Source organism: Spermophilus citellus (genome assembly GCF_964194105.1).
Source record: "Spermophilus citellus genome assembly, chromosome: 18".
In the NCBI taxonomy this organism is placed as follows: Eukaryota; Metazoa; Chordata; class Mammalia; order Rodentia; family Sciuridae; genus Spermophilus; species Spermophilus citellus.
In genome coordinates this window covers 10,365,407-10,432,826 of record NC_138200.1, presented here as the reverse complement: position 1 = coordinate 10,432,826, position 67,420 = coordinate 10,365,407, and the positions used below count along the sequence as shown (strand labels likewise).

Genomic DNA, 67,420 nt, shown 5'->3' with positions numbered 1-67,420 from the left:
AAACCAGAGTTTTAAGTGGATCAGAGATCAAGCTAGTGGGGTGGACATTATATGCGTTTCCTCACTGTACAACTTGAATTATCCACAGTAGGACAGAGAATGCAGTGGTTCCCAAAGTATCTCATCATGGAGCCCCATAATTAGGAAGCACCACACAGAACTAGGTATTTCATAAGATATTTTGGGAAACACAGGGATTGGAATGTTTGAGAGGACTTGCGGCAGGAATGGATCAGACACACCTAGAATTGCTCCACTAGTTATACCAACCCATTGTCACCCATGAGCATGTAGGATGGTGGGTATTACTGAGTGCAGTGAGGAAGAATCTCCAGCCCCACCTAATCTTCATGTTCAGCTATGGAACTTGTTAAAAAGGCAGACTTGCAAGCCCCACCCCAGACCTACTAAGCCAGACTCAAGGGAGGGGGTGGGATTCTAACAACCTAAGGGAGTCTCTCAGCAGAGTTTGGGGCACCCTGTCTTTAAGAATGCTGCTTGGTGCATGCATAGCAACTTAGTAAACCTACTCAAAAGAAAACTCTAGATGCAAGGACTGGAATTGTGGCTCAGTGGTAGAGCGCTTGCCTAGCATGTGCGAGGCCATGAGTTTGATCCTTAGCATCACATAAAAATAAAATAAAGATATTGTGTCCAACTACAACTAAAAAATAAATATTAAAAAAAAAAGCCCTAGATGCAGGGAGCCACATGGGGGTGCAGCCCGCTGGCAGAGCACTTGTCTAGCGTGTGAGGCCCTGGGCTCCATCCCCAGAAGACAAGATGGAAGGTTATGCCGGACACCTATAATCCCAGCGGCTCAAGAGGCTGATCAAAAGTTCAAAGGCAGTCTCAGCAACTTAGCAAGGCCCTGTCTCAAACTAAAAAATAAAAAAGGCTGGGAATGTAGATCTCTGGTTAAGTGCCCCTGGGCTCAATCCCTGGTACCAAAAAAAAAAAAAAAGAAAGATGGTTATTAAATGAGGAAGTTGAACACGGGCCTTCCAAGTCAACTCAGTGATGCAGAAGACTCCAGGGAACACCAGGGCTGAAACTCAAGATATCAAATTAGGGAGGAAACCAGAAGGTCCTCAACTTAGATTCTTCTAGTCACTGACATTTATTGGGAACCTACTATGTGCTGGGCACAAGCAATTTACTTACATCAACTCATTTAGTCTGCCCCCAAACCCTGAAGTAGGTACAATTTCAGTCCTCATTTTGCAGGTGAGGTGGCTCAGAGAATTGTGAACCAGTTGTTTGGAGAGACCCGTTTCACATGCAGCTGTGATTCCAAGGACCTCTGTGTCCTTAAAACTCCTGTGTCCTCCCTTCTCCATGTCACCGTGCTGGATGTGCTGGATGACTAGTTTGCTGGAAAAAAAGTAGCATGTAGCTTTTAAATGGCTCTATGAACATTTTTGGCTTGAATCCAGGGTAAGGACGACTATGAGACCCATTTTATAGATCAGGCTGCTGATGCTTGGCAAGCTCGTGTTTCCCCAGGTTTCCAGGCCAGTAAGCCCTGCAGCTCCCATGCACACTCACACTTGGGCTTCCTCAGCTTCACTCTATGAAGGAACCATAGGTGTACGAGTTTTGAGCACTTACCAGTCTCCTGAGGAATTGTTGGGACAGGCTGAGCATCTCTAATCCAAAAATCTGAAATGCTCCGAAGTTCAAAACTTTTGAGTACTGACACCACATGTGGAAAATTCCACCCCTGACTTCAGGTGACAGGTTGCAGTTAAAATGGTGGTGAACTAAAAATGTATAAAATCACCTTCAGGTTCTGTGTGTAAGGTAATAAAGCAAATAAGTTTTGTGGGCTTTTTGTTTGTTTGTGGTGCAAAGGATGGAACCAGGGCCTCCTACATGCTACGCAAACTACATCCCCAGCCCCAAATTTTGTTTTTAACTTGAGATATGTATATATAAAAATACCAAGCACTCCCAACTCCAAAATCCTAAATCTTAAAAACACGTGTGATGCCAGGAATTCTGGATAAGGAATGCTCAACCCGTATTCTTATTTTCCAGATTAAGAAACAGCTTCAGAGGGACCAACTGCCCAAGATCACACAGCTGGGTGTCATCACTGCATTTAAAAAAATTTTCCCTGTTTATGATTCACTGGGTTTATTGGTGTCTCATCAGTATGCAATTCTCAACCATCACATCTTTAAATATTATCTTTGCACCATCTCTCTTCTGATTCTGGAATGTGTGTTAGATCTTCTCACTGTCCTCCATAACCTTTCTTTCCTATTTTCTCAGGTTTCTTTTGTGTTTGTGTTTCTGTGTTGCATTTCTCTCATTAGGTTTAATTCAATATATATGGTTACTATAGTTTTCATTTCTACAAGTTCTGTGTGTGGGCTGCCTGCCCCTTTCCCCAATCTGCTAGGAGAGTTTTTAGTTTGAGGTTCCCTGCTGATACTTCCAAGCTCTTAAATTTTTTTAAACAAAAAAATTTTATATTTTACTTAATATGTGACTGAGTTCTGTCTGAAAACTCTGTGGACCTGTCCAGAGGGTTGTTTCTGCTGGTTCCTGCTTTTATTGCTTTATTTCCATGTGTGGTTGTTTACTATTCATTGTCTGAAAGGATTATTTGTGGAATTTTAGATGACAGTTCCACTGTTTCTGCCCAACCTCTCAGCAAATGTACCCTGATCATACAGGTGATGTGAACCTGGCTGCAAACCTGTGCAGTCTATGACCCCCAATTCTCAGGGTCAGTTTTTCTTTCCTTTGGTCTTGTGCTCTCCCTGCTTTCCAAACATCTCCAGGGTCTTCTGGATCATGCTAACCTGAGTGTGTAGTGCTCTGGGATCCCCACTCCTTTGGCTCTTATTATACTGGGCAGGACTTCAGCCTGTTTGTCCCAGTAAGGAGGTCACATAGGAAACCCAAGTTTATCCACTTCAGCAAATGCCCTAAGGGCAAAAGTGGTTTCAGGGCCCACATACTTTTCCCTTTTTGTCTCCTGGGTCCTATGGTATTTTACTGACCATCTGAGCTCTTTAGGAAATTTGTTATTTCAGTTGTTTTCAGCAGAAGGAGCCAAACTCACACTTGAGGAAAAACTGAAGCTCCACAAAATCAAACCTAAGATTCAAACTCAGGTCTCTTTGGTTCTAAAATCTAAGCATTGAGTTACCACTAGGATATTCCCTAGTCTCTCTGGATATTGATTCCCTGATAAGAACGTCAGCAACTGCTACTTCCTGCTCAGTATTCATTTTTCTCTTTTATACTTAATTAAAAAGATGTCTTGGGCTGGGGCTGGGGCTGGGGCTGGGGCTGAGCAGCAGCACACTTGCCTGGCATGTGTGAAGCACTGGGTTTGATTCTCAGCACCACATATAAGTAAATGAAATAAAGGTCTATCAACAACTAAAATAGATTAAAAAAAAAGATGTCTAATTCCACTTTTATTTAGTAAAATAACTGACTATTTTAAAACTTTAATTACTGGGATCTTAGATAAACAGGTTTTTGGTTGGGCATACTGCACCCAGCTACAAGACTGCACTCCCAGTCTCCTTTGCAGCCCTTCCATGTGGCCACATGCTGAGCACTGAGATGCAGAGGTGCAGTGCAGGACTCATGAAAGGAAGGGGTACCCCCACTGCAACACAGTCAGGCAGGAGTTCTGCTAGCAGTCCCCTTAGGCCACAAGGCTAAGTGCAGAGACAAGGAATGATGGGATACTGAGCTAAGGGGCCTGGCTTCCTGATGACTCGAGGACCACCATTTTTGCTCAACACTGGATTTTTAAAGAAAAATGGTTTTGTTCAAGCAACTACTATTTTGAGATTTTCAAATTCACACTGACACAGATGAGATGAGCTGAAAATAATCTCAGGCTCAGGACTTGGCTAAGGGACCCATCTCTATTTTTTTCCATCCTCCTGTGCACAGGCCTGAGACCCTCTTCTCTTCCCAATTCCCCTCCCTTAATAACACACAGACCAGTCTGGGCCCAGCCTTATAAATATTGATTTTATAGAAAGGACCAATTCAAAATTGGTCAGATGCCACACACTAGAAGCTTCCAGAACCACAATTATGAAAAAACAAAAACCCCCCAAAAGAACAAATAAAAAAAACACCCCAGACCAAACTGCCTGAAAATCAAGGTCCCAAATGACCAAAAGATTCTGAAGAAACGTGGCTGGGGATGAAGAGACCCCAATGCCTTAACAAGTACCCACAGTTGAAGGAAAAACCATCTAGAAATTCAAACCCACAGTCCTTTGCCCTCTGGCCCCCCACGCTGTCAAAAGCGAGGCAAAGGGCTTCACAGCTTTACTGGGGGAGGAGTGAAGGCAATAGCTTAAATAATGGGAAGAAGGAAAGTTTCTATAATTCAAGGTTTTTTTTTTTTTTTCTTCTCTTCCCCTGTAGGGGAAGGGAACAGACTGGTAGCTTGAGATTAAGGAGAAAACATTGATTTTTATTTCTTTCATAAGGAAAACATAGAAATGGCAGGCTGCTATGATAAAGTGCCAGATCTACCTTGTGATCTGATGGCCCCCAATTCCAAAAACGGAGGTGAGCCCTAGTTGGTAAGTTTAGAAAGGTATAACCTTGGATGCTGTAGCCTCTCGGAGAAAACAGCTCCAGAGATGAAGAACTGAGAGAAGGCGCAGAAGCGGGCCAGCATGGGGAAGCCTTAGGTGGTACCAAAATTAGCTGCCGTCAGCTCCCTGCTGGTGGGTCCCTGGGGTGTAGAGAGTGGCAGGGAGGGTGTTGGGGCTGAATGGAGAAGAAACTGAGATGCTGATAAAAAAACACCCTACTTGAGGGTCCACGGACCTGGGTCTGAGGAGTACAAAACCAACAGGGGTCAACCAGAGTGTTCTCATGGGTCACCCTGACCCTGGTCTCAGTTCTGGTGGGTGATCAACACTGCCTGGACTGGGGTGTGGGCTGGTGGCCCAGTCCTGGTCCCTGGCTCCCAGGGGATGGGGGAGGGGTAGGCATGATGAGCTCCCTCCCCCTCCCCCGGCTTCACCTCCCCTCCTCTCTGCCAGTGCGGCCCCCACCCAGCCCATTGCAGGGCAGCACCCAGTTGTTATCGTGCAGGCCCAGGCGACAGCCTGGTGTCTCACGATCAGCTCGGCGACAACACATCCAGTAGGAACGTCCGTAAGGCAGGTCGTGGTGGTAGGGCTTGGGGTGCCATCGGCAGAGTGACACATCACCCTTCTCGTATCTCTTGCGGCACTGCTTGCAAGGGTCATCGCGGTACAGCGGGTCTCGGCTCCAGCGTGAGTCTGTGGCCCGGACGCCGAATGCCTCGATGATGCCCTTGAAGTGGTGGCAGGTGCACTTGAGGGCTGCCAGGGCCCTTGTGGGCAGGAAGCTGAAGATCTTGACCAGCACGTGCTCGGGCAGCAGCAGCATGTACTGTCGTGGCTCCAGCAGCCTCTGGATCTTGAAGCGGATCTCCAGGAAGTCGTGTGACACGTGACGGTAAAGGCGGCATAGGGAGGTGTCTGCTGTCCCCTCAGCATCATCTGGGCCTGGCAGCGTGGTTGGCGCATCAGCTGGGGGTGGCTCAGGGGGCCCATCTGGCCCCCGAGACTGGAGGAAGAAGAGCTGGCCGGGTGGGGGTGGCTCCTCGGGACTGACAGTCAGGCACACTGTCTCTTCTTTTACATTCTTGGTGCCATCCTTACCAAAGAAGATGCACTCGTCTACCACACCTGTCACCACCACATCCACGTGAAAGCCTGACGCTCCACAGTCCCGGGCAGGGGGTGGGGGTGGGGCGGGGGGAGTGTCCTCAGGCCTGGCAGGGGTTGGGGTCTCAGCCTCGCTGGCTTCATCTGCCCTAGCCAGCAGGAACTCCACGTTGCTGGGCAGGGCATCCCTGGAAGGGCTGATGAGCTGGTATAAGTCACAGGTGATCTTGTCCTTGGTTCGAGCCCCAGGACCTGGGCTGCCAGGGAAGGCACAACCAGACCGGCCCCCGCTTCCATTGGGTAGGCTGCCGTCTGGTGTGCGGGGCTCCCTGCCATTGGAGATGCGGAAGGCAATGCGTACCTCACCAGGACCTGGCCCTGGCCGCTCCTCCTTGCGGAGGCCCTTGGTTGGAGGGTTGTCCCGCTGAGCCTCAAAATGGGCTACTGCTTCAGCCACACGACTGCAGTCACCACTGCCAGACCTCCGTTCAGACCCCAGCCCCTTAGGTGGTCCACCTTGCTCAGCCGACACAAAGACCACAGGCGCTGGGGTGGTGGGGCGGGGATAGCTCTGCAGGGCCAGGGCGGCCCTCTGTTCTACCAGGGCCACCATCTCTGCTACAGAGAGCAAGTCCACATCCTCCCCTGCTGAAGTGGGGCCCCCCTCGGCAGCAGGGGGTCCCTCCCGGCCCCCTGGGTCCGGAGGAGCTTTGGTGGATTCCAGACAGCGCCGCCTCCGCTTGGCCTTGGAGCTGTCACTGCCCCAGTGCCCCTTGACCTTCATGGAGCTGGCCCGGCTGCCTCCACCACATTGGTGGGCCACGAAGAAGGCCACCTTCTCCTTTGTATTCCCAGGCTTGATAACATACCATGTGTCCAGCAGGACTCGGCCCTCATCACCAGTACCTGCTGCTGAGAGGAGTGGAGCAGGCTGAGCAGCAGGGGCCTCTGCGGCCAAGGCTGGTGGGGTATTCTCCGAGTGCGCAGGCCCATGGTCAGGCTCAGCCCCACTGCCTGGCTCGGAGCAGGTTGATGACTTGAGGGATGTGGAAGGCGGGCGCGGCTGGTTCTGGGAGTAGGTACCAAAGGGCCGGGGACACCAGAGCTGGAAGGGCAGGAGGCCGCCACGGTCCATTCTGGGGGATGATGACAAACAGGCAAGGAGTCACTGGATCTCAGGACCAGGATGGTGGTGGGGGGTTCCACATGCCACCTGGAGACAGGGAAGAGCAGGTTAGGAACTGGGGGAACACTCTTCCCTCCCAGGAGCACCAGATCTCAACCTCTCCAGAACAAACCGATCAAATTAGACCATCAGGTGCTAGAGACCTTAAGTTTCATCCCTAGCACCATTGGGGAAAACAAAACAAAACAAAACCTAAATTCCCACCCCATGTGTCAGGTGAGCAAACAGGAATGAAGAGGGGATGACTTCTCTTTGAACACACAGAATGTGGCCCTAACTGGTAGCTTGCTCCACTCCCACAAATCCTACAACTCCGCCAGACTATCTTTTTTTTTTTTTTTATTGATTGTTCAAAACATTACAGAGCTCATGATATATCATCTTTCATACATTTGACTCAATTGGGTTTTGAACTCCCATTTTTACCCCAAATACAGATTGCAGAATCACATCTGTTACATACTCACATCCGCCAGACTATCTTTGCTCATAGTCCAGAGGCCTCCGGTTGACATGACCTTTAAACTTGATTGAAAGTGCCAGTAAACAGAAAAGATCCACCTTTTTCTCTTTGCTCTCCCAGGAGCCAGTTATGGAAAAAATAGGAATTCCCAGCCCTGCCCACAACTATAGCTGCTTGATCCCACAGAGGAAGGAACAAGGTGGATTGGGTGGGGAAGAAAATCTGAGGTCAGAGCCAGACGGGCCCTTAAGAAACTCACTTTTGGGGGTTCATGGGGCTCTTTGAGAATCTCTTAAAGCTGGGTATCCTCACCTAGAAGAGAGCACACCCTTGCAAAGGCTCTGCAGGTGCTTCCCTGAAGCACAGTCACAGGCTCCTAGGATAAAAGCACCTATGTCTAGCCCCCTCTTGAAATCGCACACAAATAAACTGAGGTGCAGAGTGGGGAAAGGTCACACAGCTAAAGGGACAGTAGGTCTGGAGCAAAATCATCCTCTCAAACTTGGTTTCTGGACCCCTCAGCTCAGTGCTCTCAATAAAAACTACTTTATTTTGCAACAACTTTATGTACATGACCCAATGTGGAGTAATTTTGGTAATGAATCCGATATGACTAATCTCCACTGCATTTTCTTCTTACCAGTAAGCAGCAGACGCCTCACTCTCAAAGTCCCTGGCATCACATCCTAAAATGGAAGTAACCCTCCAAACTTCAAACCTTCCATATGCCTCCAGACCAGAGAGGTCTCCAAACTATGGACCAAGGGCTCTCTGCCTGTCTCTGTGAATGAAGTTTTACTAAAATGCATATTATGGCTTCTTTCATGCTACAATAGCAGAGCTGCAGGGCTGCAGCAAAGACTGCAAAGCCTGAAATATTCATTATCTGGCCCTTTGTGGAAAAGGTCTGCCAACTCTGGCAGTATAGACTGTCCCTCTAAAACCAGGCAATTCCAGATTCCTCATTCACTCCATAGTTCTGTATGACCTCCAAACACAGGCATCAATAACTAAAAAAAAAAAAAAAAAAAAAAAAAAAAAAAAAAAATTCAATCCTAATCATTTTTACCTCCCCTCATAATCCCCTAATGAATTCCTATCCTTATCTCCAGAAACTCTATATTCCTCTTGCCAAATATCCAGATTCTTTCAAATTCATTTTAAACCCCCAAATGTAAAAATACACCTCCAGCACAGAAGGGCCCGGTCTCAAAGAACTTTTCATGGATTCCAAGGTACACAGCCACCTCCTAACCTCACAGATGTTTCAATTTCCTAACATCCTATATTCACCCCAAACATCCCTCCTACAAGTCCCTTAATTCCACAGGACCCCCCTCCCGGGCAAAAGAACTCACTAAAACACAAAACTTCCCTAACATTTAAGGCAAATCCCAAACCAAATAAATATCTCTCAAAGCCAAAAGAATCCTCACAAATGTTACTATAGCAGACACGTGCTACAGCACGCTCACTGGGCACTGTTTTAAAACTGCTGATGCGCCGGCCCCTAGGAAGCAGGCAGTGTTAGCAGTTCCTGTTTCCAGGTGAGTCACAGAAAGTAAATCCCTTGCCCAGGGTCAGACAGGTAGCCGTGAGGACAGACAAGTCCAGGCATTCTGGCTCCGGAATCGGAATGGGTACTCTTGGGCTCCTTGCTTCTAAGTCTCTGCAGGAGCTCCCCAAATCCTAGGCCCACCAAATACCCCCTAGAACACAGCCGAACCTCCCACATGACAAAAGAACCCAAACCCCAAAGCGCCTTAAGCTCAAGGAAACCCCGGAATAGTTCCAACACCCTCGCAACTTCCCCACCCGAAAATATCACTTAAACACAAAGGGAACTCTCTGACATCGCGGCCTCCCCCTCAAGGAAATCTCCCGCACCCCTCCGGTGACCCTCCAAATCTAGACACGCCCCCAAGGCGCCCTCACCCGCAGCGCCTCCCGCAGGTTGCGGGAGTGGCGCCCACACGAATGTGCATGCGCGGGAGAGCTAAAAGGACCCGCCCCCTCGCGCCTTCTCTCCCGCCCTCGCGCGCAGCTAATTTCCCTCCGCCCCTTTGTTGACAGACGCGCGCGTGACGCCCTCAGCCAATGAGTGGCCGGCGTTCGGGGCCGTGCCCATATAAGGAAGGCCTTGGCGAAGGGGCCCGACTTGGAAATAGGGAGGAGTAGGCGAGAGGTGACGCGAGGGGGTGGAGGGATGGAAACAGCCACATGTAAGGGAGTGTTAGAGAATTCCCAACGTCCTGCTAAACGGAGAAACTAGACTCGGGTAGAAGCCACACTCCATCACGCAAAGGGAAGCTTATTACTTGCCGTTCCCTCAGAACAGGATCCTTGATTGACAACAGAGATTTAAAGGGCCAGGTGGCCTCGGGTATTCAAAACTCTGGGGCGAAAGGAAGTGTAAGAGAAATCATAGAATGCTAGGCTTTTGTTGTGAGCACTGGAGGTCGAGATTTCCCGCCTGGGAAAATGGGCAGGGAATCACTTTACCTCTAAAAACAAACAGGAAGAGCCCTGTGACAGTCCCTACAACACTGAGCTGAAGCCTTCAGGCCTGGCATTCAATGCTCAGGCCGGGTGGACATAATGGTCCTACCTGTCCACTCATTCTTTCCAACCAGGTGCTCCAAACCTGACTCACACTCACTGCAGGAAAACAATAGGAAAAACCACGAAAATGGTTTTGAAGCATTGATTATATGTTAACTTAAAATTGCACACATGGCTTGTCATGAGTTCTGGTCCAGATCCTAATCCAAGCCATTCAAGAGAAACTCAAAAACAGCTCTCAGGAGGCCCCTGTCCTCCAACCCCCAGCCTAGCCTGTTCCACCTATATCCAAAGGACAGCAGGAAGCACAACCAGAAGGGTCATTGTTAAGGCACAAACCTATAAACTTGCTCCTGCCCCACCAGGCTTAGAATATGCCATTGGCTCTCTTCTGGCACATGGGGAAAAGCCCAGGTACCCAACTTGTCCAGCCTCACCCCTGCCCACTCCTCCACTCTGGCACTCCACGCATCCCCACCTCTCCCGGCAGTGGACTCTGGGATGCCTGACCTGACATACAGAGTAGTTAGAATGCCCAGGCTCTGGATGTGAGGGAGATCTGGCTGTGACATCTGTCACCCTATTGATTGCCAGGGTTGATTTAGCTAATCTCTCTGCCTAGGTAGGTGTCCCCTTCCTTCCACACTGTCCCTGCTCTGTTGTGGACCTATCACGCTGATCAAGAAGATGACCTTCCCCTATAAAGGAGGACTATAGGTAATGGAGTAACTGTGCTCCCTGCTAGAACCTCTAAGCAAGTTCTCAAGAATAAGCAGGCCAGGTGTGATCCTCAATAGGTGTTGCTATCCTCTTCACTATATGGATGAAGAAAATGAGGCAAGGCAGCATGCCTGACCAGCCCAAGGTCACAGAGAACTGATGTGAGTTGGAGCAGAGATATGAAGCCAGGGGATCTGACTGCAGAGTCACTGTGCCCTACTGTTTCCCTTATAGTCTGTGGGATCTCAGTTCAGCATCCTTTCCTCCAGGGTGTTGTCCCCCCATAGTGACTCAGGCTGGAACCCACATCAGCCTCCTTGCTACTTATTTTTCAAAGCTGCGAAGCTCTTCCCTTCCCTGTCTGTATTTGTTATTCCTGCTGACCACATGCACTCCCCTAGGTCACTAACAGCTCAATCCCTTACGTTCAGATCTTGGCTCAAGTGTATTTTTATACAGAGAGACTCTTCCCTTCCTGGAAACTACTCATCTGCCCCAGGGAGGACTTGGTTCTCTCCTCCCAGCCCTGCACTATGGGTCTTCTGTCTGAGGATGGCTGTATCTTCCTCACTGGATTGTGCAGAGGGGGAGGTAGGGTCTGGAACCAGATTTTCTAACTCCCAACACACTGAGCTCAGCACAAAGCTCTATACTAGGTCAGCATCAGAGACTACTCCATGAAGACCCACTCATAAGACCTCATGACTCAGAAAGATGAAAAATAAAAAGATGGAAAAAGACTGATCTAGCAAACAGAGCCAAGAGAAGGAAGGAAGGGAAGAAAGAAGGAGAGGAAGAAAATGGCAGAAACAAAAGATAGTATTAGGGACAAATATGGTGATAAAACAAACTGACCCATTGTACACACAAAACTTCTTGGCCCCTAAGATGAGGGCCTCAGATATATAAGCAGAGAACAACCATCCCTGCACATGACAGTCACAGAAAATGATAAGACTTTGGCAAATCCACAATTGTAATGGGAAACCTATTCACGGAAGAGATCACTTGAGGGGGAAAAAAAAAAAAAAAGAATAAGGAACCGAACCACACAATTTACAACCTGATGGAATGCCCCCAACAATGAGAGCATGTACATTTTTACATCCCTCGTGTACATGAAAAGCATTTGCAAAAACCTGTCTGACATGCACTGAGGACCTCTCGTGTGCTGGCCCTGGCTTGGATGCCTTGGACACATAGGTGACAGTGAGCTCACCAGAAACAGCTCATGGGCAAGGGGGAAGACATCCAAAAGAGCAATCATAATCAACATAAATGTATTAATCACAAAAGCAGTTAATACCTGAGCAGTCACCATGTGCCAGGCTTTGCTCTCAGCACTTTACAAACTCATTTGATTCTCATCACTTTACTATTTTTAGTGTCATGTCAAAGACTAGGTAACTGAGGCACAGTGGCTAAGGAAAAGCCCTTGTTAACAGTTTTGTAGAAGAACTTTGAATCAATGGGGGGAGTTGGGCCGACTCCAGAGCTCAAGTTCTCTACTACAACACAAAGCCCATCCTGATAAATAAAGATGAGGAGGGAGTTTCATTCACTGAACTTACTGAGCCCTCTGTGTGGATTATCTTGTTCAATCCTCAAGGCCTTTCCACTCACTCTTCCCCCTGCCTAATATGCTCTCTCCAGATTATCTCCAGGGCTCACCCCTTACCTCCTTTGGGATTTGCTCAGAATTCACTCTGAGACCTTCTTTGATTCAAATCCACAACCCTCCACCCAACAGACACACTCCCTCATGCCCCTTCCCTCATTCGTTCCCCTTCCTAGCACGTGTTATTATTTGATATGCTATAAACTTCGTTTACAAAGCCTAGTGTCCATCTCCCCTTCCAAAATGAAAGTTCCCCCAGGGCTGGCTTTTCTGTCTGCTGCTTCCCCAGCTTTTGGATCCATGCTGAGTACTTGGCTGCTCCTAAGGGTGATTCCTGCAGCAGCGGCCACGCATTATCCCCTGGCAGTTTGTTAGAAACGCAGACTCTCAGGCCCTGCCCCAGAGCTGTGGACTTTGAATGTGTACTTCAGCAAGCCCTCCAGAGCCTTCATGTGTACATTAAAGTTTGCAAAGCAATGCCTTTGCTCATGACAGGTGCGTGATATACAATGTTTGCATCAATGAATGAACGAATGAATGGTGAACATATAAATTCCTCACAGCCATGCTGCCCAGCTTCTGCATATCTTCTCCTGGGCACAATTCCTGGGTGCTCCAGCCAGCACCCTCTGTGAAAATCCTGCCCTAGCACCGAGGCAGAATGCCTCCCCACTCCCCCCACCCCTCCCTGCCCCCTACCTCGCCCAGAGTGCTGTCCTCATACCTTCTCATGCTACATGTGATCTCCCTGGCCTCAGGCTTCCTCTTGCAACACCTGTCACCTGTCACCTGTCACCGCTGAATAGCAATGAGCTGAGTGGATGAGGGCCCCTCTCCCCTCCAGCCTGTGAGCTTCAGGAAGGCTAGGACCTCCGTGTTCCCTGCACATGCACAATTCCAGCCTCCCTGCTTGGCTCACTCAGCTAGTTTAGCTTTTCTGCTCCATCCTTTTCATGGCAGTCCCAGGGATCTTTCCAAACACAACAGGACCACATCACTCCCTTCAAACCCTTCAATGAAGACACAGGAGTTCTCAGAAAAAAATATGCATCCCATGTACCCTCTCTCAAGAAGCAGCCAGAGCATCTGCTTCATCAAAATGAAGGAGTAAACAAATAAAAAGGGAGATACCACATCGAGAAAAGAAGATCTGGTCTAGAAGAGAGGCAAAAAGAACGTCCAGGTGAATAAGTCAAGGGGATGCCAGCTGTGCTGCAGGTCTGGGGACAGCTGTCTCCATAAATCCACAAAGAATGGAGAAAAGCTGAAAGTTAACTTCTATCCAATGGAAGACACTGGAGGAAAAAGACACAAGAAAATAAACCAAAGAAAGAAGGAAAGAAATGATCAAGAGAAGATAGATCCTGACACACCCAGGGAGCATCAGGTGGCCCTGGCCCCTAGCCCCAGGGGCAACCTCCCCACACAGGGTAGGGCATGGAGCAAGTTCTCAGGGAACACACTTGACCAGTCACAGGAATTGGTGGCAAACGGCCATGGGCTGTGCCCCGGGTTCTGTTACTTTCATCTCCCATCTCCACTGCCCCTTAGTCCACAGTCCATCCATACCTTCCCCCTGACTTGTGGACCTCAGGGTCTGCTGGCCTCTTTCCCTCAGAAGTTGCCCTTTCTGACTAATAGCTCCCTGCAGTTAGGAATTGTCCAAACCCCAGGAATCTAGATCCTGGGAGCAGAGAGAACCCAGGCAAGGCCTGCTGAATCCCAGCCTTCTCACTTCAGGGGGTGTGACCTCGGGGGCCTCTGTTTCCTCTTTTTCTCCATATAATGGAGATAATGGGTGCGGGGTGCAGCTCAGTGGTAGAACACTTGCCTAGCAAGCACAGGGCTCTGGGTTCCATCCCAGCACTGCCAACAAAGTAAAGCAGAGGTAATGACAGCACCCACCCCTGGGCTGGCTGACAATTTATTGAAATCAACCTGTCAGAGCACCTGAGTCCATCCTGGCATCAAACCAAGGCTGAATGTTTAGGTGCTGGGATAATACAGACAAAGAGAGGCTCAATGATCACTGAATGGTACCAAGGACTCCTTCCCTCTTTGTTTCACATTCTGAGATGACCTGATCCTGAGTCATTTACAAAAAAAAAAGAAGGGCCATTTCTTTTCTTCTTCTTCTTTCTGGTACTGTGGATTAAAGCCAGTAGCACTTAACCACTGATTCACATCCCCAGTCTTTTTTAATATTTTATTTTGAGGCAGGATCTCACTGAGTTGCTTAGGGCCTTGTTAAGTTGCTGAGGCTGGCTTCGAACTTGTGATCCTCCTGCCTCAGCCTCCAGAGCTGCTGGGAAGGAAGGGCCATTTCTGTGTAACTGTTGGGTTCTGGGCCTCACTGAACAGGTATTTTCAAGCACCTATTTAGTGCCAGGCACAGTTCCAGGCATTGAGGATACACACGGGAACAGGAGACAGAAATCCCTGTCCTCACTGGGATGGCATACTAATTGGAGAAAGGAAAAAGAAATATGCAGTAAGTTTCAAGGTGGTAAGAGCTATGGAAAACAAATATGGCGGGTGAGGGGGCTGAAGGGGGACGTTGATTCTAAATAGAGGGATCAATGATGGCATCTCAAGTAGATGCCACCAGCAAACCCTTTTAGGAATAAGACAGCTTTACTACAGTAGCTAGAAACATGCCATTAAAAATGGTAAATATAGAGCTAGGCATGGTGGTGCACACCTCTAATCCCAGCAGCTCAGAGGCTGCGACAGGAGGATCATGAGTTCAAAGCCAACCTCAGCAACTTAGAGAGGTCCTGAACAACTTCTCAAAATTAGAATATAAAAAGGGCTGGGGATGTGGTTCAGTAGTCAAGTGCCCCTTGGTTCAATCCCTGGTTTAAAACAAAACAAAATTTAAAAACAGCAGGTGCAGTGGCACACACCTGTAATCCCAGCAGCTTAGGAGGCTGAGACAGAAGCATCACAAATTCAAAGCCAGCCTCAGCATCTTAGTGAGGCCCTAAGAAACTTAGCCAGACCCTGTCTCAAAATAAAAAATAAAAACGACTGAGGATACAGCTCAGTGGTAAACTGCCCCAGGCTGAATTCCTAGTACATACGTAGGTATGTGTGTATACACACACACACACACACACACACACACACACACACACAAAGGTAAAAACAGCCGGGCATGGTGGTACATGCCTGTAATCCCAGCTACTTGACAGGCTGAGGCAGAAAGATTGCAAGTTCAAGGCCAGCTTAGGCAATTTAGTGAGATCCTATCTCAAAATAAATAAATAAATAAAAAGGCTAGGGATATAGCTTGGTGGTAGACTGCCCCTGGGTTCAATCTCCAATACACAAAAAAAGAAAACAAGTAAAAATATCATTTGCATGTGTAGGCTTCAGACAAGCACACACTGACAACAAATTTAAGACTTTGAGAAAAGGCAAAATAACCTGGAAAGCTGATGCATTTCCTAAGATAAACCAATGAAGGCAAGGGAAAGAAGTGCCAGTTCACTTAGACGTGACACACAGGAGCAGGGACAAGTGAGAGCTGGGCAACTTTCTCTCAAACCTATAGATTTTCAGATAATTCAATGGCTGTTGGAGACAGAATGTTCAAAATCCATGAAAGCTGTAACAAGCAGGCAGGGCTGGCGAACGGGGCTGAAAATTAACCAGGAACAGAGACACCCAGACCCCAAACAAGCACGAGGCCACTAGCACTGCAAAACTGATCTGGCAGGACAACAACTGGGAGCTCCCGAGGACAGAGGGCACCCAGGCCAGGCCCTGGCATGTAGTAGGTGCTCTAGTAACACTTGTGGACTACTTAAGGAATAAATTCCCATTTTCTAGAAGAGGAAACTGAGGTTCAAAGGGATTAAGATCACATAGCTGGTGAGGATGGGGCCAGGATCCAAACCCAAGCACTCCGGTTCCAGAGCTTATGATTAAATTTTTTTTCTTCAAAGAATAAAAATACAGAAGGACCTCACACTTACTGAGAACTTTTTTTTTTTTTTTTAAAGAGAGAGTGAGAGAGGAGAGAGAGAGAGAGAATTTTTAATATTTATTTTTTAGTTCTCGGCGGAAACAACATCTTTGTTGGTATGTGGTGCTGAGGATCGAACCCGGGCCGCACGCATGCCAGGCGAGCGCGCTACCGCTTGAGCCACATCTCCAGCCCCCTTACTGAGAACTTAATACACACCAGATATTTTATGTACATTAACTCTTTATGAGAACCTCATAGGTTGAATGTGGTCCCATTTTACATATGAGAAAACTGAGGCCCAGAGAAGGGATGCAGTTTAGCCAAGGACACACAGTAACAGAGGCAGGGATATGAACCTGGGCCTCTCTGAGATGAGGGCTTTTAACCATCAGTCACTGAACTTGTAAGTCAGGAAGGCTCATAGCAAATAAGCCAAACTGTTTAAAGATGAATTACAAAGTCACCAAACTGCCCAGTGAGGTCCCAATGACCAAAAGGTTGGGGGGTGGTGGGGGAGGACCAGAAACATCTCAGTTGTTAGAAATATTTCTTATTCACTGAAACACCTGGAATTGGGCCAGACTAGGCATTGGCAAATTGGCAAATGAATTATTTATATTTGGCTGGGGACAGGAATGGGAATGGGGACAGACTGAGTTTCTGAGCACCCTCTCTGGGAATCATGCTTGGACTTAGAAGCCTAGGAATGGGGTTAGAAACTAGAAAGATCAGGAAATAGGAGCAACATGAGAGAGAAAGAAAGGGAGACAGCCGGGCTGATGCCTCCCTCACTGGTCCTTCCCTGCTGCCTTCTCTGTCAGGTCTGTCTGTCTGTCAAGTCTGTTTCCATTCCAAAGACAACACACATATCGAATGCTTACTCTAAGCACTTTTTAGGCATTACCTACCTGTACCCTATAACCTTCCTAGCATTACTGACCCCAAGAAGAAGACAGACAAAAAAGACTTGCCCAAGTTCACACAGCAAACATATAACAGAACTAAATCTTTAACCCAAGGTTGTCTGGGTCTCTGTCTCCAGGCACCACATTGTACCTCAAAGGGGGAGAGGGGACTAGATTATAATGGTCAAAGAACAGATTCTGTGACAGGCTATCTGGGTTGGAATCCTGAGTCTATTTTTTTTTTTTTTTTTAAAGAGAGAGTGAGAGACAGAGAGAGAGAGAGAAGGAGTGAGAGAGAATTTTTTAATATTTATTTTTTAGTTTTCAGCGGGCACAACATCTTTGTTTGTATGTGGTGCTGAGGATCGAACCCGGGCCGCACGCATGCCAGGGGAGCCCGCTACCGCTTGAGCCACATCCCCAGCCCCCTGAGTCTATTTTTAAATTTTGGCTGACCTTGGGAAAGTTGCTTAACTTGTCTGTGCCTCTGCTTCCTTTCTGTAAAATGGAGCAACTACACCTTCGAAGTGTCAACAGAATTAAATAAGTTAATATAGGGCTGGGGTTGTGGCTCAGTGGTAGAGCGCTCGCCTAGCATGCTTGAGGCCCTGGGCTCGATCCTCAACAGCACATAAATATAAATAAATAAACAAAATAAAGATATTGTGTCTAACCAAAAAATAAATATTAAAAAAAATAACTTAATCTAAACAAACAACTAAAATCAGGGCCAGGCATTTCATAAAACAGTTTAGTGTTATAGACTGTGGGGAACCCTTGCATGTTTCTGAGCTTGGGTGTGCCCCCCATCAGTGCCAGGTTTTGAGAAAACTCCAGGTCTGGACTGAAAAGGAGGGAATCCATTAGCAGCTGTAACCCAGTCACATTCCTAGCATGGGGAACTTCCCACCAACAGCTCTGGGACTGGGACTTATTCTCCCACCAACAGTAACGATTTTAAGGAGCCTCCCTTTAGCCCTCTCTCAGAGGCATGCTTGTTGTTCTTATAATACAGATAAGGGCATGGAAGGCTTACAGAGAGGAGACTTGCCCAGGTCACAAAGGAGGAGCAGAAAAAGGGATCTGAATACTGGACTGTCCATACACATAAACCACTACACTCTTCTAAATCCCACTGAAGATGTGAGTAGGTGCAAAACATTTTCTCTACAGTCTCTTCTGGCCATGTTATCCTAGAGTTCTACGGCTGTCCAGCTTATCGGGAGTCTCCGGATGGATTAGGCAAAGGATCTCTGCGTTCGTTCGGGACCCTAATCTCAAGCTCTCCACCCCACCCACTACACTTGGAGCCTAACCTCAACTCTCATTGATTTTTGCCTCCCACCTTCTCAACTTGCCTTCCTACCCCTAATCTGATCCAGAGAACACAACATCGCATCCTCGGTTGGCCTATCCTTTGGAGCATCTGGACTCCTTCAATCCATCCACCTCTGACCCCCAATGCTTTTCCACGTTCCCCAGACTAACTCCCTTCGAAAATGCCCCCCTCGGGGTCTCTGCCCGTACACTCAGCCCCGTCTACAACTCGGAGCCCCTTTATAGTCAATCCCCAAACTCGACTCCCTCCCCATCTCCAAGACCCCTCCCTAGCCCCCATTCTTCTACTCCCTTGGACTCCAATTCCTCCCAAATCCCCTCCCCCAAGCGATCTCCCCGCGCCCAGCCCGTTCTTTAACCTCAGCCTGTTCCTTGTCGCCCATGGTCCCGAACCCTCGCTCAGACTCTTAAGCGCACCCGGACCCCGCCTGGGGCTCTCACCATCTCCCCGCGCTGCAGCTCCCTCAGCTACGCGGGTTTCCCCCACTCGCTCCTCTCCAGCCTCCCCTTCCGGGTTCTTGCCCCGAAGCCCGCTGGGAATTGGAGTCCGAGCGGTCACGAACTACACCTCCCAGAAGGTAGCACGGCAGCGTGAAGGTGGGGTAAGAAACAAACTAGGCGGGCAGAGTAAAAGAACGACTCTAACTCCCAGGAGGCAAAGGGGCACTTGATGGCGCGTGCGCAGAATGTCCCCCCCGCGAGGCCCGCTGGGAGATGAAGTCCAGCTTCCACCATTTTGGTCTTTGGAAAGGGAATAGAGGCAATTGAAAAGGGGCGTTGATGAGTGGTGGAGTGTGGAGGAAGCTTATTGATATACTTATGCTGATTAACACAGTAATTAACAGTGCTTTTTATGCTTTCTCACTTTTCCATCCATTCCCGCTCTTCATGCTCTTATCACCACCCCTAATTTACAAATGGGAAAACAAATCCTTAGGATGGAGGAAAGCTCTCGCACAAGGAGCAGTCCTCATCACAGAATAGAAATTCCATGAGGGCAGCAATGTTTATGCACCTGTTCGGGTAGATATAACATTGTAAATATGGGTTGAGTAAATATTTCATGTTAACTTTATGCCAGACATTCTGCATACAACCCAAGTAAGAACTATCATCCTAAATTTATAAAAACTAAGACAGAAATTAAGCCTCTTGTCCATAAAAAGTGATTTGAACCGAAATATATTGGACCCCAGTATTTCTACTCTTAATTGCATGGCTAGATCCCCGCTCGCAAGATAAATTTTTCCAGTTCATCCTCTTCATGGGTCATGAGATTGAGCTTCCCAAAAGAACAGTACAGTTTTGTTATTATTATTATTATTATTTACATCTCAAGGAGCTGGAATCTCCGTGAAAGGAACTACTACTAAGGCTCAATTCAGGGAAGCTTAGAAAAAATTCCCTGCATCCAGCATGATTCTTTGACGCTTGGCACACAATAGTTCCTAATTAGATATGCACTGAAGGGGAAGGGTGAAAATGGGGCACCGGAGGGCCAGAAAGGGAAGCTGGCGAGATCTCTCTCTTCCTAAGAATTGGCAGTTGGGGAACACCCACCTCCTGGTTAGGATTCAAGGATCCTGGACCGTGAGAAGCTAATGAAACAGGGCAAGAGGGGCGTGGCCTGCAAAAAAGGCGGGAAGTTGAGCAAGCGCTGATTGGTCAGCCCCATGGCGCGTGCCAGCAAAAACCTTGTCAGGAGGCGCGAGGCTGAGCTCGCGCTGTGGAGGGGGACAGGACCCTTCCGCGGGCGCGCGTGCGCACGGCCACTTGCACCCTGCCCTTATAACGCTTTCTAGTCTCGCGCCCAGCACTCCTTGGCGCGAACTGGTAGGGGCGTGGTCTGGCCTCAGGAGCTCAGTCCCGTTCCATTCCTCAGGCCTCGCGCCACAGGCTCGCGCTGAAGCCTAGCGCCGGGGGAATTCGCACCCATCCCACGCCGGGGTTGAAAACTAGGCGACTGGGGGCTCTCGCGCGCACGCCGTCTGCCTCCTGGGACCAGCGCGAGAGGCTGTCTGATCTGACTCCCGAGTGTGGGGCTGGCGTGAAACCTGAAGGAGGGCCTCACGCCATTTTGCACGTCCTGAGGCGGGTGCTGGAGGCCAAGGGGAACGGGGCGGGGGTCTCCCCCGCTCTAGCTGGCATGAGAGGACCCTGGGGTCCCCAGAGTGGCACTGTGCGGCCGTGGACAGGAGGGCGGACGGACGCTGGGTGTAGGGCCACGGATGGGGCCAGGCCAGGGCAGCAGAGGCAGAGTTGGGGGTCTCAGCGGGGCGTAGGCTCTGGGACCCTGGCCGGTTGGACCTACTGCAGGAGGTGGTGGAGCAGCAGAGGGGTCGGGGTCTCGACTCCGGGCCTGGGGTCTGAGGTTTGCGTCTGGAGGGGACGGATTTTGGAATCTGAAGATCTCGCGTTTGACTGAAAGCTTTCCTGTCCTGGTGGAATCGGGACATCCTTATTGGGAGATCGGGAAGTTCTTAGTTTGGAATTCTGGGGTACCATTTTGAAGGGGTTCTGGGGTCTGATTTTGGGGAGTGAAGCCTCAGTATAGATCTTGGGCTTCAAATCTCCATGTAGAGGTGGGATATGAGATTAGGATGTGGAGTCCCAGTTTGGGTCTTTGATAATTAAATTTGAGGGCCTGGAACACCCCCCCCCCCCATGAAGTATGGGGCTTCAGTTTTAGGGTCTGGGGTCTTGGACTCATGTTGGATCCCAGTTTTAGGACTGAGGTCACAATTAGAGGGTCTGAAGTGACAGTTTGGGGGTCTAGATCCTTTATTTTAGGATCTGAAGTAAATTTAGGGATTGGGATTTGCTTTGGAGGGGCTTGGATTTCATACTTTAGGATCTGGGTTTTCAGCGCTGACGTTTGTGGTCTGCTTGATATTAGGATTGGGGTTCTATTTGAGGATCAGAAGTTGTCATTTGGGGAGCCTAGGATATCATTATTAGAAGTTAAGATTTATAGGAATGGGGGAACTCCTTTTGGTTTCTAGGTCCTCACTTTGGGTGTTTGAAGTCATAGTTTTAGTGTATTTATATCACAATATAGAGAGAGGTCTGAAGCCAGTTTTCAGGTTTAATAGTGTCCATTTCAGGGTCTGGCATCTCACCAAAGTCAAAATTGGGGAATTTGCTGGATGGTTTTAGTTTTAAGTCCAAGTCATGATTTAGTAACTCAGATTTACAACTTGGGATTCATGGACTTCAGTTTAGAGTTTAGGGCTTTAATTTAGGTCTCTGAGCCCATAGTTGTTGGGAATGGGAAATATTATTTTGGGATCTCTGTGCTTAAAGAAGCACTATGGGAGAAATTAAGGGTGCCTATTACATGGCCAATTCCTCCTGGAATCATAATGGTCACTAATAATTTTTTCCTCTTTGCAGATGTTGGGTTCCAGCAGATACTTGTATTCTCCTGAACAGCCCAGAGCCAGTTGCCTGGGTCCCAATGACAGGTAATGGCTTCCTCTACTTCCCTTATAGCTCCAGCCACTCTGAATAATAATAACATAATGTTTACTGAGCATTTACTGTTTGCCAGACTCTTTGCTAAGTTTGGTTGTATGGTATCTGTTAATCCTTACAACAATCCTAAAGGAAGTAGGTGATAATATTCTCACCATTTCCCAGATAAGAGAAATCTAAGGTAATTGGCAAAGACTACCTCTAAGGGCTTTATGGGCATTAGCATTCTGAGGAAGCTGACATTTTTTTTTCTTCCTTTGTTGCGAGGATGAAACCCAGCTTTTTATTTATTTATTTATTTATTCATTTTTTTAGTTGTAGTTGGACACAATGCCTTTATTTTATTTATTTATCTTTTTTATGTGGTGCTGAGGATAGAACCCAGCGCCTCACACATGCTAGATAAGCGCTGTACCACTGAGCCAGAACCCAGCCCTCCTGGAACCCAGGTTCTTGAAATCATTCTACCACTGATTTATACCACAGGGGCACTGTACTAAAAATAATCTTTTTATTTTTATTTTTGGTACTGGGGATCCAACCCAGGGTTCATGCATACTAACTGAGCACTGTATCCCTGAGCCACATCACAAGGCTTAGGATTCTTGGAAAGGGGGTTTATACAAATTGAGGGTTGTGTCAGATTTTTCCTTCTGTCCAAAGTCTGGATAAAGAAAAATGACAGGGGCTGGGATTGTGGCTCAGCGGTAGAGCACTTGCCTAGCACGGGAAGGACCCGGGTTTGATCCTCAGCACCACATAAAAATAAAGGCATTGTGTTGTGTCCATTTACACCAAAAAAAAAAAAAATTAAAAAAAAAAAAGAAAAATGACAGCCAGGTGCCATGGTGCATGCCTGTAATCCCAGTGGCTTGGGAGGCTGAAGCAAGACGATTGTGATTTCAAAGCGAGCCTCAGAAACTTAGGCTTTAAGCAACTCAGTGAGTCCCTGTCTCTAAATAATATACAAAAAAGGACTGGGAGAGCTGAGGATATAGCTCAGTTGGTAGAGTGCTTGCCTTGCATGCGCAAGGCCCAGGGTTCAATCCCCAGCACCACCAAAAAAAAAAAAAAAAGACTGGGAATGTGGCTCACTATTGAGTGCCCTGGCTGTAGTGCCCAGTACCCCCCAAAAGAAAAATGGCCTGGGTTCATTTTATCTCCTATGGTCTTCCCTAATGACTTTTTTTTTTTTTGGTCGGGGGAGGGTCCTAGGGATTTAACCCAGGGGTGCTTTACCACTGAGATACATCCCCAGCCCATTTTTATTTTTTATTTTGAGACAGGTTCTCACTAAATTGCTTAGGACCTCATTAACTTTCTTAGGCTGGTCTTGAACTTATAATTCTCCTGCCTCAGCCTTCCAAATTGCTGGGATTACAGGTGTGCACCACTGTGCCTGCCTCCCCTAATGACTTTCTATTTATCTATCTTCATTCATTCATTTATTAACTCCAAAATTAAGCATCTCCTTTGTTCAGGTTCTCTACTTAGGTACTGTGCTCAGAAGTAGCACCATGAAGAAAATGAAGAATGCCTATCTCGCTGCCCATTCTTCCCGGAATCCCAGAGATGACCAACAATTCAGTCTTTTTTTTTTAACCCCTCTCTAAATGTGAGGTCCTTATATTAATAAAGACTCTCAGTTGCATTGAACAGAAACCCAGCTCAAACTGGCTTAAACATAAAAGGGGATTTATTGGATAATTTAAACAAAAAATTCAGAGATACTAGGCTTGGCTATTGCAGGATAGGGGGTTAAATGATGTTGCCAGAAATCTGCCTTGCAGCTCTGCTCTTGTTCTTATTGTCTTCCTTCTCAAGCAGGCTTTCCCTTTGGGAGGGCAGATGCTTTCCAGCAGCTCAGGTCCATATCTTGCCAGTTTGACAACCCAGCATAGAGAGCCTCTTTCCAAAATCGATTGACTTTGGTTGGCCAGACCAGGGGTTCTGACCCTAGCCCTGAATTACTCACTGTCAGTTTTCTTGGCTGGAACTTGATTCTATCTGTGCTCCCTCCTAGAAGGGAAAGATGGGGCCAGCCTTTCTGAACCCCATGTACTGGTTGCCCAGAGGAGAACTGAGGTACCATGACCAGAAAAAGGGAATTGAATGTTGGTTAAGCAAAAACTATGTTATCAACCTTAGTCATCTAATATAGTACCCAGCACCTTGTTCTCTCTTTGTGGGGAGAGGGTACTGGGGATTGAATCCAGGGGTATTTTCCTATTGAGCCACATCCCCAGACCTTTTTATTTTTATTTTGAAACAGAGTCTGGCTAAGTTGCCTAGGTTTCACTAAATTGTTGAGACTGGCCTCAAACTTGCAGTCCTCTTGCCTCAGTTTCCCAAACTGCTGGGATTACAGGCATACACCACTGTGCCCTGCCAGCTCCCTGTTCTCTAACATTCTTTTTTTTTTTTTTTTTTAAAGAAAAGACTGGGTGGATTTGTTTTTTGTTTGTTTGTTTTTTTAAAGAGAGAGTGAGAGAGTGGGGAGAGAGAGAGAGAGAGAGAGAGAATTTTTAATATTTATTTTTTAGTTCTCGGAGGACACAACATCTTTGTTGGTATGTGGTGCTGAGGATTGAACCCGGGCCGCACGCATGCGAGGCGAGCGCACTACCGCTTGAGCCACATCCCCAGCCCCCTCTAACATTCTTTATGCCTGACTCATTCTGACAAAAGACTGTACACCTTCTCTTTTTTAAATTTTTTTTAGTTGTTGATAAACGTTTATTTCATTTATTTATATGCAGTGCTGAGAATTGAACCCAGTACCTCACACATGCCAGGCAAGTGCACTACTGCTGAACCACAGTCACAGCCCCTGTACACCTTCTCTTGAGCTAACATTTCATAGCACTCTGTATGTGGCAGGTACTGTGTAGAATGCCTTCCAGACCAGATTAATTTTTTTTCCTAGCCACCTCCCTTTTATAAATGAGGGAGAAAATTAACTCAGAGAGATTAAAGCACTTGTATAAAGCCACACAACAAGTGACAGAACTAGGATTTGGATTCCAGTTCATTTGCTTCAAAAGCTGAAGCTATTTTTATGTGGGGGGTGAGGAAACCTGGGGTTTGAATCTGGGAGTGCTCTACTACTGAGCCACATCCCCAGTCCTTTTTTATTTTTTATTTTGAGACAGGGTCTCACTAAGTTGGTTAGGGCCTTGATAAATGACTGAGACTGGCTTTGAATTTACGATCTTCTTTCCTTAGCCTCCTGAGCCTCTGGGATTACAAGTATGCACCCGGCCTGGGTCCCAGCTCTATATTTTCTTTTGAGACAGGGTCTTGCTAAGTGCCAAGACTGACCTTGAACTTGTAATCCTCCAGCACGTGCTACTGTGCCCAGCCAAAAGTTAGATCTTATAATCAATCATTATGATGCCTCACTTTGGGGTAGTATTTCCTCTTAGTTCTTAGTTAAGGTAGATTAGGTACTAGGACTTTTTTTTTTTTTTTTTTTTTTGGGTAGTGCTGGGGAATAAACCCAGGGCTCAAACATTCTAGGCAAGTGCTTTACCACTGAGCTGTATCCCTAGCCCAGGATTTGGTTTTTCCAAATCTAATTAGAGATGTTTGGACTGTCTTTTGTGAAGCTCCTTCTAGCTCATCTAACATAACATAAGGAAACTATGGTGTGTTTAGGCTGATTAGCTCAAAGACTAAACTCAAGTGTTAGTTATTTTCCATGTCAAAAGATGGAGAGGTTCCTGGCTGCACAAGAGGCTAAGGCAGGGGGATTTCAAATGTGAGGCCAGTCTCAGCAATTTAGCAAGGCCTAAAGCAACTTAGCAAGATCCTGTCTCAAAATAAAAAATAATAAAAAGGGCTGGGAATGTAGCTCAGTGGTTAAGCAGTCCTGGGCTCAATACCTGGTACCAAAAAATAAAAAGGACTGGAGATGTATCCTAGTGGTAGAGCACTTGCCTAGCATATAAAGCCCTGGGTCTCATCCCCAGTGTTTTCCTCCCAAAAAGGGCAAAAGGCTGTCTCAGGACAGAAGTGGCATTCATTAGTTCAACAATTTTTTTATTGAGATACCTACTAAGTGCCAGGCATTATTTTGGGAGCTGAGGATACAGCCAGGGGTGTATTATGAATTATGGTCGCTAAAATTTTGCCTTCTTAGTCCCCTTCCTTCACTAAAAAAAAAAGCATTGATATAAAGATAAATACCATTCAGATTTGGTTGTATTTGTTTTTTCTTCTACTTTAAAAGAAATGAAAACATTTCATGAGTCCTTAAAACTATCACAGGCCTTCAGCATTGTGCTTGTTGCAACTAAAGGATGGGTTTGCCTGGTGGATAACAGTAAATAAACACAAAAAATCCCTGCCTTCTTGGAGTTTATATTTATAATGGCTAAATAATTTTAAAAGTAATATATCAGATGGTGATAAATGATAAAGGAATTTTATTTGGGTTGGATGGTCACAAAAGGCCTCTCTGAGGAGGTTACATTTAAACTAAATGCTTAAATGGTAAAGAAGAAACCCGCCATGCAAAAATGCAAGAGAATATTCCAGGCAAAAAGGATGATAAAGGCCCAAAGAGAAAATAGTGGCAGTTTAGAGAGACAGAATAAGGCCTTGCATGGCTAGAGCTTACCTGTTCCCTGTAGACCCAAAGGGCAGTGGGTGAAAATTACAGGGATTATGAGAAAAGAAATTGGCTAAAACCAGAAGCAGCCAGCAAAGAGAAAGGCAGCCTTGGGAGGAAGTACATGAGTCTCAGAGGCCCCTGAGAGCAGAGCCCAGGTTGAACCTACTCGGTACTTCTGCCCAGGGGATGCCTAGAGTTTGAGATTCCTAGTCACTCTTGCTCCCTCCTGATTTTTTCTTCTAGAACTTTTGCATTTGCCCAGAATCTTCTCCCAGGTCTTTGCAAAATCCAGAATAAACCATCAGGAACTATGGTTAATTTGAAACCCTCTTAGATGTGAACAAGTAACACCTTAAACATAAGTAGACCTGGATGCTGTTTCTTCCTTGATGCCTGTATTGTTATTGTTGTTTCTCTCTGGGCTTCCAGGAGTCCCTCTAGGACAGAAGAAAGGTAGTATGCAAAAAATAAGTACCAAGCCCAATTTCATTTTCTTTTTTTTTTTTTAATATGTGTGTGTGTTCACACTGGTGGGGATTGAACCTAAGGCTTTGTGCATGCTAGGCAAGCACGAGTAGAATGGAATCCTGGACTGGGAAATGTAGCTCAGTGATAGAGTGCTTGCCTAGCTTGTGCAGGGCTCCAGGTTCAATTCCTAGCTTCAAACACAAGAAAACAATCCCAAGAGGATAGGGTTTAGCTCAGTGATAGAGCACTTGCCAATCATGGGTGAGACCCTGGGTTCCATCCCCAACACTGCAAAAAAGAAAAAGAAATCCCTAGCACACTGGTAGTCCCAGCTACTAGGAAGCCTGAGGCAGGAGGATTGTAATTTCAAAGCTAGCCTCAGCAATTTATTGAGGCCCTAAGCAATTTAGAGAGATTCTGTCTCAAAATAAAAGGAGCTAGAGATGTGACTCAGTGATTAAGTGCCCCTAATACCCACCCCCCAAATTATATATATATATATATATATATATATATATATATATATATACACACACACACATACATACATACATGTATATATATGTGTGTGTGTGTGTGTGTGTGTGTATATATATATATATATATATATATATATATGATATAATTTAGAGACCAGTTGATTTTTTTTCATTTAGTTGACTAATCCGTATGGCCTCTTGTGTTCACAAAGATTTTGAGGAGGATATCAAAGGATGTCAAGCCCTTAAATGGCTTCTGATTGGTCTAAAGATAAAGGCGAACTCCTTTTCACTGTGAACCTACAGTTGAGTTCCTGCCTCATCCAGCCTTTACCTCCTTCTCTATCCTTGTTTCATCCCACAGTACTTCTTGCTTTCTGTGCTCCTGGCGTGCCAGTTTTATTTCCTTTAAGTTTGCCAATGCTCTGTCCTGCCACAGGGCCTTTGTACATGTTCCCTTGGAATGTTTTCTTTCCCTCTTCACCTGTATCTTTCCACTTGTCCTTTAGAACAGGTTCTGGTCAGGTTTATTTCTTCAGGAAAGACTTTGTTGATTAAGGCAAATCCTCCTATTACAAGCCCTTCCTTTATTAGTTCAAAGCCCCCTATTGCAAACTTCTATATCACCAAATAACACCTCTCCTTTATTCTCATCAGGAGGCCAACTTCATGGACATGTCACCTAGATAGTCGCTTAGCACCCTGCTTTTAGAAAGGCAGGATGATTGGTTAATTCTTTGCTTTCTACCATCATGAAATTCTTAATTTTTGGCACAAGACCCATTTTTCATTTGCAATGCTCCCACTTGAAAATTATATAGCTTTGTCTGGTCCTTGTTGCAACTTTATGTTTGGTTTTGTAACAGTTTGGTTGATTACTTTATCCCTGACTATACTGTGAGCTCAAGAAGAAGGGACTTCATGTATTTTTATAACAGTTCCTGACACAAAGTAGGTGCTCAGTAAGTAACTGCTGAATGAATGGATGAAAGAGAGATTCTTTTAGGAATTTGCTGTTTGGTTAGGAAGATGAGTGCCTCTCCCACATCATACACTGCTTCCTGAGTCATTACCCCTGTTGCCACGGTATCCTGCACAGGGCCTGGCCAACCGGAGGTATCAGTTTATATAGGTGCAAACTGGAGCTAACCCCATGAGTAATCAAGGGAGGTTTTTGTTTGTTTGTTTGGTTGGTTTTTGTCTTGGCCATGCTGTAGGTGACACAAAGTGTTGTGGACATTTAGAGTGGAGGAGGAAAGCAAGGGAGGTAGCAACTAAAGTGAGCCCTGAAGGAAGGACAATGATTGGTGGCATTGAGGTGTTTGGGCAGCCCCAGAGGAGTTGCATGGGTAGTGGCAGTGGTGTAATTTGGGAGAGGGGCTCCAGCATCTCTGTATCTTCATGTGGTAGGAAAGAGGGGTGGAGGGTTGTGTTCATGGGTATATTGTAAATCATGAATTCAGGAATTAAGTTCTGCAGGTTCCCAGGAGGCAACTTATTTCATGCCATTATTTATTATTCATTTATCCAATATGCAGTGAATTCCCACAATATCCAGCCTCTGTCTAGTGTTAGGGATACGGTGGTGCTCCCCACAGCTGTAAGCCTTGTGCGGGGTTAGAGACAGGTGAGCACAGGGTCTGGGCAGCTTGGCAGCAGCATGTCACCCATCCTGTGGACCAGGATCATTTCATGTGAGAGAGTCAAAGGAAGGATGAGACCAGAGTGGTCAGTGCGGCTGGGTGGAAAGAGTGTTATGAACCATGTTAAGGGTTTCAACTTGATCCTTAACAACGGGATGACATTGATGAGTTTGAAGCAGAAAAGCCCACCCTGCTCCTAGCGGAGAGTAGGATGGAAGAGGCCAGATACGAGGCTGGGGGACCCGGAAGGATATCAGGGTGGACTGGGGGGGGGCTATGAAGATAGAGAGAAGGGGAGGGAGGGAGGGGAAGCATTTGGTGGCCAACTGGTCAAGGGGTTAAGGGAGAATGACAAGTGCAGACAATGCCTGGGACTCTGTCTTGGGTGTTCCAGAGTGGGGGCAGGGGCAGCATTGGAAGGGGGAACATTTAAAACAGGAGGTTTGGGGGTCAGATTGCAAATTCAATTTTGGATGTCCTAACCAAATCCAGCTCTCGTCCCAAACCAGGAATCAGAAGAAAAACCACTCCAGCAAGCTGCAAGAGCTGGCATTGCTGCTACCTGTGGCCCCGAAGACTGGCACCAAGAAGCTCACCAAGGTGCGGGACTGGTGGAAAGGAGGCAGACTGGGGAGACAGGTCTTCAGATAGCAGTAAGCTGGGAAAACCTAGCAGACCCTTTCAGAGTCAGCCTTGGAATGGGTATGGTCCTTCTCTGAAGGAATTTCTAGGATTCCTGATCCCATGACTAGAAGCCTGGCAGTCCTTTTATGCAAGAGACAGGGGAATTGGGAGGGAAGAACAGAATACGGAGTCCAACAGCCAGAGGTTTGAGACCCCCCCCCCCAGCTCACAGCTGCAGAACTCTGGTCAGTTTCCTGAGTTTCTTGGCTTAAAACAAGGAAATATAACTACCACTACCCAGAGATATCATGAGGCCAAAATGACATAATACTTGTGACAGGTTCTGCACGTTGCATACCCTGAATAAATATCAGTTCCCTCTTCAAGTCTCTTGTTTTGGGATCTGTGAGGTAGGACTGGGTGTGGTTTCCCAGGATGTCCCCATAGGCTCCTCAATAAATGTACATAGTGCCAAGCTAACACCTTGCTCCCATGGGGAATAGCATAATATGAAACTCAGAGATCTTGAAGGCTTGATATGACATTTTCTTGCTTTAGTTCCTCTCATTCACTCATGTACTCATTCATTCGTCAGCCATTTTTGGAAATATTGTTGGGTGCCAGAAGCTGTTCTGGTTACAACAAGGGAGGCAAAGAAATTTGAGACCCAGTTCTTCTCTGGGAACTCAGAGTCTGTCAGGAAGATGAAGATTTGAACACAGGAATAACTGATCCTAACTGGAATGTGCGACTTGTCTTTGCAGAGGTTCAGAGGAGTGGGTGTCTTGGAGAGATTTGCCTGACCCCAAACCTGGGCTTTTCCCTGCCCACCACATGTCATCAACCACAGGTCATGTTGAATCTTCCTCTTAAATCTCTCTCAACAGTAGGTGCTTTTATGAGTTTCCTAGGGCTACCAAAAAATCACCCCAAAATTAGTGACTTAAGAGACACAAACTTATTCTCTTATAGACTGGAGGTAGGATGTCCCAAATCAGAGGTACTGGTCTAGAGTCAAGGTGTCCGTCGGGATGGTTCCTCTGAGAGGCTCCAGGGGACTGTCCACTGCCTTTCCCTTTGCCAACTTCTAGAGGTCACCTACGCTCCCTGGCTCATGAGGGCCCAGGCTAGCAAGCAGCTTCACATCTTCAAAGTTCTTCCCTTTCTTACTAATTCTGTTGCTATATCGCCTTCTCTGCCTTTGTCCCCTGCCCCACCCCCACTGTTTCCCTCTTATAAAGCCATTGTGATTCCATTGGGCACACCTGGATGCTCCAGAGTAATCTCCATCTTGAGATCTTTAACTCACATCTGCGGAGTCCCCTTTGCCATATCAGGCAGCACATAGCACATCCATAGGTGCTGGAGACTAGAACGTGGATATCTTTGGAATTCTTTTTTTTTTTAATGTTTATTTTTTAGTTTTCAGCGGACACAACATCTTTGTTTGTATGTGGTGCTGAGGATCGAACCCGGGCTGCACACGTGCCAGGCGAGCGTGCTACCCCTTGAGCTACATCCCCAGCCCTCTTTGGAATTCTTTTTTTTTTTTTTTTTTTTTAGACAGAGGAGAGAGAGAGAGAATTTTTAATATTTATTTTTTAGTTCTTGGTGGACACAACATCTTTGTTGGTATGTGGTGCTGAGGATCCAACCCGGGCCGCATGCATGCCAGGCGAGCGGGCTACCACTTGAGCCACATCCCCAGCCCTCTTTGGAATTCTTATGTGAACTATTTGAGGAATTGTTTCCTCTGTCAAGCATTTGCATATTTGATGTGAGAGGTATGTTTGAGGCTCTTAGGGAGCTAAAGACGATAAAGACACAGTCCACTTCCCTTGAGGAATGACAGACTAGTCAGGGGACAGGCAACATTTCGTAACTGACCAGATGACCACATCTCTTGGAATTCTTCCAAGGTTTCAGAATACTTTGTTCACCATTTATCCTCTGCTGTGTCAGGAATCTTTCTTCCCTGTCTTCACCCTCCTGAAGTTCAGTCCTGGTTCCCTTGCTCCTTGTATTACCTGCATCCCAGTGCAGACAATGCCTGGGACTCTGTCTTGGGTGTCCCAGAGTGGGGGCAGGGGCAGCATTGAAAGGGGGAACATTTAAGACAGGAGGTTTGGGGGTCAGATTGCAAATTCAATTCCCAGTCAGGGCCCAGCATCTCATGGTCAAACTTGTCTCTGTGTGAAGACACCGTAGCCAGTCCCAGGGCTGTGTGACGGCTCATGAACTATTAGGTGTGGCTTCCCTGTGTTTGAGACTGGAGGGTTGTGGTGTCCTTCCACACCACTGTGGCTGATTAATTGCCCCCTACCCCATGTAGTCCTCAGCATAGTACCATGAGCATTTCCTTGTTTCTGACTCCTTTAGATGGAGAGTTATGCCAGTGCATATCCCATAAGGGAAAAATCTCTACCCCCAGGGCCTCCAGGACCCCCAGGGCCCTGCCTAGAGCAGAGAGCAGGAGCAGCTGCTCCCAATTTACTGAGAGTTCCAGATGCCAGATCTTGACTGCTAAGCATCTTAGATTCGAATCCTCATTTAATCGTCCCACAAGGCTTGGGAGAGATGTATGGGTAGGCTCACTTTGGTTTAAGGAAACTGATGTGCAGAGGGGTCACACTGCCCAGAGACACACAGCGGGGCAATGAGAGAAATGTCATTCCAAAGCCCTGTGCTTCAACCCTGCTGTCACAAAGAGCTCAGTGGATGTCTATTGAATAGCTGAATCAATGCCATCTGTTGAGATATAGTGATAAGGTCCCTGGGATTCAAACCTCAGGGGCAGCAGCCAAGGCCACCCTCCCCAGTTATCAAATACGAGCTTCTGCTGAATCCTGGGTGATTCTCAATTGCTTTCTGCATACAACCTTTAGACTAGTCGTAACAAGTAATATTTATAAATTATTTGACAGTTAACAAAGACTTAATTTTGTGCCAATCCTGTTATTAGAAGGAATAAATTAAAAAAGACAGTATCAGCTCTTGAAAAAATCCACTGTCTAGCAATATATATATTTTTAAATCCCTAGGAAACCTGGTAAAGGTGATCTCATTCAGTCTTCAACTAAGCATTTATTAGGCAATCAATGTATCACACCCTGTGCTGGACAATTTTACATTCACCAATTGTTTACTTTTTTTTTTTTTTTTTTTTTTGGTACTGGGGATTAAACCCAGAGTCACTTTACCTCTGAACTACATACCAAGCCCTTTTAGTTTTTTTTATTTTGAGGGAGGGTCTCACAAAGAGGCTGGCCTTGAACTTGTGATGCTCCTGCCTTAGCCTCCTGAGACACTGGGATTACAGGGAGGCACCACCACCCTGTTTTCTAATTATTTAGCCTAATGGCAGTCCTCAGAGCCCAGCTGAATATCCTCATTTCCATTGCATAGATGAGAAAATCAAAACTTGGTGAAGTACATAAAATGACCTGTTTTTAATGCACAACTAAGTGGTAGTTTGGATCCAAGTTTTAAAACCAATGTTCTCTTGGCTATGTCACACGTATTTCTTAGATTATATAGTTCTGTTATAGCATCCTTCTTGGATACTACTAAATCATTTCACTGACTGTCTATATTGTATTTTATGGAATACTTTCATGTAAACCCCCTCATGAGACCCTGTTTCCTTCCTGTTTCCTTATTTGAAGTTTGAGAGTTTATTTCTGATTTTTTATTATTCTGTGGATCCAGTTTGATTCAAAACTGGTGAACTTCCCTCACCTTGTCACCCAAATAACTCCTTCTACTCTTTTTTTTTTTTTTTTTTTTTTTTGTGTGTGTGTGTGTGTGTGGTGCTGGGGATTGAACCCAGGGCTCTGTGCATGCGAGGGAAGCACTCTACCACCAACTGAGCTATATCCCTAGCCCTCCCTCTACTCTTTAGACCTGTTCAAATGTTACCTCCTCAAAGAAGCCTTTCCAGACACCCTAATTTTGGGATCCTTTGTTTGTGGTCTTTTATTCATAATGCTTATTATATAGTTGGTAATTTTGAATGATTTGTGAGTTGATTAGGGTCTGTTGCCCTCACTAGACTGTAAATTCCCTGAAGGCAAACAAAACATGTCTAGCTTACCCTGACATACCTCTTCTAGCTCTGTAACCCATATCAATTCAGGAGGCAGTAGGTAACTGGATGGGCGATGCCTACCCACTGGGCAGGAGGCATCCTCTTGGCGGGAGGTTCCATTCCTCTGATAATCCCTGGCTATATGCTTGGGATACAGAAATCAATTAGCCACAATTTCACCATCAAGTAGTTCAAGGTCAGTGGAAGTGAAGGACATGTCAACAGATAATTATAAAACAGCGTTGCAAGTACCCTGGTTGAAATTGGCCCAGGGTGTTACAAGAGTGCTAAGGAGGGCAGCTGAGCCAGCCTGGGTGAGAGGGGTCAGGAGGGCGGGCATGCTGCCGAGAACCAGAAGAGGAGATAGAGGTGAGGAGTTCATGGGGGAAAAGAGGAGGATTTGCAGACCGGAAATACAGCATGAGCAAAGAGCCAGGGGCCAGAAGCTGAGCTGTACGTGCTGAAAAACAGCCAGGAAGCAGGCAGACCTGAGTTCAGATTCTAGTTTTTCTACCTCTTTTCTCCAGATCCCTTTGGCATTCTAAGCCTGTTTCCTCAGGTGACACCCCACCCCATCCCCTGCCACCTCACTGAGCCTTGGCGAGGTCTTAACAGTAGAGCAGGAACAGTTGGAGGACTGAGGCCTTGCTTGGGAGAGGTGGGAAGTAGGGGCCTGAGGCCTGCCTGTCTCTGGTTCCCAGCAGCCTCATGTTTTCCTGGGTCCTGGCTCTTGTGCTCAACCCTGTCTTTCTTTTGGGGGCAGAAGGAGATTCTGCTTCACGTCCTGCACTACATTCAGTACCTCCAAAGAAGCATCGATGTGGCCAAGGCCTTGCTCAAATTCCACACCAGCGATGGGGAAGGTGGACTTGGGGGTAAGAAGTTCAGACAATGTTTCCTAGTGTTTGCTACAGGCCAAATGTTGTCCTGGTCATTGTGGACATTGAGTGACGTAGATGAGTCCAGTCCCCCTCCCTGCCCTGGACTCTCACAGCTTTATGGAGGGGAAGCCATCAGAAAGTTGTTCAAATGCTGTGGGGGCTTAGAGGAGGGGCTTCCAAGGACAGCAGGAGAAGGGGACCCTGCCAGACAGAAGGAACCATGTGGGTGAGAGTGTGAAGGCATGAGGAGGCCCATGTGGGACATTTGGGGACAGGCAAGTAGTGAGTGTGATTGGAGGGACCATGTAGCATCCCGAGCTAGATCAGGACTGAAGTGTGTCTCCATGACCTCAGCCTGCTGTGCTTCAGTTCCCGTCCTCTGCAGAACAGGACACACCAGCACTTGGCTTGTCGTAGGGATTAAATACATATGAAGAAACAACAGGCGACTGGGGTTGGGGCTCAGCATAGAGCACTCAGAGCACTGCCCAGCATGCAGGAGGCACTGGGTTAGATCCTCAGCACCATATAAGATAAATAAATAACATAGAGGTATCGTGTCCACCTATAACTAAAAAGAAATACTTAAAATATATATATGTGTGTGTGTGTGTGTGTGTGTGTGTGTGTGTGTGTACATACATATATACATATATATTTTTTCTTTAAAGAAAAAGAAAAATAGCACCTGGAGCAGCGGCCACCCAGTGTTGCGCAGGGTGCCCAGTGCTGTCGGTGTTGCTGGAGTGCGAGATACTCAGGCAGGGTGGCAGGAGATGAGGCTGGAGGGGCTCACCAGGGGCTGGGGGAGCAGGGGTGAGGTCTTGAAGGGCTTCTGGTACACAGCTACAGAGAGAGATGAAGACGATGAGAGTTACTGAAGGATTTGGGGCAAGGGAGTCATGATCAGATTTGGTTTGGGGTTTGGTTTGGAGATGGAGTCTCTGTCTGTTACCCAGGCACTCTATCCTTTTACCTAAGCTTCCCAAGTCGCTGGGATTCTAAACATACAATGCCACACCTGGCAGATTTTTTGTTTTGTTTTGTCCTAGAACAGGGTCCATGACATCTAGAGGACTGATTGTGAAGGAAGAAACTGGAATCAGGGATATCAGAGAAAATGGTTTTAGGAATATCTCTGGACCAAAGACAATGAAGCCCAATCTAGCACTGTAGCTGGGAATGTGGACAGAAGTGGGTGAACTTGGGAGATGTTAATAATAAGGAAGACTTGAGAGGCCAGAGGCAGAGGCCCAGGGCGACCCCAGGTGGATGGTAGCACCTTCACTGTATTGAGAAAGATGAGAAGGAACAGGTTTGGGGTGGGGAAGAGGCATCTGGGAAGGGGTGAGTCTGTTCATCCTCTTGGCCAGCCCTGGGGAACCTGACTTTGCCCCTGTGCTTCTGCCTCCTGGCTGTGCAACTGAGGACAGGTCTGCTTCCTCCCACATCTGGGTTTCCAGGCACTGTGCCTCTTAATCCCCTCTACAGGAACGCTCAGTCAGATGAGTCCCCTTGCTCCAGTGTCTGGCACCATCTCCTCAAAGCCTTCTACTGTTGGGGGGAGGGCAATTTCTGACCAAATCCCTGAGCCCCATGTTTCCTCTTTAGGGAGCCCAGTGGCCTTGGGGCCTGCCCAAATCACAATTCCATATGTGAGTTCTGCCTGGGGGCTCGCCTTATCCCAGGGTTAGGAAGCATCATCTAGAGAGCAGGAAACATGCTAGGGTGAGGACTGGGATCTGACCTGTCCACTTCTCTGTCCTAGCAGGGCTGGGTCGGAACCCAGCTGTGGGCCCAGCCAGGCGGAAACACTCAACCCCCTCCAGCTCCCCGTGCTCTCGGAAGTCTCGTCTTTGGGGGGCCTGCCGGAAACCTCGGAAGAAGAAGCTGACTCGAGCACCAGGTATGAGCTGTCAGCGGAGCAGAACAAGAAGGCAGGGGTCAATGGAACAGGACTCCCTCTCCAGGGTTGCCATGGCCCTGCTCAGGGGTCTGCTCAGCAAACTATGTCAGGGTCAGATCCCACTCCTCCTAGTAGGAGCTCAGTGGCCTGGAGTGGGCCACTCTCCTCTAAACCTCTGCTTCCTCACTGGAAAACACAGCACCTGCCACAAGAGAACAAGCACGCACTCTGCCCAAGCAGAGCTCATGTGAGAGACACTGGTCAGGTCCAAGGAGCGCAGCTGCTGTTTTTATTTATTGCCCTGTACTCAGTAATCATTCTGGACCAGAGAATTGGGGAGTGTGCAGTGACAGGAGGATCCGTATGTGGGAGGCAGTGTCCTGGGGCCAGCCCCAGACATGCTACTCACTTGCTCCCCTTCTCATTTGTGGGACTCAGTTTCCGTGACTATAAAATGGGAGCCGGAGAGGCAGGGCTATAGTGCAGTATTTGCCTGGCATACCCACGGCCTTGGGTTGGATTCCTAGTAGAGCCAAAAAAAAAAAAAAGTTGGATCTCATCGGTGACTCCCTGGCTATACATCTAAATCACCTGGGGTGCTTCAAAAAAGAAAAGAAAAGAAAAAGAAATCCTATTCTTGTGCTTTTTACCTAGAGAATTGGGTGCCCTCTGTCTGTGGTGGAACATCAGATGAGCTGTGTCTTATTTTTTTAAGTGCTTGCAAGGTATATAGGTAGGGGTTGGGCTAAGTGACCTCTGCTTGAGTATCTGAGCATGCCTGGAAGGGCTGGTGAGTGACCAAGCCACACACAGCTTTAAAACAGGGTGTCAACTCAGAGCAAAGGAGGTCCCCACCTGAGCCATATTCTGGGGTAGTCAGGGAACACCCCCCCACACACACAGGGTCCTCTGACACCCATCTCTCTGCATTCTCAGAACGTCAGACCCGGGACCAGAAACCTCGCCGCTCCCTGGCCCTAGACAAACCTGAGAAGACGGTGACCACATCCCCAGACCAGAAAGAAGGAAACGTGGGGGGGATCACCACCCCTCCAAGATGCCCAGACCCCTGGGGTGACCTCAAAGCTGCATTTGCTTCATTTCAAGGCGATGGAGAAGGAGGAAGATCCCAGCTGACGTTGCTGGATATAGCTGAAAACATCGTCCTTGGTGACATCGCAAGTTGGTCTCTTTCCTCACCATGAGTTTCATCTTTACAGGCTCTTTGCTGGGGACCTGCTGAGTAGCTGGGGATACATTGGTGATCAGAGTAGACCCTGCCCCTCATCTCACGGAGCTTATGGTTTTGTTCCCAGTTTTCTTTCTCATTTCAGGCTCTGTTGTGGGTAAGGGAGGGAGAAGATCAGGGCTACCCTCCTGTTAGGCTCAGGTCACAGAAGTGGGACAGGGTAGGGTATCCTGAGAAGACCTCACCCGAAGCAGCCACAATGTCTCTTGAGATTGCCCTGTCACTCCACCAACTGAAATAGGCTTGCTGATGCATCTAGCAAAGAGCTGGGTGGAGAGAGGGGATTTGAACTCAAGGCCTAGCCTCATACTGGCTGCAAGGCCTTGGGCAGTTGGTTCTTCTGTTCATTCATGTAGCCCCCATTCTGAGTGCCTGCTCTGGGCCAGGCCATGTGCAGAGTGCTCCTGACATATCAGGGACTAAGGTCACAGTCCACTGAAGGAATCGCCCACATCACCAGATGCTGATGGTCCACAGTGACCAGACTTCCTGGGTTTCCCAGGAGGCTGTTGGCCCCAGAGGCATCTGACCCAGCCCGGGGCTGAGGGAGTGCTTCACAGATTTTCTTGCTAATTACGACATTGGCAAGCTACCCGATATCTCAGTGCCTCAGTTTACCTATAGTATAATAATGGTGTCCTCCAGCAAAGGGTCACTGAAAAGGATTTTAAGTGCTTCAAACAGGGCTGGCCACAGTAAGCACTGCATTCTTGCTTGTTATTCTTGTCGTTCCACTTAAGGATTTTATCCTCATTACAGCTTCTGATAGGGATATGAGATTCAAGAAACTTCAGGGTGACTTGGGCACCCCCAGCCTCACACAGAGGTCCTATAGACTAAGGTTTTGGTCAGGATGGTGGAGCAGAAAGTTGGGTGGCAGAACCTGGCTCCTCCCCATCCTCTATGTCGACCCACAGAAGCAGTCATCCTAATTTGCCCCCCAGGCTGCTGTTGTGCAAACAGTGCCCAGGATGGAGAGCCTGACCCTGCTTTGGAGGCCCAGAGAGGGGCTGAAGGGATCCATTTCCTAAGCAGGATACACCCCTATTCCAGGTGAGGGCACTCTGAGGGCACTGGTGGGCGAGGCAGAGGAGTTTGGGCTGGCATGGTGAGGGGTCCTGAGAAACGAGGCCGGTGTTCATCCTTTGCCAGTTCTCCTGAGCACTGCCCTGGGCCTGCTTTATGCTGACTGCACTGAGCTCTCTGGAGTCTGGCTTCCATCTCTCAGAACTTGGCCACAGCCTCCCCACTGGCCTCTCTGCCTCCAGTCTCCCCCTGCAGCCCATCTTCACTTGAGTAGCTTTTCTAACACACAGAACTTGGCCTTGACCCTTCCTTGGTGCCTAGCAGTTAGAGCCCAGTTATCTTAACTGGCATTGGAGACATTCTGTGACCTCATCTCCTGCCCTCACCCTGACTCTCAACCTAAGAGAATGCTCGCCATGCCCCGGCCTCTGAGCTTTACATTCTGGTCCCTCTTCATGGACAGCCCACTCCCCAGGCCCACCTGTGACACTGCCTGTCCTGCAGTCCTCACTGAGGTCTTCCTCCCACTGCCCTCAGCGTTGCCCCTCTGGCGCCAGCTTACCTCATAGGCCTAGAAGCCCCTGGAGGCTGGGCGCTCAGCTGACCGAGCTCCCTGGGACCTGCACACAGCCGGCCACAGGAGACACTGGAGGGGTCACACAGCAGTTCCCAGCTCAGGGCTCTGTGTTTGCCTCTTAATTCCACCTGTCACAGGCAGAAGCTGGTCTTCTGTGATTCCAGTGAGGAGGTGGACAAGGAAGTCCCAGATGCTGACCCGTGGCTTCCTGCCTGGACCCCAGAGGGCAGCCCTCATGGTGACTGAAACTGTCTCTCTTCCTTCTGAGGATTTCTATGGCAGGGGAAAGTGGGAAGGAGAATGGGGATCTGCTAAGAACAGGGATGGTGACTGCACTGTTCCTGCTGTCACTTGATGCTAGTTGCTTGGACAGACATTGCTAATCAATTATCATTCTTTCCCTTGAGTCCAGATACTACCTCAGAATCTTTCTTAACACAGAGCTGCAGGTAGATATATCAGCCTGTTGAATCTGACCCATTATGATGATTTTTTCCCTTTGCTATCCCTGAAATAATGCCAGGCACTGTGTCTCTTAATCCCCTCTGTAGGAACGCCCAGTCAGGAACGAGTCCCCTGGCCCCAGTGTCTGGCACCATCTCCTCAAAGCCTTCTACTGTTGAGGGGAGGGCAATTTCCAACTATATTACTGAGCCCCGTGTTTCCTCTTTAGGGAGCCCAGTGGCCTTGGGGCCTCCCCAAATCAATAATTGGAGTGTGACAGGCCACCCGAGTGAGATCCTAGGACTAAGTCCTTCCCTCTTCAGCTCCCCGGGAAAATTGCTGCCAGAACAGATCTTGGAGGATGGCAATGAGTACCTGACCCAAGGTGAGCCTCCAGGGCAAGACTGAGGCTCCAGTCACTCAGAACATGGGGCACTCACCAGGTGCTCAGGCCTATGCCGTACTCTGGCCGCCTAGAGCCCTATCTCATCCAGGCCCTGTCTCAAGGCACCCACAGCCCAGCACAAGAGAGGGAAAGGCTCAGGAGCCTGATCAGGGAGCCACATGCTCCTCCCTGGGGCTGGAGGGGTCCCACGGCAGCTGGCCTGTGAGGGGAATTGGACGTGGGGTAGGAAAAGGCCAGACAAGGGGGTTCCAGCTGGTGGGGACAGCAGGGCAGAGGCTCAGTGCAGTGGGAGAAGCACTTCCGTTCTAGCCAGCACTGTGGTGTCCCCACCAATAGGCCTCTTTGAAGAAGTGCTCTTAGAGCCTGAGTCTCGACCTTCTGCCTGTACCCTTGAGGCACCCCAAAAGAAGGTAGGCGACACCCACCATATGTCACCCCACTTCCCTGCTAGACCCATTCCCAGCCTCAGCCCTCTAGCCACCCAGCCACCTGCCCCCATCCATCTACCAAGTAGGGGGCTCCTGACTGTTTGATGGGTGAGAAAAAACCTGAACCCAGAGAGTGGCCCAGGAATTCTCAGTTTGAGTAGAGACCAAACCCAGGACTGCAGCCCTCCTGGGCCCTGGGCCAACCAGGGCAGCACCTCTGCTACAGAAGGTAACTGCTAATGGAGAGGCAGCTCTAGTCCTCCACAGATGCTTCCTCTAGTGTTGCCTCAATGAGTATCTGAGTTGGTGGCAGAAACAAAATCGATGTCATTAGCTCCTAGCTAGTGCCGGGCGCTGTGGGAGGTTCTTCCCAGTCCTGCAAGGCCTGTATTACTACCCCTGTTGTGTAGATGAGATCCAGGTTCAAAGAAGTTCAGACTTCCCAGAGCACCACAGCCTCTAAGCCACTAGTACGCTGATGGGGTGGAGGTGACACTGCCCCAGGATGGAAGGAAACAAGTCGCCCCAACCATTCTTGCCCCACTTAGCCTGCTATGGGAACTTGGGAGTGTGTACCTGAGTGTCCTGAGGCTGTGGAGACTGTGAGGCTGCTTGCATTCTGTCCTGGGAAATCAGTGAGTGGAGGGTGATCTCAGCCCCCACCCCAACCATCTTTCTCCCTCATCATGGCCCAGAGCGTTCCTCTAGAGGCTCCTGAAGCGCCCCCTGACTCCCACAGCCTGTGCCAGTCCTCAGTCTCACTGGACCACTGCTACCTCTCTTTGAGTGAGGCCAGCAAGGTGCAGTCCAGCCCCAGCACTGAGGAGAGCGACTCGGAGTCCCTGTGGGGGCAGGAAGAGGTGAGGGCTGGCATCTGCGGAAGGCGGGTGGGTTTCTCTTGCCCTGGCACTTACCACTCTTCTCTATCTGGGACTTGCAGGTCGACCCTGAGGGCTTGCAGTCCTCTAGTGACGAGGATGACGACTATACATGGACCCCCACCCGGAGGGCCTCAACCCTGTCCACAGGTGGGAGAAAGAGCAGGAAGGGCCGGACTAGCAAGGGCCCCTCGAAGCCCAAGGAGAGCAAGAAAGCCCCATGTCCTACCCAGATGAAGAAAAAGTGTGTGAACGGCTTCATCATGTTCTGCAGGATGAACCGGAAGCAGTACATTAGGTGGGTGAGGGTCCCCGGCAGCCCCTGGTAGGTCCCTGATTTCACTCTGCCTCCAGGTTGTGTGGCTCCAACTTGTGAGAGTTGCTTGCCCTTTCCTAGGACCCACCAGCCCCTCCACGGCCACAGTTCTTCCCCAGCCCTGTCGCACTGATCTGGTCCTTTCAACTGTGTGCAGTGAAACCAGCTCAAATTTGAGGGGAGAAAAGGAAATTAATTTGCTTGTATAACTTTAACAAAAAGGGGCCAGTGTTGCCTGCCCTAAGATGTGGTTGGTTCCAGGGCTGAACGATGCTGTCCAACTCCGCTCTCCTGAGCTGGCTTCATTCTCCAGAATGCTGGGGACAGGGACACCTGGGAGCTCTGGCTCAAGTCCAGTCTGCCCCCAGCAGTCCCTGTGGGGAGGAGGCTGAGCCGGCCGCTTGCCAGAGTGAAGCCGGGGCCTGGGAGTGTCCTGAGCCACAGTGGACAGTGGGTTCCTGTACAGGAAGGTCTAGGTGCTGGCCTGTAGTCACCACCTCACCCTCCTGGACACTGGGTTCTCAGTTGGGAGCAGCTATTTAATGCCTTTCCCTTCTTTGACCTCAGTTCCGGAGGGTGTATGATGGGGGCCGCGGGCTGCAGGGATGGGAGAGGGCACTGATGGGAAAGCTGAGGCTGGGAGAGGGCCAGAGACCCTGTGAGGCCCGCACTGCTGGCCTCCACAGGCCTCTCCTGACCACCCCTCCCGCCCCTCTTGTTCTAGAGCCTGCCCTGGGACTGCATCCACAGCGGCCACCAAGGAACTGGCCCAGCTGTGGCGGGTGATGACCCCGCAGGAGCGGAGACCATACTGGTAAGAAGCCCTGCCAGAGACCCTGTGAGGAGCCAGCAGCAGGTCCCAGCCTTCCTCTAGGGTTCAGAGCCTCGAGCCTGTGGTGCTGGAACAGGGCGGGAGCTCACTGAGCTGAGTCTTTCCTGAAAGACTTGGAAGTGACAGAGAGAGGTGTCACCTAGTAGCTCAGAAAGGCAGATGACTTCACTGGGTTTTGGACCTTGCTGCTAGAGGTTCTCCCCGGCTCTGCCACTGGGAGCTCTCAGAGCCTGGCTTTCAATTCCTGCTGCTTGGCCTCCTCCCTCCTGCCTCTGATCCCTGCCTCCCCGAAACCCATCTTCTCCACCAACTCCAGATAGCTGTCACTGGCCACCTCTGAAGTGGTCCCTGGAACACTCCTCAACACGAAGTTTCTCACACCCAAAGCCCCTTGGAGTGTGGGGTTCCAGCAAGGGAACCTTGGCCACGTCCCGTCTTAGCCTGGGACTTGGAACCCAGGGCTTGGCCTCCCACTTGTCCTCGGCCTTGGTCACTGCTGGGGCTGGAGGACCAGGGGTGGGACAGCGATGGTGGGAGGTGAGAGAGGAACCTGCCCCGCTGCCACCTCTCCCCCCAGCATCAAGGCCCGCAGGTTCAGCCGCCAGCATAACCGCATTGTGAAGCAGGAAAACTCCAGCAGTGAGGACGAGGACTGGGAGACCCCCAAGCCTTTCTACCAGCTGCTGGCGGAGAAGGCACACAGCAACCCAAACCTGCCCCCCCTGCCGCCTCTTCACCCCCAATGAGAGGGCTGTCCACCTGGGCGAGCTCCCTCACCTCAGCTTCTGCAGTACTCCTCGGAAACCAGGAGCCCCGGTGGTGAAGAGGCGTCTGTTCCCTTCTGGGCTTCAGCCCCTGCCACTGTGGGTCCCTGGGCCAGCTCCCGTGGGACTGGGGAAGAGGTGTATTTATTGACCCCTGAGACACTGAGCCCCCTTTCCACCCCATGATTATTAGAGGAGCCTTGGGGTGGAAAGAAACCCTAGATGAAATGCAGGCAGGTGACGCTGGGGAACAGGGACTCCGCTCTGCCACTCCTGTCCCCAGAATCAAATGGTTTCAACCTGTTCATGCTCAATTCGCCCCTCCCTGCCCTGTTCTATTTATAGACTATTTATTGTTTTAAACGAAATAAAAGCAAGTGGAATCCTTGTTGCCAGCAAAGGAAACAGGGTAGGCCTTCTGGTGTCTCCCTGCTCCTTTGGCCCTGGGTGGTCCTCCCACCCAGCTCTGGAGGCCTGCCATGCCAGGGCCTACAGTTTGAAAGTCACCTCGCTGCCCACACCTTCCTCAGCCCATGAGCCTGGACTCAAGCCCCCTTCTTAGGAAGCATGGTCAGAGAGCCATGTTCTCAGGCAGGGCTGCTGCTGTTCAGTTGTCCTTTGGGCAAGTTGTTTGGAAGGTGACCCACAGCTCTGGTGGTTCTGTTAACTTTATTTTAATTGAAATGGAGGCATAACATATCCTAGAAAAATAAAGATTTAGGATACAAACTAGACACAAGGGTCAGGGTTGCCCCGGGGACAAGGGAATCTTTGGTCTGGGGCTAGAGGTGATGTGGCTTTAGTCCAGAGGAGTGAAGGGGAGACCCCACTCTGCCTACACCTGCACCCCTTCTTAGCAAGAAGGGAGAAGCATGGGGAAGGGTCCATCAGTCTCTGGGCTCAAAACTTTGTCCTCCACCCTCAGATTCCAAGCATTCTGAGAACACGGGGTATCAGTGGAGCTATTAATAGTGTGTTAGGGAGAAGAGGGAGCAGGAGATCTGGCCATTCCGCAGGGTCTTCAGCTCACAGCTAGTACCAGGTGGAGGAGAGCAGAGCCTGCATCAGGCCCCCAAATTCCCCATACATATGGCAGGACAGCAAGGAGAGGGCTGTAACAGAGGCCTCCCGTGCAGAGAGGGACAGAATCCTAGACAGGGAGTGGATAGCGTGTTCCCTGGCACCTCTAGGACTTGGAGAGGCCACCCAGGCTGGAGGGATGTAGTGTGTGTTGGATCCCCAGACTGCCAACCCAGGCACTGTCCCTGCGTCTTGAGCACCATTGTCAGAAGAAGTGATGAAGCTGAGCGGGTTACAGTTCCAAGGGCTCTTCCACAGGCACCGACTGTAGCTGGGTCAGGACCTTGGCCTCAGCTTCCAGCCCCTCATCAACTTCAGCCCCTGTCGTGGTCCCCAGTAGCAGCCCCTCAGGGTCAGGGTCTGGCAGCCTCAGCACGGCGTGAGGAACCTGTGTTCCCAGCCCTTTTTCTGCATCTAGCAGGCCCTCTGTTCCTGTGTTCAGCTCTAGCCCTGCTGGCCAAACTGGCACAGCTGCAGGTGACAGCATCAGACCCTCTGGCGGGGGTGCTGGGAAGCTGGGCAGGAGGCCAGAGTCCGGGGAGAAGGGTAGACTGGCTGCAGAGGTGGCCACAGTGGGTGGTGTTGGCTGCTGTGCAGAAAGTGTGCTCAGGCTGTGGGCCTCTGGGAGGGCTCCTTCAGGCACTGAGATGGCTGTCTCTGACTTCACGGGCAGGGCCAGGCCAGGGGCGGGTGGCAAGACCTGGGAGACCAGCATGCTGGTGGGGAAGGTGGCTGTGAGGATGATCTTGCCCTGCTGCACGGCCACACCTGTGACAATGGGGCTGCCAGACACAGGGTTGGCCAGGAGGAAGTTTCCTGTGGGGAGAGGAAATAGGTAAGAGTTGGAAGCAGCTGACCAAGAGCATGTAGAGATGAAGCTGCTGGAGGGCAGGCAAATGGCTCCCTCAGGATGTATGGCAAAAACTTGGGGGCACACTGGCAGAGGGCACAGGGAAACACCAGGGATGAGATGCTTCCTCCTCCCAGAACCCAGTGACATCCCTACCCCAAGCTGCATCCAGGCCGTAGGGAGGCAGGAGGGAGTACCTGGGGCAGTGGCTGAAGGCAGCTGCAAGGCAGTCACGCCCACCCCGGAGTTGATCAGGTGTACATTGGCAGGGCCTGCTGCAGCTGCCACCTTCACAGGGCTGCCCGGTCCAGCTGCCAACAGCTGCAATGGCCCCACAGCCTGGGGCAGGGTCACCACCTGGGAGGTAGGCACCACCTGGGGCAAGTTCAATAGTGGGGAGTTGGGCCCCAGGCCCGAGGGGTACCCGGGGGGTGGGGAGAGTGGCACCACCTGGGGGGCAGCCACAGTGGGCACCGGCCCTGGAGGCAGAGGGAAGGATGCAGCTGGTGGGGGGCCAGGTACCACTTGGGGCAGGGGCCCTGCCATGTCCTCTCCAGCTGACCCCGAAGCAGCCACCTGGGCTCCTTTGGTCTCAAGAGCCTCAGACTGCGCCTCCTCCAGCCGAATCTCCCCAGTCTGAGGGTCCATGACAAGGGAGGTCTTGGCCTCACTGGTCCCCTGGGGACTGGGCTGTGGTAGAGGGGCACCCCCTCCTCCTGTGAGCAGTAGGGGCCCCAGGCTGGAGGCCTCTCCCAGAGCCAGGCTGTTGATGATGACAGGACTGCCATTGAGGAGAACTGCTGGGGAGCTGCTGGCAGCCAGGAAGCTCCCATTTACCAGGATGGAGGGGGAGGCGGGACACGGAGTGGGAGGGGTGGCCCCTGCCAGGAAGATGGAGCTCTGGGTGGGGGCCTCGGCAGCCACTGGGGCCATCCCTCTCTCCAGGTCCTCAGGACTTCGGCTGGACTCATCCTCAGTAGTGGGGTTTCCATCAGACTCGCTGGAGGGAGAAAGGGTGGTTAGCTGTGATCCCCGAGGGCGGGATTCTCTGAGGAGCAGGGGCTGACCCCTGCTTCCCGACCTGCCCCAGCCCCAGCTTTTATGGACTATTTCAGGGGTCACAGATCATCCCAAGGACCCTGCGTTGGTAGCCACCACCGCGGGAAAGCTAACCCTGGAGCAACCTGAAGAACAGCCTGCTTTCCGGGCGTTTGCCTCTGGGCAGGGCCGTGCACCAGGGCTTCCCCCCAAGTCCCCTGGGTAGGCAGACGCGTGGCCTGGACAGTGAGGAGGCAGTTGCCTGCTCAGTTCCCAGCGTCCCTCCCAAGAGGCGTCAGAGGAGAGCGAGGCCGGGTGCGCGCGGGGTGGGAGGGGAAGGGCTTGGGTTACAGGGAAACCGGAGCCGGGGAAGGTTCACGTTTCACAACAAAGGCAGGGGCCGGACCACGCTGTTCAGGCTGGAGGGGGCGTGGGGGTGGGTAAGAGTAACGGTCAGGGAATGGCCAGGCTGCGAAAGCGCCCAGAAAACCACCCCTACCCGGGGTAGGGTGGGCAAGGGCCCCTCCCCCACCCCCTTTAGAGGCCCTCATTTTGGCACTGTTTGCCCTACAGAGATCCCGAACACAGGGGGGGTTTGATTTGGAACTTTGAGTGCAGCAGCGGGAAGAAGAGGTCTCCGGGCCTCTGCTTGAGGTCCCCGGAGGAGAGGAACGAGGACGTGGGCCTGATCCATCCAGCTTAGTCCCTACGCATCTCGGAGGCCTAAGGATGTGAGCGGGAAGTTCCAAGAAGCCCGGCGCCGAGACTCCAGCAGTGGGCACGGGGAGTTGGAGGCTGGTGTCCTCGGGAAAGGGGGACTTGCGCCTCCCGGATCCCCTCACCTCTTGCAGGGCGCGCCGCCGCCGGTCCCGGTCCGGTCGCGCTGTCGCCGGTTTTTGAACCAGTTGCTGACCTGCGTGAGCGAGAGACCGGTGAGCGTGGCAAGGCGACGCTTCTCGTCCGGCGTTGGGTAACGGTTGCCGCGGTAGCAGGCCTTGAGCGCGGCGCGGGAGCGCTCCTTGAAGCAGTAGACGGTCTCCTCGCCGTCCCAGATGGTCTTCGGCAGCGGGAACTTCTTGCGCAGCCGGTATTTGTCCACTGCGCCCAGCGCGCGGCCGCGGGCTCGCTCGGCCTCCTGGTAGCGCGCGCGCAGGTAAAGGTCCTGCAGGAAGGCGTGGTGGGCGGCGGGGAAGGGGCGGCTCTCCAGTAACCGGTAGAGTTCGGCGTACTCGCCCCGCTGGAAGGCCACCAAGGCCCGTGCGCGCAACACCGGGTCGCTGCCACGTAGGCGCTCGGCCGGGGGCAGTGCGCCTAGGAAGCGGCTCAAGCGACCAGCGTGGCCCGCCTGTAGCAGCGCCTCACAAACGCACGCCACCTGCTCCGGCGAGAAGCTGAGGCCCGTGGACGGTTCGGCAGCGGCCTCCGGGGGTGACCCAGGGACTCCCGGGGACCCCGAGTCCTCCGCTCCCGCAGCCGCTTCGCCCGCCCCGGCCCCGGCCGCCGCCGCCGCCTCACCCTCGGCTGCCTGCAAAGTCTGCAGGAGCTGGCGCGCTTCTTCCTCCTCCTCTTCGGTTGCCGCCGCCACCGCCTCCCCACCGGCCGCCGGCCCCGCGCTCGGCTCGGCAGGCAAGGTAGCCATGTTTTGCAACTTTGGGAAGTTCCTCCCTCCTTCTCCTCCCTCGGGTTTCCACCAGCCCCCTCCCCCGCCCGTCCCCTCTTTCTGCCCCCGCCTAGCGCTTCCCGATCTTCTCGCCACACCCCCCCTGCCCCCCGAATGCCAGACCCCAGATCTACACTTGGGTCTCTGTCTCTGTGTGTCCGTTCCCCTCTCCGTCTGTCCGTGACTCTCCCTTTGTTTTCCCTCCGCCTCTGGCCGCGCTTTTTGTCCCCCCCCCGCCCCCAGCGTGTGCCTCTGGCTCAGGGCCTCAATTTCCCCATCGGGACAACAGAGAAGGTAACGGTCCGTCCAGGAGAGCTAAGGGCGCGAAGCCACCTCCGTCCGGAGACTGAGCTTCTGCACGCCTCCGTCTCCAGGGTCCTCTGAAGGCCCCCCCCATTCCCATCTCGGCGCGCGCTCCGCCCCTCGGAATTCCCGGCTCCGCAGGGGGGCGGGTCTGGCAGGGAGGAGGGGCGGGCGAAACAGGGAGAAAGTTTGCAGCAACTTTTCTTAAGCGTAGGTCCCAGGAGCGGATGCGCGTGGCCTGCGCAGGCGCAGTGGAAGAAGAACGGCGGCGCGCTAGCCTGCCCAGCCCCCTTCTTCTCAACCCTTGGGGTGGCACAGCTGAGCCACAGCTGGGGGGGCGGTGCCTCATTGTGGCCCGCTCGCCATGTCCTATTGGCTGGATGCCGAGGTCCCGCCCCTCATGTTTTTCCTTCCCCCTCCCCGATTCGTCCTCTTTGCGTCCCGCTAGCTCCCCGCCAAGCTATTGGCCAGCTCTACTGGCCTCCCGATTGGCCCACCGGGCAACCTCCTCCGCAGAACGCGTACACAGCTACACCGCGGAGTCCAGAGCTTCAGGCAGACGAAAGGGTCTTTTATTTGCGAGGGTCGGGGGTGGGGGTCCTAGGTGGGGCCAAACAATAAATACCGAGGAATGTCGAGTCTCAGTGCATCCAAAACGTGGATTAGGGTGATGGGGTCCTGGAGGCTGTCAGCAAGTCGGAGGATAAAGGCAATAAATATCCAAACCACCAAGACGGGCGGAGCCAGCTGTGGCTCCTAGAGCAGCGCACGTAAGGGGGGAGGGGGGCTGGCAAAAGCAAAAGGTTCCCGAGGGAGCAGGCAGAGGTGACGCCGAACGTTCGCTGCGGTAGAACGTTCCGGGGAGAATAGGAGTTCATGCACAGGGAGGATTTGTGGTTTGCGAACAGATGGCAGGTGCGTGGAGGGTGAAAATCGGATGGCTGAGCTCCGGTCGGCTGCCTTTTCGGACCGCGATTTGCCCATCCAGGTGGAGGATGGCTGAGCTCCGGTCGGCTGCCTTCTCTGGACCGCGATCTGCCCATCCACGTCGGGGCCTCAACCCGCCCAGAAGAAAGCAGTGATCGGCAACTCCCCCAGCAGCAGCCGCAGCAGCCTCAGCAGCAACAACATTCCTGGCTGCAAGTCCCCCGCTAACCCCATTTGCCGGCCAAGGATCCGGCTCCTCCCTTCCCGGCCGCCAGGGGGCGGGCCCGGATCACAGGATTGGAGCTGGGCGAAGACCCGCGCTCGGAGCGGTATGAACTGGGAGGCGGTGGGAGCAGCTTCTAGGCCGAGCCCGGGTCACCCAACCCTTTAACCGAGCCTGAGGTCTAGGGTTCAGGGGACGAAGGTGGCTCCCGGGCGATGACAGATTGGGACGAGATGGCCTGCGCTGGCCACCAACCCAATGCAGCCCAAGGAGGCGGCACGAGCCAGAGCAGCGGCGAACACGAGCAAGGAACACGCCTCCGATAGGCCAGGCCTAGGGACCTACGGGCGAGAGGGCGGGATCAGCACTCGGGACGGCCTGATTGGTTCCTGAGAGCCGACCCGCCTATGCCTATAAGGGTCCTCAATTCTCCAATCCCGCCCCACACCCCCTACAGCTGGCAGCAGTGGCTTCTCGGCTCGCCAGCCCGAAATCCTGTCGCAGCTCATCATTGGCCGCTTCCTAGTGGCCTGTATTGATTGGCTGCCTGTGCATCTTCCCTTCCCGCGGAGGCCAAGCCCGAAGGGGTGCAGCTAAGCGGTGGTGGCTTAGGGTGGGTGGAGTGAGGCCGGGGCAAGGCAGCGGCGGCGAGACAGCGTGGGACGTACCCTGGCAGGGAGCAGCAGGTGGCGGCGGTGCATGGGGCCTGGCCCCACCAGCGGGGACTGGCCCAGAGCCACGGCCGGGGGGCCATCTAGCTGGAGAGAGAAGGGACAGGTGACCCGATCGGAGCCCAGCCTAGCCCTGCCTCCTTCGGCAGGGGGTGGGGGCGGGTGAGAGTGAGGAAAGTCGAGGTCGGGGAAGGAATCTAGGGAGATCCCCGGAGGGATTTGATGAGAGGCCCGAACTGAGGGTGAGCCCTAAATCTGTACGGGAGGGGGGTTAGCAGGCCTGAGGCAGGGGAAAGAGAGGGGTCTTACATGGGAAGGTGGATCCGTGGCCCGGGGACTGGGGACCCCCGTGACAGCTGGAAGGAGAAGAGAGAGGCGTATGGCGCGTGAAGGGGCAGAGAAGGGAGGTGGCGCGGCGTGCCCCAGCCTGGGCCCCTTTCCTCCCCCAACTTGTCCCCCTCGCTGGCCCACCTCCTCCCCGCGCCCTCCCGGAAGGGGGCAGATGAGGGACTCGCCTGCGGCTCCCTCTGTCTGCAGCAACTCCAGCTGCTCCTGCAGCTGCTGGATGTGCACCTCCAGGTCTCGGTTCCGGGCTTCGGCCTCCTGTAGCTGACTGAGATGAGGAAAGAAACGTGACCCACTGGGGTCTGGGCTGCAGAGTGTCAAGGGTGTCGGGGACCCTGTGCCCCGACCCCGACCTGGCGAAGTTCTGGTTGGCCGTGCGGATGGCCTCCAGCTCGAGGCGCAGGTTCTGTCGGCTGAGCACCTCCTCCTCCAGGGCTTCCTGGAGCTCCCGCAGGGTCACCTCCGGCTCTGTCTCTGCCGCGGGGGCAGCAGTTGGATCTGCCACTTCAGCCTGTGGGTGGGGACTGGGGTTGGGGCCGCCTGTGGCTCCTGGAGCACAGCTTATCCACTCCCCACCGTCACCCTGTCTCTAGAATCCCCATAGCTTCAGCGAGTCCCCTCCTGTCCACACAGGAAGCAAAGAGCTGTTCTCAAAACTCAGCTTGACTGACCATGTCCTTTCCCTGATCCAATGTTTCCAGTCCCCAGTGCCCCAGGACAAGGTGGCTTTACCAAAAGGCCTTGCTTGGTTTGTTTCCTGCTGGTCTCTGCACCCGCCCCTCATGTACCCATGCAGCCATATGACTGACCCTCCTGTCACTTTTCAGAACAAATCAGCCTCAGATAAACCGGCAGGGTCCCCTCAGGGCTTCTGCTCTTGATATTCTCTCTACTGACCATGGGACATTTTTCTCTCCATGGGTGGCCCTGCCTCTTTCACCAATCCTCGGCTCAGACTCCTCAGAGCCCCCCACGCACACACAGAGTTAGTGCCCTGTTTTGATGTCCTCATAGGGACCATCTCTTGACTGAAGTGACCTTATCTCTGCTGCTTTGTCTGTTTCTGTCCTCTAAATTCCCAGAGGCACAGGCACCTGGCAAGTGCCAGCGGGTCCCTCCTGCTGCAACTGACCAGCCTCTCCTCAGCTACTCACCATGTCCTCTGGGGGGGACACCCTGGGCTCCACGCTGGGCTCTTGCACACGTGGCTCAGGCAATTGCTGGGCCTCCAGTTCCATTGGTGTGGGGTCTGGGACCTCACTGTCCCTGCAAAGAGGAAGAGGGGAGGAAGAATCCTTCCTACCCAAGAGGCTGCCAAGCCCTGGGAACCCATGGCCTGAGGACATGGAGCAGCTGGCCCATGGTTCAACCAGGAGTGAGGGGGAGTGAAGGGGGGACCAACTGTCAGGTGAGTTGACAGGCCCTTCTCTGTCTCGAATGTGGCCTCAGGCCCCTGGGAGCTGCCCTTTCTTATCTATGGAAACAGGGCCCAGACACCATGTTCCAGGGTCTGTACATTCCCTCCCTTAACCCCATGACCTTTGCATACCTCTCTCCTCGGGACCTCAGAACAGGGAAGGGGTCCTAACGAGGAAGACCCTGCCAAGTTCTGGGCACCTCCAAAGATGTGGTCATAAGACTGGATGTGGGATTCCTCAGACTGTGACTGAAGCTATTAGGACACCCCCTCATGCTCAGCTGCTGGGAGGGGGTGTAGGGCAGAGATCTCCTAAGAATATGAACTTTCAATAAAAGTGGCATCCTTTGACCAGCAGTCTCTCCCATGGGAATAGGCCTCAAGGACCTATGTAGGCTGGACAAGCTCTGAGACCAACCTGTTGGCTGTTTGTAGCAGCCTGGGTTGTAACAGGACGTGTTAAAGCTGACCTGACCTGACCTGACCTGCGGTGAGGAGGAGACTAGACATGCTCATGACTGATAAGGGATGCCGTTCGCAGATTAGGGAGCAAGCTGTTCTCACGGTGGATAAACATGTTTGCCAGCTTCAAGCCAGAGCTGTTGCTGAATGATGGGCTCAGACGCAAGCTTCCTTTTCCTTAATCTTATTTCTTAATTTACTTGTGATAAGCAGTCTCATTTATATAATTGATGCTTTTTAAAGGCTTTATTGTTACATGACTACATTCTGTTAAAATTGATTGTAAAATTCCAAGCTTATTTTACCCCTGACTCTGAGTACTAGAAATGTAAAAGTCTAGGGTTGCAGAATTCTGGAAGACCAAGCCTACGGGCTCTAAGGTTTTGCAATTGAATCTAAAATGGTAAAGTACTTTAGGGTTCCTAAGAGTGCTTTGTCCTAAAATGATCCTGCAAAAAGAATATTGATCCCACAAACCGACGGGTCACCAATAAGCCTGGACATAGTGGTCCTGAGCCTCCTCCTGGGGCCTCTGCAGACTGGCACCCTCCTACACCTCACATGCTGCACAGGTGCACTTACCTGAGGGCCATACAGGAGTAGGAGTAGCCCACAAAAGGCAGGTGGACCCCCAGCGGCATACCTTCCGGAATGTCCGACAGTGTTTCCTACGCAAGGGACACACAGATGTGACCAGCAGTTACCAGGGCTGGTCCCTGACAACTGCTGGTCATCATGGCCCAACAGTTGTCTTTGTTGTCATGGCTTAGGTGTGCTCCAACTCCAGGATCATTTAAAATGACCTCCCCATCATTTTTTTCTAGTCGCCTGTTGCTTCCCCTTCAAGGCCCTCACCACACTCTAATCACAGCCTTCTCTGGGGTGTAAGTGGATGAGGGCAGGGGCCAGAGCTGACTTGGTCAGTGCTATGTCTCCAGAACTGCCCAATAGAAGGGCCCCCAGGCCTGAGTGAAGGATTCTGGGGCAGCTTGTTAAACTGACACCAGGCCCAGCTACTCAGGAAGCTGAGGCAGGAGAATCTCAAGTTCCAGGCCAGCGTGGGTAACTTAGCAAGACCCTATCTCAAAATAAAAAATGAAAAGGGCAGCTGGGCACTGTGGTACATGAGGCTGAGGCAGGAGGACCTCGAGTTCAAACCCAGCCTCAACAACTTAGCAAGGCCCTAAGCAACTCAGCCAGACCCTGTCTGTAATAAAAGGGCTGGGGGAGCTGGGGATGTGGCTCAAGCGGTAGCGCGATCGCCTTGCATGCGTGCGCGGAGTTCGATCCTCAGCACCACATACCAACAAAGATGTTGTGTCCGCCAAGAACTAAAAAATAAATATTAAAAAAAAAATTCTCTCTCTCTCCTCTCTCACTCTCTTTAAAATAAATAAATAAATAAAAGGGCTGGGGATGTGGCTGGCAGTGGTTAAGCACCCCTGGTTCAATCCCTGGTACCAAAAAAAAAAAAAAAAAAAAGAGAGAGAGAAAAGGCGAGATGGACAAAGGAAGGAAGGAAGCTTCCTCTCTTGCCTCTCTCCTCTCATTCCTCCAGGAAACCCTCCAGCACCTTCCCTCTGGGTCAAGAGCCCAGCCCTCTGTACTCCATCTCAGCCCTGATAACTCTGGGGACTGGACTGTCTTTCCCATTTGGACTGGGTCCCGAGCACTGCGTGGGCACAGCAGGTACTCTAGGGAATGAACGACTCGGAACCCCAGAGGTAGACACTGTAATTACCCCAATTTTATGGAAGGGGGATGGGGAGCTTCCCTCAGCCGAACAGGGGCCGCAGATACCTACCCCGCCCCCGCTCACCATGGCAGTGAGCCCATCCTCCACCACGTCAAAGTTGCAAGTATCGGTGGCACCCTCGAAGTCCGGAATAAAGGGGGGCAGGCTATCTCGAAGTCCCTCCCAGTCAAGGCCAAAGAAGAAAGGATGCTTCCGGAAATCGTCTGCTCCACCTCGTCCTAGCCTTATCTCCGCGGGACACAGCAGACCTTGGATGAGGTCTCGAGCCTCTTCTGGGACCCCAGTGTCTGCCAGTGGCAGAGACAAGTGCTCCTGCTCGGAGGAAGAGTGAAAGAAGAGATGGTGGCCTGGGAGCAGTTGTGGAGCGGCAACGGGTCGCTGTGGCTGAGCTCACCTTGTAGTGGACAATCTTGCCGTAAGTCTCAGCCGTGGAGTCGGCGTAGAAGGGCGTCTGCCCGTAAAACATTTCATAGGCGAACACACCCAGCGCCCACCAGTCACACTCAGGCCCATAGCTGCCGGTCCCAGGGCCGCCGCCCACAGCCTGCAGGATCTCTGGAGACAAGTAGTCCGGGGTACCCACAGCCACAAGGGACCGCACCTGTGCCAACAGGACCAGAGCAGTCCTCCTGACCACCTCCTAACCGAATGTGTGCTCCCTCCCCTCCCACCTCCTTGACCTGTCCAACCCTGCGCTAGAGGACACACTTGGTCCAGGGTAGCTTCCTTCCTTCGCGAGCCTCTAAATTTAGTCCCGCCCCCACATCACACCTCCACATCCCCTCATTGGTGGGCGGAGTTGCTCACCGTTCCATCAGCCCGCAGTTTGAGGCAGGAGCCAAAGTCTGCCAGGCGAATGTGGCCGCAGCGGTCCAGCAAGATGTTGTCCGGTTTGATGTCCCTATGCAGAGGGAAGAGGGAAGAATGTTGAGTCTTTATCTCGCCAGGCTCCGCCCCTTTGGGCAGTTCTGCCTAGTGCCGCACCTAGGGTTCCACCCCTGTGAGGGTTTTGCCGTTCTGGACCTCACTCCCCAGGCCCCGCCCCCAGTGAGCCCCAACAGAGGTGAAGCGGTCCTTCTGTAGACCGGTCAGCTCTAGGTTCCATCTTCCAGGACCCTTCCCATACAAGCCCTGCTGTCCCTCTCAGGGCCCCGCCCAGGCCCTGCCCCTCAGCCCCTGCCACGCCCACCTGTGCACATAGCCCAGCTGGTGCACTGAGTCTATGGCCATGACAATCTCGGCCAGGTAGAAGCGCGCCATCTCGGCCGGGATCCGCTCCCCAAACTTGCTCAGCAGCGTTAGCAGGTCCCCGCCCACGTAGTACTCCATGACCAGGTACTGAGAGGGGGCGCGTCATGGGAATCAGTAGCCCTCCCTAGGCACCAATCTCTGATCCCCAGAGGCAAGGACTCCCAGAGCCACCCGTTCCTGAGTAGAGTCCTCGCAGCCCCATACCAGAGAAACCCTAAAGATCTTCAAGGCCAAATCAGAGACCCTCCCAGGATGTCCCAGGACAGATCCACTTCCCCTCCCAGAGACACTAAGGGAAAAAAGGCCTCCCAAGGCTCAGAAGATAGATCCCAGATACTCCCAGCGCAGGCCTTGCGCCGGAAATGCTGCAGAGCGCTCTCACCCCAGGGAAGTTCCCTCCAACAGGCTCTTCACACAAACACCCAGAATCGCCAGGAAAGGGGCACTGAGGACATCACCTCCCACCCCCTCCTCTACCTGAGACGCGTTCCTACCGAGACAGACTCTCACAGGCGTGCAGGGGCAGCCGCCCCAGGCCGGCCACTTCCTCTCCCCACCGGAACTCACCAGGTAGTTCTCATCCTGGAAGGCGAAGTGCAGCTGCGTGATCCAGCGCCGGTCCCCATTTGCCAACACATCCCTCTCTTCTCGGAAGCACGACACCTGTGTGACACCCGGAGGAGCTAAGGGCCAGGAGAGCAGATCCCGTACCCTCCCCCCCACACCCCCAGCCTGGGCCCCCACCTCTCCTCTCTTCAGCATGTCCCACTTATTCATAATCTTCATGGCATACACCTGGCCCGTCTGCTTCATCTTCACCACCGCTACCTGCAGGCGGAAACACAGGGACTGACAGTAGCCCAGATGACTGGGAAAACCAAAGGGCCTGGACCAGACTCCACCACCATCTTCACCCAGCTGCGGCCTCACCCTGCAGTGGCCACGCCACGCCCCTGGGCCTCAAGCTCCGCCTCCAGCCCAGGCTCAGTCTTAGGTTCTAACATTCAGTCCATTCATCAATTTCTCAGGCCCTGCTCCAGCTCCTGTGCCCCACCTACAGCAAATAAAGTGCTGGCCCACAGGGCCACTCAGGACTCACCTCGCTGAATGCCCCGCGTCCAATCACCTTCAGAATCTCAAAGTCATCCCTCTGCAGTCGAACCTCCTTAAGCCTCGCTGCAATGGGCTCCACTGCAGTAGAGGAAGAACAGACAAGGGTCTGTCCTTCAGTCTCCCCTTCTCCCTGCCCCTCAGCTCCACTGTAGCTCTCCCACATAAACACCATGTGATGTTCTGGGACCCTCCCGTGGAGGAGAGATGCCTGGGGACCTGTTTTTGGCACAGGGCTTGGGCCAGAGGATGCAAGGTGGGAAGAGCTGGGCAGTACATGCCCCGGCGCGGAAGCCTTGAAGAGCAGGTGCAGAGACAGCCCATTTCCAGACCCCCGAGCCTCAGGCCCTGCACCCTCACTCTGGATGATGATTAAGGTGCTGTCTCCGGTCCCCGTCCCCAATCCCAAACTTTTCATTTTGTATGTCTTTGGCTATGACCCAGAGCTGCAGCTGTTTCCAGCAGTCTAGATGAGGTGCTGTGCTTCTCGAAGCACATTTTGAGAAACAGAATTTGGAGCTAGGAGGCCTGAGAGAGGGGACACCAGTGCCAAGGCACAGCTGGGGCACTGTTGGAAGGGCGTCCAGCAGTCCTCCCGGAAGGCAGCAGGAGGGCTCCAGCTGAGGAGGGCCTACGGCTAGAAAGGCTCAGCAGCAAGGGGTACTGGCCAGGAGTGGAGGCCGAGGTTCAGGGACAGTGGGAGGTTCAGAGGGAGGCCTGGCCTCCCACAGGGTGGAAGAAGCCAGAACCTGGCAGGCAGGGTGGAAAAGGGATGGGTATGGGCATTAAAGAGGGGAAATTGAGTAGGTTGTGGAGGTGAGAGAGGGGGTTCAGGGAAAGTGGGCCCACAGGGAAGAACTGGCCAAGGGGAGGACAAGGGAGGGAGGAGAGCGCCAAGACATTGAGCCCTTTTAAGGCAGCAGGAACCCAGGCCCCCTCCCCCACCCTGGAAGCCTGGCAGGGGAGGGGCTGCAGGATGCAGCTCAGGCCACAAAAGGACTTGCTTCTTCCAGGAGAGCCAGACCCCTGCCCCCATCCCAGATCTCAGTTTACCCTGCCAGCCAGCTTTACAGTCGGTAAAAGGGAGACCAAGAGAGTCACAGAGGAAAGGGGTGGGGAGGGGAGGGTCTTCCAGAGACTGAGTGGCCTAGCCTTTGGCCTCTACCTTCCCATCTGTGAAATGGGAGAGGAGGAGAGGAGCAGGCCCTGAATCATAAAGAGAAGGATAGGGGACCAAAGGGAGTTGGGAAAGGTTCAGACAATGACCAAGAAGGGCACACAGGCCAAGAGCCAACAGCAAGACACTGGGGAACAGGCATGTGGAGTGACAAAGCGACAAGGTATTGAGGTGACAACAACTAAAGAGAGCTTGAAACTGTGCTGGGTGTTGCATGGGGGCAGGAAATTGGCCTTGGGGCATTTTTCTCCCAGACTTGTCCCCAGGTCCTGGGAAGACCTTTTGAGAAGGGTCTTTGTAGGACAGCTAGAGGGTTAGAGGCCCTGAAATAGGACCACCAAAGGAGGCAGGAGCTGGCAGGGAGCACGGGTTGGCCCACCCAGGCTAGCAGGGACCAATATATGGGGGATAAGGTGGCATCACAGAACCCAGGGAGAAAGGGAACAACCCCAAGTTGTTCCTCCTCAACCAGGAGGACGGGGATATAGTGGCGCCTGTCTGCAGAGCTGGCTCTTCCTCAGGGCCTGTGAGTCACTGCACCCTCTCGGGTGCCTGGGCACCTGTTGGGGCAGCTGGAAAGGCTGGCGCCGAGCACCTGCCTGTCAGCTACACCCCTGGCAGCTGCCCATGCTATCCCTCTTGGCTAACCCCTGCACTTTGGGAACCAGGGTAGAGGGCCATAGAAGCCATTTGGAGGAGAGGGTCCTAGGAGATGGCTGCAAACATGTCCTAGCTCTGGACTGGGGCAGAAGGAGCAGGAAGAAAACAGGAGGCCAGGCCCAGCCTAGCCTGCCATGGTTCCCCCTCCATGGCTCTGAGTCACGGCTGCCCTGGCCTCTGCTGGCCTTACTCTGCCCTGCCAGGGTGGCACAGCGGGTAGGGGCATGTTGCCCCAAAACCCAGGTCCAAGCTCTGGGCCTCCATGCAAGATCTCTCCATGTTTGTCCCATTCCTTAAGAGCCAGGCCCCTGTCCCCGCCCCACCCACGGGGGCCACACAGGCAGCACTCACCCCACTGCAAGAAGTCGGCCACATACTTGTCCTGGGCCAAATCGGAGGCACCCAGCTCCTGGTGGACGCCCAGGAGAAGGTCGAGCAGGGGCTCCAGCCCCAGGAAGCCGGGGTCCAGCGCCAGCTGCTGGAGCCGCCTCAGCCGCACCTCGGCTGACATGTTGGGCAGACAGCACCATGGCCCTTCCCCGGGCCGGGGCACGGGGTCCTCCTGTCACGGGGCCTGGCAGACCCTGTCCAGGCCCCGGAGTCCTGGCCGCATGTCTGCCTGCCCTGACTGTCCCCTGGGCCTCTGGCCACTTCTCTGCAGCTGAGGCCTCCTACTTTTCTCCCCACCCCTTTGCCCAGCCCTCCTCCCGCCTCCCAGCTTTAACCCCTCAAGAGCCAACACCCCAACTCTCCTTCCAGCACCCCTCAGAACACTGTGGTGCCAGACTGCGGGAACTGAGAATCTTAACTTGCACCCCCAATAAAAAGGTGGAGCCTGGGGAAAGTTAGTGTGAACAAGGTCCAGAGGAGCCCTCCCACTGCCCAGAGGGGCCAATCGAGGCTCCGTGACCCAGGACCTACTCCCCTGGCTCCTGCCAAGCCCCAGCACTGCGGGGTGGGGGGAGGCGAAAGGGGTTGAGGCCTGGGAAGGGGGGCTGGAGGCCAGAGCAGCCTTTCTTGTGACTCAGCAGTGGAATCCAACTTTGGGACAGTTAAATTTAGCCCCGGGCCCTCTACTTCACACTTTCTCTTTGGCGGGAGGTGGGGAAGGGGTGGTAAGGAGAGAATCGGGAGGGGATGCTCTCAGAAGCCAGGGCCAGGGGTGACCTGCTGTCCAAAGGCTGGGGGAGGAAAGTGATGTGGCCAGGCCCTCCCCAGGCAAAGGAGACCCCAAAATAGCTCCTTGGCCCCTGGCCTGGTGGCCACATTCCTGCCCAGGCTGGGATTAGAAACAGAAACATGTCGGGGGTGGAGCGGGAAGGCGCCACTCCCTGAGGCTCAGAGAGGTGGCCAGGAGGAATCAGTCTGTCTTTTCAGGGTGGACAGTTCTCTCCAGAGGAAATCACGGCCTCCAGTGGCACTGGACACTGGGCCAAGGCAGGGCCAGGCCCGAGGCATCAGGCAGTAAAGACCTGTCCCAAGGTAGCTCAGGGTATTCACAGGGAACCTTGGGAGCTGCCTGGGGGCTGGGCTTCTGGGCATGCCCTGGAGTGGCTGTGATACTTTAAAACGACTTTCAAAATGCCCACTGACAAAGAGGGGCCCCTGCTGTCCCCTTCAAGACACTGAGTAATCAGATACTCTTCTCCCACAGGCCCCCCACAAGGTGCCACCTCCATGTGCAGTGGACCTTGTCTTCCCGTCCCTCCCCAGGCTGAGGGAGGCAGGCCTGGCAGCTGCTTCCTTTCGTAGCTGCCAAACACACGCACAAACTTCCTCTCACTCGCAAAAGGGACCCAGCTCTGTGCAAACAGGGAACTTTAGTATAAATAAGAGGTCATGGGGGACAAGGAGGGCCCTGGGGGCTTTCATAATTTAACACTCTTCAAAAGCACAGACAATAGCAAGGGGTGGGGTGGGCTAGGGTGAGGGCCCTCAGCCCAGGGGCACTGTAGAGCTGGAGCTCCTTGTGGTGGGGAGGTTCTCCCCAGGAATGACCAGTCACATGCTGGGGACAGGGATGTGGGTTAACACTGATGTTTCAATGGAAGGGGTCATTGTACTTGGCAGTGGGTGGGGACAAGGTTGAGGCCCCATGGGCTGCTACATCCCCCGTATGTGGGCCAGTCTGGGGGACCCCCGATATTTGTGCAGGGCGGGGGGCTGGAACAGTCCTTTCATCATGGTTAGTCTTGTTAATACGTTGATCCGTGAGGTCAGCAGGGAGGGTTATGGCTAGGAGGTTGGGGGCATGGGGTGGGGGACCCCCGACATCCACGGCTTCACACCACTGTGCCACTTGGGGAGTTGCCTGGTTGGGAGGAGATGCCCTGGGGAAGATGAGAGGGAGATGGGAGAGGTTAGAAACCACCTGGGACTTCTGCTTATGCCCACACAAGGAGCCAGCCAGGAGTCCTCAAGGCTGCTGCCACCCTGGCCCTGCCCCTCAGTCCACCCCAGACCTGAGGCTGCCACCCTAGGCTGGGGCACACACAGCTCAGCTAACTTCCCTGTCGCGGCAGTCGGCACTCTGATAAAATAATTCAAGTCCTTGGTAATCCTGGGCAGATGATGGGACAGGGGCTGAATGGAAGGGGGGACTTCTGACATGAACCCCTGAGATGCTGGAGGAGAAAGAACTCAGGGACAGTCCTACCTCTACCACTGACTTGCTGGGTGACCTGGGCCAACTTCCTTCCCCTGCCTGGGCCTCGGTCTCCTCGTCTGTGAACTAGGGAGACAGAGGGGTCTCTTTCAGGACTCAGTCCGACTCCCCAAGCTCCCCCACCCCTGCCTCTGAGACTGCTGTTGGGTTCCAGGGATGCAGAACTCTAAACTTCTGAAACCAAGGCCCCAAAGATCCGAGTGGCAACCCTCAGATCTGGGATCCTAGGTACTATGCCCAAACCCTAGGGAGACAAGACACCAAGACCAGCTCCACACTCACAAGGTGCCTGAACCCCACAGCCACCCTAGAGGTGGGGGCATTCACCACAGGCCATCTGAAAAGCACTCTGCCCTAAGAGGTAATGCGTACTCAAAGAAGGGTGGTGACTTGCCTGGGATCGCACAGGGAGCAGAACTGCAGGCCTGGGCCCTGGGTCTGACTGCCAGCCCAGAGTCTGTAGTGGGCTCAGATGCTAAGAGCCCAGTACCCAGGCCACAGCCAGGCCCTCCCCCCCCCGGCTCAACTCGCCCCTGGAATATTGGCCCAAAGTACTTTACAAAGCTCAACATTTAAAATCCAGATTTTCCATAGAAATAGCTTCTAGTTCAAGTGACAAGCACTGAGACTGGGCCATGCTGGGACCATTGCCTGTTCTTTCAGCAGGCGGCCATGGCCTTGCCACCTCCCCTCTCATTCTTGGCCTTCTCTGCTGACTGAAGGCCAGGGCTCTAGAAGCCATCCCTAAGCCTCAGAGGTCCTGTTCTGCGACACTTAAGATCTCCATGCTTGCCCTTATCCCACGTGGCCAGAGGCTGTGCCAATGACAAACCCTCTGCCCACACCCGCCTCTTCCCAGAGAGCATTCTCCTGCGGGCTGGCGACTCACCGCCTTGCCTGGCCGGGCCCAGGTGCAGATGAGGCCCTCCTGGCAGGCGGTGATGATGCAGTCCTCCAGGAACAGCAGCACCGTCAGCCGCTCCTGGGCAATCTTCTTACACACAAGGGGCTCCAGCAGTGGCACCTCATGGATGCGTGGGCACAGCGCGGTACCCAGCACTTTGGCAGGGTCCAGGCGACTGCGGGGGGCAGGGCCGCTGGGCTTGTCGCCGCCGCCACTGCCTCCCCCGCCGCCCCTGCTGATGTTGCCCAGGCTGTGGTAGCGCTTGTGTTCCTTCTCGGATCCCCGGTCCCGTCGCTCCTGCAGTGTGAGGGTGGCAAAGCGGCCGATGCTGAATGGAGTGCCCGGCTCTGCCACTGTGCCTGGGCCGCTGGCCTTGCCACCACCTGCCGGGTGTGGGAGGCTGTTGGAGCGAGACAGGGAGCGGGGCAGGGGGCCTGGGCCTGGCTCACTACCCCGAGAGCTGCCCGTGGCGGGTGGCGTGGCTCCGGGCGTGCCAGGGAGCGTGCGAGTGCGGGCCAGGGGCGGGTGCGGGGAGAGCACATCTTCGGTGAGGTCCCACAGGCAGAACTGTGTGTCCTGGCCCGCCGAACCAAAGCGGTAGGTGATGGAGCCAGCCTTGGGCAGCGGGGACAGTGGGACTCCCCCACTCGAGCTGGTGCGGGTGGCCTCGGGCTCCTCTTCCTCTTCACCACTCCGATCCCCATCAGCACTCGCTGCTGTGGTCTCCTCTGCTCGTGTAGTGTAGGGGTCAAAGGCCACAGCATTGACCCAGGACTTGTGGCCATGGCCCCGAGCCACCACCCGTCCCTCAGTGAAGGACCACACGGTGACCAGGTCATCTTCACCTCCTGTCACCACGTAACGGCCATCAGGGCTCCAGCACACACACAGCAGGCCCCCAAAGTAGCTCTTCATGAGCCCCCGCAGGAGCATGGAGTCGAAGTGGAAGACACGCAGGCAGCCATCCTGGCTGACGCAGGCCAGGTGTCGGCCATCAGGTGAGAAGGCAAACTCGTTGAGGGGCCCCTCGCCGACTGCCCACTTGGCCAGCGGGTTGCGGGGCGCCTTGCTCTTGGCAGCATAGACAGCAAAACCCTCGCCCTGCTTCAGCAGGCTGTACTGGGGAGGGGCCGAGGCGCAAGGATGGCTGACGTTGTACAGGTAGAGGTGGCCACTGGCGTGAGACGCCAGGAACAGGCTTTCCGATTCAGGGAGCCACTTCAGGTATGTCACCTTAGTCTTGTCGATCAGCCGCTGCAAGGGGAGACAGACTGGGATTGGGAGAAGGCTAAGAACCCCTGGCCTACCTGTCCGCAACCCAGACCCCCAAGGCCTTGGGACATGCGCCAGCTCACGCAGCAGGCCCTGCCGGCACAGCAACTCCCAGGCTGACGGAGACAGACACCGGATCATAGGAAGGCCAGGGAACAAAGTCTACCTTGGAGGTGGCCCCAGGGAGTTCTAAGGAGCCTCAACCTCCCATCTTTGGCAAGGGGACAGTCCTGCCCGTCAGAGAACTGTACTCTGCCTAAAGCTCTCCCTCCTCTTCACCATGTCAAGCTTAAAGCAAGAAATTTCACAGAAATGAAGGGATCCTGGTCTGTCTGGTTCCAGGCTCTGGGCCTGGAGTGTGAGCAGCTCACACGGGGTGCCTTGAACACACTCCCTGGACCAGTGAATGACAGCCCCTCCTGCCAGCTGCTCAGAACTTCCCAGGCACCTTTGCTCCTCTTTTCTCCTTCCTCGTAGCTCACATCCAATCCTCCAACATATCCTGTGGGCTTACCCCTCAAAGGACCCTTAGAACTGACCCCGCCCTCCCACCCTACTCCAGCCACCCTGGCTCCAGCTGCTGCCAACCCCACAGTGCCCTTCCTGGCCTGCAGCGCCTGGCTCTTCTCTACGTCACCAGAGAGATACTTTTAAATACAAGCCAGCACTTGGCCCTGCCCTGCCTGGAACAAACATTTTGCAACCTTCCCCAACTGGAGTTCCAGAGAAGACCAAGCCCTAAAGCCCTGAGGTAGCCACTGTGTGTGATGGACAAACCTCTCCCAGGGGTCCAAGCTGCCTCCATCCTAGTGGGGCTGAGAAAACCCTTTCTGTTCTGTGGTTCGGACCGACCAAGCTGTGAAAGGCCACTCCACAGGCTTCCGCCTAACGCGGAAAAGGCAGTCCCCCCTGACCTTCCAGCTCTGCATGAAGTTATTTCATCTACCTTCCTTTCTTCCCCAGTCACTATTCCAGCCACAGGGCCTTTGGCTGTCCTGCCTCAGGGAATCTGTCCTGACCATTCCCTCTACTCAGAATGTCCTTTCCTGGGAATTTTTCTCGCCTCCTTCAGGTCTTCATTTCAATGTCACCTCCTTAATACCCTCTTTAAGCTCACCAGCACCCCTCCTGCCCTCCCTGCAATGCATTCTCCACGGGTCTTACCACCTGCCGACACACTGGACGCTGAGCTCATCTCAAGTGCCTGCTTCCCCAGCCTGACTGAAGGCTCAGCGGGAGCAGGCCCGTCTGTCTGTCTGTTCACTGAGATGTACTTGGAACGATGCCTGGCACAGGATAGATGCTCAATAACTATTTTGTGAATGGATGAGCTAATGAATTTTTAATCCATTCACTCTTTCACTCACTTCCTTCAGCCATTCATTCTGAGAATATTTCTGGAACACCTTCTCTAAGAATGAGATACAGGACAAGAGCAGTCCCTGCTTGCAGATAAGGTCACTTGCTGGCATTTCCTCTTTAGCCAAGTTGGCCCAGGCGCCAATCTCCATTTATAATTTTACAATAGTCTTCTCTGGACGAGAAACAATTTTACAGAGGAGGAAAACTGAGACTCGAACAGCCACCTTCCCAAAATCACAGTGAGTAAAGGAATTCAAATCCAAAACCCACAGAGCTCAGAATTTGCAAAGCAAGACATCAAAAAAGTCCCAAACAGTGGCTGGCCTCGGTCCTCTTATCTGCAAAATGGGAACCATAATTTCTTACTCTGTCTGTTGATGAAAACTCTAGAAATAAAGTGTTCAGTACAGGGCTAACATGGCACATGCCCTTGGCAATTCATTCTTTACCTCCTCACCACCCGCCCCTCAGGCCTACACTGCTCTAAGGAAGCTGCAGCCTATGGCAAATAGCATGTGAGTGGATGGGGAAAAAAAAGGTTATCTGGGGTCTTCAATCACCTCCTCATTGAATAGCTTGCTCGTGTCCTTCTTGATGAGATCCAGGTACTGCACCTGGCCAGCCGAGAAGCCCACCAGCAGGGAGATGGTCTCTGTGGCAGCAGTGAACTGGTTGAAGTCGTGGCAGGTGGGCTGGGTGCCCTTATAGATCCGCTTATCAATAGGCTTGTTGAGGTCAATGGACTTGAGCAGTGGGAGAAAAGCAGTTATTGGTTTATACCACTGAGAGGAAGGAAGAGAGGCTGAGGTTGGGGGAAACCGCTAAGAGGAAGCAAGGTTAAATCCCTGAAGGAAGTGGGCAGGTGGGTGGGGAGAGAGTGAGCAACCACAGACAGGAAGGAGACCCAAATATCAGAGGGGGGTGGAAGCAGGGGAGGGGATAGGGAGGAGGAAGGGGGGTTGGAATGGACCTAGAAGCATACTTCCAAAGATCACAGTGCCATTCCAAAGTTGGACCCTCCCACCCTGAATTTAGGGGCATCCTCACTCATAGCCATCAGGCTTTATGGTGCCTATGGTTGCTGAGTTCAGCTCTCTTCCATGACCTCAGCAACTCCCTTGGGACATAGCACAATATCCCAAGACCCCAAAACCTAAGGGTCACTCAAGTCCCAAGGACTTTAAAGCCCAACATCCCAGGATTCCCTTCAATTTGCACAATTCAGGGGCCCATCAACCTCATATTCCCTCACATTTTAGATACATTCATTTACTTCTGGGCTTTCAAGATCTCCATCTCTCCAGGGGTTTTGCCCTCTGGGAGCTACATCACTTTAGAGATGCCCATGACCCTTAGGATCCCATATCAGGACCTCCCATCACCTCAGATCTCCCATCAGCTTAGATTCTCAATTCCTTCAGGCCCCAATTTTTCTAGGATCTCAGTCACCTATTACCTCTAAGACCTCTAATACTTTCAGAATCTTCCTCACTCCTGTGCTGCCCATGTCTTAAGAACCCCTCCAACACCTCCAGACTGCCAAGACTTATGAGTTGCCCATTTGATCCGAGCCTGATCACCTCAGGATTCGCCATCACCTGCAGAATGCCTGCTACCCTGGAACCCGGCGGGGGAGACCTCATATATCATTTCAGATTGCGCCCCCGCGTCCAGAACACGCCACGCTGGAGAATTCCCCCATCACCTTTCAGTCCTCCATTACCTCCAAGAATCCTGTCTCCTGTGATGTCAATTGCATCTAGGATGCCTTTTTCGGGGCCCCACATCAATCTGGGGACTCTCCTATCACTTTCCTGGGACCTCCGTCTTCCTAGCATACAGGCCCCCACGATGCTGGCCACTCACCCGTTGGCTCCCGCGACGACAGCACCCGGGGTAGAAATAAAGCTCACGGCCCAAGTTGAAGCAGACGCGGTCTCCTCCTGCTCCCAGCCCCGCGGGCGTGGCGGGCGGCTCCCCGGGCCCAGCGCCGGCGCCGTCGGGTTCCCCGAGGCGCACGAGGCTAAGGCGTACCGCCGGCAGCGCGGGCCCAGGCCCAGGGCCTGCGGGCGGAGGGGACCCTGCCGGGCCCGCGGCGCCGGGGCCGGAGGCGGAGGTAGGGCCGGGCGGGGGCTGCGGCGGCTGGGGTGGCGCCGGGGTCTGGGCAGAAGCCGGACCCGACCTGCGAGCGGCGCCGTCGCCGGGGAGCAGCTTGTAGAAGCCCTCGCGGGTGCGGAACTGCGACTTGATCTCCGCGCAGTCTCCCATGGCAGCACCGGGGCCCGAGCCGCTCTCTGAGCCGCCGGCCGCCATCTTGGGCGCCCCCCGGGCCCCGCCGCTGCCGGACCGCCGCCCGCAGCCGGGCCCCCTACCGGAAGCCGGGGGCCCGCACCGGAAGAGGTGGGGTCGTTGCCCGGGCGACGCCTCTTCGATTGGCACCCGGGTCCGGGGGCGGGAAGAGCCCCGGCAGTCGCTCCGGTAACGGTTCTGGGGATGTGGGCGGGGCCAAAAGATGGGCGCGGCCTCCGTGTGGCTATCCGACTTGTGATTGGCTGCAGGGGCAGGGCCCTCAGGGGAAGAGGGCGTGGCCAGTTGGAAATCTCAGTCCCTAACAACGGCGCTCTGGGGACTGTTTGCCTAGCAACGGAGAGACCCTCAAGAGATAGCTTCCTTCAAATTGGATCCTTCCTATGACGTCACAGCTGACCCCAGCTGATTCTTGTGTCTTC

At 52.2% G+C, this 67,420-nt stretch overlaps 6 protein-coding genes across 24 annotated transcripts in view; 2 read left to right on the top strand and 4 right to left on the bottom strand.

The window, feature by feature from the left end:
- QPCTL (glutaminyl-peptide cyclotransferase like) overlaps positions 1-1,030 on the top strand; it is an 8,494-nt gene extending 7,464 nt beyond the window's left edge. For all 3 annotated transcript variants that reach the window (XM_081273470.1, XM_081273468.1, XM_081273467.1), the window contains one exon: positions 1-1,030. This exon is cut by the window's left edge and continues 686 nt beyond it. The gene's annotated coding sequence lies outside the window, so the exon portion shown is untranslated.
- A 2,961-nt stretch (positions 1,031-3,991) lies between these two features.
- Positions 3,992-19,014, bottom strand: FBXO46 (F-box protein 46). 5 transcript variants are annotated; one of them, XM_081273454.1, is made up of 2 exons: positions 18,903-19,014; positions 3,992-6,909 (listed from the first exon to the last, which is right to left on the bottom strand). In XM_081273454.1, exon 2 carries the CDS (start codon positions 6,829-6,831, stop codon positions 5,020-5,022), a length of 1,812 nt encoding a protein of 603 aa, XP_081129580.1. In that variant the 5' UTR covers positions 6,832-6,909; positions 18,903-19,014; the 3' UTR covers positions 3,992-5,019. The 5 variants fall into 5 exon arrangements, with proteins under 5 accessions (XP_081129580.1, XP_081129582.1, XP_081129584.1 ...); XM_081273456.1 differs by having other exon boundaries at positions 18,821-18,938; XM_081273458.1 differs by lacking the exon at positions 18,903-19,014 and adding an exon at positions 13,377-13,513.
- Positions 19,015-28,705: 9,691 nt separating this feature from the next.
- MEIOSIN (meiosis initiator) lies at positions 28,706-43,540 on the top strand (the record flags this gene model as incomplete). The annotated part of the gene is made up of 12 exons (XM_081273683.1): positions 28,706-28,710; positions 29,650-29,740; positions 34,615-34,714; positions 36,501-36,638; positions 37,575-37,820; positions 39,516-39,728; positions 40,164-40,319; positions 40,677-40,750; positions 41,464-41,628; positions 41,709-41,944; positions 42,687-42,776; positions 43,372-43,540. The coding sequence occupies 12 exons, from the start codon at positions 28,706-28,708 to the stop codon at positions 43,538-43,540; spliced, it is 1,683 nt and encodes a 560-aa protein (XP_081129809.1).
- A 667-nt stretch (positions 43,541-44,207) lies between these two features.
- On the bottom strand, positions 44,208-48,416 carry SIX5 (SIX homeobox 5). 4 transcript variants are annotated; one of them, XM_081273440.1, is made up of 4 exons: positions 47,369-48,416; positions 45,939-46,488; positions 45,686-45,863; positions 44,208-45,454 (listed from the first exon to the last, which is right to left on the bottom strand). In XM_081273440.1, exons 1-4 carry the CDS (start codon positions 48,163-48,165, stop codon positions 44,871-44,873), a joined length of 2,109 nt encoding a protein of 702 aa, XP_081129566.1. In that variant the 5' UTR covers positions 48,166-48,416; the 3' UTR covers positions 44,208-44,870. The 4 variants fall into 4 exon arrangements, with proteins under 4 accessions (XP_081129566.1, XP_081129567.1, XP_081129568.1 ...); XM_081273441.1 differs by having other exon boundaries at positions 45,686-45,845; XM_081273442.1 differs by having other exon boundaries at positions 45,686-45,827.
- Positions 48,417-49,003: 587 nt separating this feature from the next.
- On the bottom strand, positions 49,004-59,185 carry DMPK (DM1 protein kinase). 9 transcript variants are annotated; one of them, XM_081273446.1, is made up of 15 exons: positions 58,840-59,185; positions 56,641-56,732; positions 56,286-56,369; positions 56,109-56,204; positions 55,480-55,628; positions 55,098-55,191; positions 54,685-54,891; positions 54,339-54,602; positions 53,117-53,202; positions 51,810-51,921; positions 51,009-51,166; positions 50,826-50,923; positions 50,620-50,666; positions 50,308-50,397; positions 49,004-49,174 (listed from the first exon to the last, which is right to left on the bottom strand). In XM_081273446.1, the coding sequence occupies exons 1-15, from the start codon at positions 58,997-58,999 to the stop codon at positions 49,019-49,021; spliced, it is 1,893 nt and encodes a 630-aa protein (XP_081129572.1). In that variant the 5' UTR covers positions 59,000-59,185; the 3' UTR covers positions 49,004-49,018. The 9 variants fall into 9 exon arrangements, with proteins under 9 accessions (XP_081129572.1, XP_081129576.1, XP_081129575.1 ...); XM_081273450.1 differs by having other exon boundaries at positions 49,040-49,174; positions 50,308-50,393; positions 58,840-59,184; XM_081273449.1 differs by having other exon boundaries at positions 49,040-49,980; positions 54,354-54,602; positions 58,840-59,183.
- Positions 59,186-60,283: 1,098 nt separating this feature from the next.
- Positions 60,284-67,167, bottom strand: DMWD (DM1 locus, WD repeat containing). 2 transcript variants are annotated; one of them, XM_081273444.1, is made up of 5 exons: positions 66,558-67,167; positions 65,252-65,434; positions 62,043-63,311; positions 61,145-61,219; positions 60,284-60,818 (listed from the first exon to the last, which is right to left on the bottom strand). In XM_081273444.1, the coding sequence occupies exons 1-5, from the start codon at positions 67,002-67,004 to the stop codon at positions 60,771-60,773; spliced, it is 2,022 nt and encodes a 673-aa protein (XP_081129570.1). In that variant the 5' UTR covers positions 67,005-67,167; the 3' UTR covers positions 60,284-60,770. The 2 variants fall into 2 exon arrangements, with proteins under 2 accessions (XP_081129570.1, XP_081129569.1); XM_081273443.1 differs by lacking the exon at positions 61,145-61,219 and having other exon boundaries at positions 66,558-67,129.
- Positions 67,168-67,420: the final 253 nt, after the last annotated feature.

What these genes read in the sequence shown, in the direction of transcription:
- FBXO46 (XM_081273454.1), bottom strand. Translation starts at nt 6,831, where the DNA reads ATGGACCGTGGCGGCCTCCTGCCCTTCCAGCTCTGGTGTCCCCGGCCC.
- DMWD (XM_081273444.1), bottom strand. Translation starts at nt 67,004, where the DNA reads ATGGCGGCCGGCGGCTCAGAGAGCGGCTCGGGCCCCGGTGCTGCCATG. An exon ending in GTCGTCGCGGGAGCCAACGG is followed by an intron (nt 65,435 to 66,557) that starts GTGAGTGGCCAG and finishes CCACTGCTCAAG; the next exon opens with TCCATTGACCTCAACAAGCC. An exon ending in GGGCCCGGCCAGGCAAGGCG is followed by an intron (nt 61,220 to 62,042) that starts GTGAGTCGCCAG and finishes CTGTCTCCCTAG; the next exon opens with TTCACAGACGAGGAGACCGA.
- SIX5 (XM_081273439.1), bottom strand. Translation starts at nt 48,165, where the DNA reads ATGGCTACCTTGCCTGCCGAGCCGAGCGCGGGGCCGGCGGCCGGTGGG. An exon ending in GGCGGCGCGCCCTGCAAGAG is followed by an intron (nt 46,489 to 47,368) that starts GTGAGGGGATCC and finishes TTCTCCCTCCAG; the next exon opens with CGAGTCTGATGGAAACCCCA. An exon ending in GCCTTCAGCCACTGCCCCAG is followed by an intron (nt 45,455 to 45,685) that starts GTACTCCCTCCT and finishes CTCTCCCCACAG; the next exon opens with GAAACTTCCTCCTGGCCAAC.
- DMPK (XM_081273446.1), bottom strand. Translation starts at nt 58,999, where the DNA reads ATGTCAGCCGAGGTGCGGCTGAGGCGGCTCCAGCAGCTGGCGCTGGAC. An exon ending in GGCCGACTTCTTGCAGTGGG is followed by an intron (nt 56,733 to 58,839) that starts GTGAGTGCTGCC and finishes CCTCTACTGCAG; the next exon opens with TGGAGCCCATTGCAGCGAGG. An exon ending in TGTCCCCCCCAGAGGACATG is followed by an intron (nt 51,167 to 51,809) that starts GTGAGTAGCTGA and finishes CCCCACCCACAG; the next exon opens with GCTGAAGTGGCAGATCCAAC.